Raw genomic sequence first — 59321 nt, 5'->3', positions numbered from 1 at the left:
TCAACAAAGTAAATAACTGCTGCTAGGCTTTTCTATTAGAAAGCCCACCAAACCCTGCATAACAATTATGGAAGCATCCTTTATTAAATGTTTATTTGTAAAATAAAGATGTTATACTGGGCATGGAAAAAATATATAAACGATTAGTTTATGTAATTGTAAACGTTAAAAAAAAAGTTTCCCTTTAATAATTAAGCCTGTAAGTTTATTTCAGGATTATATTTTCAGGATTCATAAAAAGAGTATTGTCACACACACACATCAAAAGTATTGGGACACCTCCCTTTACAAGCACATTAACTTTAATGGCATCCCAGTCTTAGTCCGTAGGGTTCAATATTGAGTTGGCCAACCCTTTGCAGCTATAACAGCTTCAACTCTTCTGGTAAGACTGTCCACAAGGTTTAGGAGTGTGTCTATGGGAATGTTTGACCATTCTTCCAGAAACACATTTGTGAGGTCAGGCACTGATGTTGGACAAGAAGGGCTGTCTCGCAGTCTCCACTCTAATTCATCCCAAAGGTGTTGTATCAGGTTGAGGTCAGGACTCTGCAGGTCAGTCAAGTTCCTCCACCCCAAACTCGCTCATCCATGTCTTTATGGACCTTGCTTCCCATAGACACACTCCTAAACCTTATGGACAGCCTTCCCAGAAGAGTTAAAGCTGTTATAGCTGCAAAGGGTGGGCCAACTCAATATTGAACCCTACGGACTTAGACTGGGATGCCATTAAAGTTCATGTGCCTGTAAAGGCAGGTGACCCAATACTTTTGACAATATAGTGAGAGAGATATATATATATATTTTTTTCACTTTACATTGTTGCCCAAAACATACCTTCCACATTTACTGCAGACAATTCAGTTAGAAGCCAGTATGTTTTTGAGTTGTGAAGCATATCAGAGCACCTGCAGGAACCCCTTACAATTGTGAGAACATACAAACTGAAAACAGGTGGAGTCCATGTGGGAATTGAATCCAAGGTCCCATTGCTGCAAGGCCACAGTACTAACCACTAAGCTTTTTTCACAGGAAAACATTTGATCTATTAAAAAAAAGGTCTGTGCAATAGGTTTTAACAACTCTGATGAAAAATAAAATATTACTTTTCAGTTACAATAAATATATAAATACAAAGTGTTAAAATACATTGTTCGGTTCTCTGTCTGTGGTTTCTTATTAAAAAAATACAGTACCTGAAGATTTTTCAAAGCCAGGGATGTGTAAATGAATGCTGTAAATGTTCTCCAATGCATGCCTGGATTTTCAGTGTCTAGGAGTTGACCACTGGCAACACAACCAACCCATGCATGGTTATAAAAAAAAAAAAAAAAGAAGACTATTACGATTAAAGCAGGCCATAGATGATGCAATTTTCTTTCCTGCAACCACGGGTTGCAGGAAAGAAAATTGCTAGATTCCATTTGCAACACAGTGTTGATGGGGGAATCCCTCCTGCGGAGCTATTGTGTTCTCCTGGCGGGGGGGACTTCCCTGCCAGGAGAACACACAGTGATTATTGCCAGCGGCTATAGCCCCATGACAATAATCCCATAAAAAAAAAAAAAAAAAAAAAAAACAACAACACAACAGGCTGGTTGTACCCAAGTCGATCGAAGGATCAACTTGGGTAAAATCAGCCTGCCCTTAGATAGTTCCCCGCTGAGCTGGCCGAGATTCGAACCATCTATGGCCGGCTTACCTGATAATAGCCATATAGGTGAGATGATGGTGGGATGTGACTACCAAATGGACTGATACTCAAGTCTCTAGGCATTGTAACTACTACATCATGAAAGACTGGCAATGGTTGTTATCCTACATTTGTGCTCATTATAACTTTAGACCACATATGCCTTTGTCAAAACTGAAAAATCTGAAGCACACATTAGATGTATGAATGAGAGTATATCTGATAGAAGATAAATAGTAAAGAAAAAAAAAAACAAGACTTCTTGAGTCTATGTTAAATATAAGGAAAAATAAAAGTCCTTTGTAGACATAGTTTTAAAAATGAATCTCCAAGCAAACAGCTTACTACAGAATTCAAATACATATAGAATTTTTAGTTTTACCTGCCAGAGGATAGTTGCCATTTTACCATATCCACAGTACTTGTGATCCGGGCGGCGGGCACTAATGCCTAAGTCCGGTTTCGGACCTTCACTGCTGTTAAGCAGTACAGATTGGTAAAGGTCCCACCTTTGTTCATTGGACAAAGAAGGGGCAGCAGCACACTGGTGAACTTAATACTATTCTCACTTTGCTGCTTTACGGATAATCAATGTACTTAGAATAGCTGTATTTCAAAAAACGCATTTAAATGATTATCAATGCGATCATAACTGCATTAAAACAAGTTTTTTTTGTATCAGTCTGGAGTTCAGTCTACATATATTATGTATTGCACTATATCCTCATGCATAAAATTGCTATGTATTTCTATGTAGTTATATAACTTGTGTGGCAGCAATAAATATAAATATGCCTAAGTCTGGACCTGAATGATGGTTCGGAGTGGGGGGGTCATGCAGTATATTAAAGCCCAACTGAACTCCTAGTTTAAAACAGCTCAATAAATACCAAATGCATCAAAAGGAAAGTCTCACATTTGATTTCCTTAAAAAAAAACAATCACAGCCTGGGGGTAGAAAAGTTTGTCCCCTGCCAGCACCCGGAATTGAAATGGCGGATTTAAACTGAAAGTTTGGCTGGGCTTTGAATACTTCCACTGTGTTGCTTTGTTCTGCCAACTTGAAAGTCCTGGTCTGAGCAATGTTTCTCTAAAGCCTCGTACACATGGGCAGAATATTGGCTATGTGCACAGGCCCTTGTTTGACAAAAGCCGATCTCACGGACGGCTTCTATCGAACGAGCTTGCTGGAAAAGCAGCAGGCGATCGGCTCTGATCAGCCAGTGGCTATGAGCGCTGAACGGTGTGTTTTGACATGGGGGGGGGGCTCCTCAGTTGTTTTTTTTTCAAACTTACCGTGTGTACCAGGCTTAACACTCTCCACTGGGTCCAGGTCTCATAAAATGAAGTGGAGAAACTCCTGGCACATACCAAGATTAATATAGAGGCCACAGGTCCTAGAACTTGCTCAAACCTCAGCTGTCAAGCAGGAAGAAGTCAATATTTGAACAATTTGTTTAGGCAATGGTAAAAGCCTGATGCTGGGGTTTGAACCACCCACAAATCACTATAACTGCACCCCTTGCTATTGTTTATGATTGCTTGGTATGATCCAGTGTGATTTTATTAGGCTGACATTCCAGGTGTTTTTTGCTTTGTAGGATTACTACAGCATTCTAATAAAAAAATATTGTGAGGTATTTCAAAGATGCATTGTCATGCATTAGCAATACATGTGAAAAATGTTAAAAAGTCAATGCTATCGATTCTTGTAGAACTCTGATGGCAGAGAAGAAGTAGTTAATAAAACTCTGCAAACCAGTCCATTGACCCTTCAGAAGACATAAGGTTTGAACACTGGCATGAAAAGGTCAACTTTCCAATCCAAAAGAACTGAGGTTGAAAGTTGACATAACTGCATAGTTTAGGATTGATCATGAAGATGGTGCCTAGGATATGAGACTCATAGTAACTATTCTAAGCTAAAGGTGTTCTTGTGAGCTTTTTTTTAATTTTTAATACTTGTTCAAGAGAGCCTGGAGGTACTGTGCAACCACATCAGCAGATTCCCAAGGGACTACTTTAGCCTTAAAGGATCCTTTCTGCTTCTCTTCCATTTTGCGTATCAACTTGTGCATGGGATAACTCTTTCGAGGGAATGTGACGTCTGTGGATGTGAATATGACAGATGGGCAGAAATCGTTGGCTCCATCTCCAACATACAACAGGCTTTCAAACTTGATTCCTTCTTGAGCCCTTTCAGCAAGGTATTCAGTCAAGATCTTCCTCTTGCACATGTTTGCTGGACACTTGGGGCAAGTATGGGTGTGATACGGACCTAGAGTCAAGTATCCGTTCTTCTCCGGCGTAGTAGGGTTGCTAATGACCCTCCGAAAGAGAGAATGATAGCCATAGCCTTTCAGATTGCTCTCAATCCCAAACATGTTGGCATCTGAAACTAGGATAATCTCAAATCGATCTTGGTTCTTGGCCAGGAATCTGAAGAGGGTGGGCATTCCAGGAGAAAGAGGGATCTTCTCGTACACTGCTCTGAGGTCAGTCAACTTGACACCTTTATCTCCAAGATACTTAAACACTCTCTGCATATACTGGTTGTAAAAGCCTTCTTGGAAGGTCTCCCGTAACCAGTCAGGTAGCTCCTCTTCAGGTGCCACCTGAACCACTGAGTCATCACTGTTCTCATTGACAATGGTCTCATCAAAGTCGAAAACCAGGAGGTATTTAAGTCTAGATGCCATCTTGATGACCTACATGTCAAAGAATACAAAAGGTCAGTATTTGTTGCATGAGTAAAGGCATTTTAGCATAAGTCTGGCATTGTGAATTTGAACTTTGACACATTAAAAGAGACCATTTAGTTTTAGATGAATCATTCAGTTTAAGGCCTGCAACAGCATTCATTAATACTGTCCATTTTGCGTTTGTGTTATAGATATACTATATATATCATAAGTTCATCAACTTACCACTGCATAAATGGTCAATGATATACAGAGAGTGTAGCAGAGTACATAAGGTTAAGGTTAAGTTATAACGTAATTCAGAGTGCCTATGGAAACATGGGGGGGGGAGTTGTGCAGCAATGATTCAAGCCCCCTTTGGATCATCAGCAGCTGCCAGTGCCACAGACTAGCAGGCTTAGCTTGGCTATAAACATGGAAAAGGTAGGACAGTGGGACAAGCAGACACTGCCAGCAACGCTTGTCATATGGGGGAATAATGGCGATTCAGGCAGGTTTTCCAACCTGATCAAATGTTCCTCTCTGGAGTGCTCAGGCAATGATTTGACATGGGTCCCACAACACAAGATTATCACCTGATCTAGCCAAAGACTGCAACTGTCATCTCATATGAATGGATTCGCTTTTAGCACATCTATGTGATTGGGGGGGGGGTTCAGCACACACCTTTTTATAAAATGCCTTGCAGGTCGATGATCAGGCCTTCATAAATCTCACAACGCTATCTTCCCCAGTGTCCATTTAAAACTGAATCTGAAAGGGAATAGCTTAATGGCTCCATTTTACCTTTTGGCTAGCACTCATCTAATGCACACCATGGCTTCTTACGGTCTAACACCAGAAGCCACTCAAGATGTCTTTAGCCACCATCTGCAACTGTTCCTTATGAGCCACCAATGTATGGATAGCTGTCCTCAGCTTGTGGGGCCATGTGGGGGCCCTGCTTGTGCCACACGTTGCCACAGCTCCTGGACAAGATGCCCTTAGGGGAGCCTCCAGCTCTCAAGGTTGCACCTCCACATGGCGGTTGTGAGTACTTTTTAGAATAAAATACATTGCTGCTCCTGAAGAGTGGATATAAATACTCCACAAAACACATAGAGCCTTAGTATATGCAATGTTTAAACCGACTATGTATTTTATTTTTATTCGTATGGATATCTGTATGGTTATCAGTAATTTCAAGCAAACTTGAAAGCCTCTACACACTGTCATGGAATTCATGTTCCTATATGTATATAGATGAATTTTACTGTTTTATTATGTATTTTGCTGTATGAATTTTCAATATGATTTACATTACATATACTGTTTTTTGCCCCCCTACTGGTGAATGCATGTTTCATTCAAAGTCCCACCCTGTTCTCCTTTTTTCTATAATTGCATCCCAGTCTTAGTCAGTAGGGTTCAATATTGAGTTGGCCCACCCTTTGCAGCTATAACAGCTTCATATCTTCAGCAGTCTCTGTTCTAATACATCCCAAAGATGTTTTATCAGGTTGAGGTCAGGACTCTGTACAGGCCAGTCAAGTTCCTCCACCCCAAACTCGCTCATTCATGTCTTTTGTGCACTGGTCCAAATCATTTTGTGAAGGGGGATTATGGTGTGGGGTTGTTTTTTAGGGGTTGGGCTTGACCCCTTAGTTCCAGTGAAGGGAACTCTTAAGGCATCAGCATACCAAGACATTTTGGACAATTTCATGCTCCCAACTTTGTAAGAACAGTTTGGGAATGGCCCCTTTCTGTTTAAACATGACTGCGCAACAGTGCACAAAGCAAGGTCCATAAAGACATGAATGAGCGAGTTTGGGGTGGAGGAACTTGACTGGTCTGCACAGAGTCCTAACCTCAACCCCTTTGGGATAAATTAGAGCAGAGGTCCAACATCAGTGCCTGACCTCACAAATGCGTTTCTGGAAGAATGGTCAAACATTCCCATAAACACGCTCCTAAACCTTGTGGACAGCCTTCCCAGAAGAGTTGAAGCTTTTTTTTTTTCTTAATCTTGACTTGGTTTGCAAGCATTGTCTCGCAAGACGAGCAGGATTCAAGCCTCTGAGGTGTGCAGTACTTCATGTGGCCAGAGGTGCGGGGGCACCGGTGATGCTCGGAGACACTCAGAGATGCTGCGTTCCCAAGTGTCACCGAGTGTCTCCGGCACCCCCCCCACCTCTGGCCACATGCGGTACTGCATACACTAGCAGTGACACTGGAAGGAATTATCTGAGTTTCCGTTGATTCCTATGGGGAAACTTGCTTTGATATACGAGTGCTTTGAATTACAAGCATTCTTCTGGAACAGATTATGCTTGTAATCCAAGGTACTACTTTATAGCTTATTCCTTGCTCTCCCAGAAGCTGGTGCTCTTCTCTCACTCAAGGGTTGTAGACGGGCCCTTGCCAGCTTCACGTACGGTGCAGGACTGCTGGCCATGAAGACATGTGCATGAAGACATTGGAGTGCCTGCAATCGACAGAGCAATGAAGATTTTTGGCTTTGGGGGGCCAGTTGTGCAGCTTGGAGAAAGTCCCCAAAACCCCAAAACTAGTGGGTTCTGAGAGGAGTTTTTCAGCTGTAAAAATGCTCTAACGTCAAAAAACACTGGAAAAAAGCCGATAAATGTTCAAAAACGGCTCACCAGCGTTTGACATTTTTGATCCACTGGTAAAAAAAAAAAAAAAAGGCTAACGCAGAAAAACGCTAAAAACACTATTGCAAAACCGTTGAAAAACTCACTGCAAAGCTACTGCCGTTTTTAAAACGTTATTATAATGTCCAGTGTGCATGAGGCCTAATTATTATGAGGATTGCATAACTATATCTAATACAAATCAACATTCCAAGAAATTATAGAACAGATTTGACCATACATTGTACCCAGACTCAGAGCAGCATTAGAAACCAAATTGTATGTTTATAGAAGGCAATCGGGGAAAAAAACTTTGGAAAATGGTTGAAAACAAAGCGGCCTTTTCATGATATATGATTCAATATACCAAAAATCTTTTAGGCAATTTCAACCACCAACTTTCAATCACAAAAAGATGAAATCTCTGAACTTTTGTGATGGTTTCATAATGTTGATATAAACCATTGGTGATTGTTTGCAAAAATTATTTTGGCGTGTTTCCAGTTAAAAGCTGTAAAAAGTGGCTGAACTTGTCTGAAAATATCCATTTGTATGGCCAGCAATACAGCTACAGAGAAACCATAGATCTTCACAGCTGGACATCTACTTGAAGGCCAGGTTCTTCAGCAGCCATATACACTTTTGTCAGCCTAAAACTGTATGTTTGTATGAAAATTCACTAGCTATGATTACATGGCTGTTTCCTGCAGCAGGATGTCTCTTCATAGGAGCAATGACTGTGTAATGCTTAGGCAACGCCAGTTTTCTGCAAGTCATGCTACAGCTGTCCTAGCACTGTTCGGCAGGCTTATCCAGCAGTCCTGTACAGTACTCGGCACACTTTTCTCTCACCAATGACCCTTATTTCCACTTTGAGGCACTCAAATTTTGGGACTTTAAATGAGGCACATATGTGGTGTGCCTCCTTCCTAGTACATGTAGATAACGAAGGAAAAATGGGACTTTAAATGAGGTTGTTGACATTGTGGAGGTGAAATGAAAAAAGTACAAATTTATTAATCATAGATGATTAATAAATTTGTACTTTTTTCAATTCACCTCCACAATGTCAACAACCTCATTTAAAGTCCCATTTTTCCTTCGTTATCTACATTCATTTATAGCCCGAACCCACAATTAAAAGGATCAGCCCACCCAAAACTCATGCACTATATTGTCAAAAGTATTGGTATGTCTGCCTTTACAATATTGGCACGATTGCCTTCGCACGCACAGGAACTTTAATGGCATCCCAATCTTAGTCCGCTGGGTTCAATATTGAGTTGGCCCAGGCTTTGCAGCTATAACAGCTTCAACTCTTCTGGGAAGGCTGTCCACAAGGTTTAGGAGTGTGTCTATGGGAATGTTTGACCATTCTTCCAGAAGCGCATTTGTGAGGTCAGGAACTGGCTCACAGTCTCCGCTCTAATTCATCCCAAAGGTGTTCTATTGAGTTAAGGGCATGATTCTGTGCAGGCCAGTCAAGTTCCTCCACCCCAAACTCGCTCATCAATGTCTTTATGGAACTTGCTTTGTGCACTGGTCTAAATTATTTGGTGGGGGGGTGATTATGGTGTAGGGTTGTTTTTCAAGGGTTAGGCCCCTTAGTTCCAGTGAAGGGAAATCTTAATGCGTCAGCATACCAAGACATTTTGGACAATTTCATGCTCCCAACTTTTTGGGTACAGTTTGGGGATGGCCCCTTCCTGTTCCAACATGACTGCGCACCAGTGCACAAAGCAAGGTCCATAGAGACATGGATGAGCGAGTTTGGGGTGGAGGAACTTGACTGGCCTGCACAGAGCCCTGGCCTAAACCCGATAGAACACCTTTGAGATGAATTAGAGTAGAGACTGCGAGTCTGTCCAAATCAGCGCCTGACCTCACAAAATGCGCTCATGGAAGAATGGTCAAACAATCCCATAGACACCCTCCTAAAGCTTGTAGACAGCCTTCTGAGAAGAGTTGAAGCTGTTATAGCTACAAAGGGTGGGCCAACTCAATATTAAACCCTACGGACTAAGACTAGGATGCCATTAAAGTTCATGTGCGTGTCCCAATACTTTTGACAATATAGTGTATTTCTGTTTTTGGTGGATGCTAGAGAATAAAAGTTGACCATAGACAATTCGAAGCATGCATGGGCAGGCTGAATGCACCCAAGTTGATCGATTTATCAACTTGGATCCAACCAGACGCTGGATTTTTCATGAGATTATTGCTAATGACTGTTATAGCCACTGGCAATAATCACTGTGTGCTCCTAACAGGGGCAGCTTCCCCCTCTCCCCCGCCGAGAGAACACAATGGCTCCGCAGGAGGGATTCCCCCATCAACACAGTCAGTGTTGCAGGAAAGGAAATTGCTCTATCTATAGCCAGCTTTAAAAGTAACAGTTTCTTATCTCCCTAGGGGACTCTATTGGTAAGGTACTTTGGAGAATGTAACAGGAGTATTTGGAACATGCAAATCTCCCAGATGTCCAGAGTCGGGAATTACAGCAGAGAGCTCTCACTGTTGGAGCATCCAAGATGTATAAGAAACCAGGGACTGATTTAGCCTTCCAGGCTCCACCTATGGGTCAATATCACTTTTTAGTGATATTTTATTAATCATTGTATATAAATGATTATTTACCTGATTTTTGTGCAAAAATAACGTTTAGCTGGCATTCAGGCCTACTGCAGCCCCAAAAGCATGCACAAACTTTTAATAACACATTATCAATATGACTCAGTGGGGTTGATTTACTAAAGGCAAAAAGACTGTGCACTTTGGAAAGTGCAGTTGCACAAGGCAAGAGCAGTTGCTCCAGAGTTTAGTAAATGAGCAGAAGCTCTGCTGACTTTCATCAACCAATCATGTGCAAGCAAAAATGCTGTTTTTTTTAATTTTCCTTGCATGTGATTGGCTATTCTTTGCAAAGTGAAGCTTTACCTCATTTACTAAGCTCTGGAGCAACTGCACTTGCAGAGTGCAATTGCACTTTCCAAGGTGCACAGTCTATTGGCCTTTAGTAAATCAACCCCAGTGGCATAGTGCTTTTCAATACTAGGGTCCCTGGTTTGAAATCCTCTGGTGTCTGTCCAAACTGACCCTAGTATGTGTATGCATGTGAGATAGGGACCTTAGATTGTAAGCTCCTTGGGGGCAGGGACTGTTGTGAATGTAAAGTATGTAAAGCGCTGTTTAAATTGTTGGTGCTTTAAAAATACTTGTAATAAATGAATGCTGTGACCACAGCTAGCCATGCAACAATGGACCCTCTCAAATCTCCACATGCTGCGCATTGCAAATCTACTCACCTGCTGAAAAATAATCCTTAAAGAGGAACTTCAGTCCTCTTTAGGTTTGGCACCACCAACTTTTTTTTTTCTGGTGCTTGCGAAGATGTGCCAAAGACCAGGGAGAAGAATGTTCCTTACACTGGTGGTCTTTGGGCAGAATGCCCCCTATATTGATAGTTATTGGAAAGAATGCTCCTTACATTGTTGGTCAATGGAAAGAATGCTCCTTACATTGGCGGTCAATGGAAAGAATGCTCCTTACATTGGCAGTCAATGGAAAGAATGCTCCTTACATTGGCGGTCAATGGAAAGAATGCTCCTTACATTGGCGGTCAATGGATAGAATGCTTGTAATATTGGTGTTCAGTGGGAAGAATGCCCCTTACTTTAATGGTCAATGGAAAGAATGTTTCTTACATTGGTGGTTAGTGGGGAGAATATACCTTACATTGGTGGTTAGTGGGGAGAATGTCCCTTACATTGGTGGTCAGTGGGAAGAATTCTCCTTGTATTGGTGGTCAGTGGGAAGAATGCTCCTTACATTGGCGGTCAATGGAAAGAATGCTCCTTACATTGGTGGTCAATGGATAGAATGTCCCTTACATTGGTGGTCAATGGATAGAATGCCCCTTACATTGGTGGTCACTGGGAAGAATGCCCCTTACATTGGTGGTCAATGGATAGAATGCCCCTTACATTGGTGGTCAATGGGAAGAATGCTTGTAATATTGGTGTTCAGTGGGAGGAATGCCCTTTACTTTAATGGTCAATGGGAAGAATGTTCCTTACATTGGTGGTCAGTGGGGAGAATATTCCTTACATTGGTGGTTAGTGGGAAAAATGCTCCTTATATTGGTGGTCATTGGGAAGGTGTTTCTTTACATTTATGTCAAGCGGGAAGAAAGCTATAGTACAGCTTTTACGAATGGAGAAGGGGCAGAAAGGGTGGACACATTCAGCACTCTTGATGAATGCTCGTCATGGGTCCCTCATTTCAATTATTCCATTGCAGCACCAGAAGATCATAGCTGTGGGGTTATGAGAGGGGGGGAGAGGACTTTGGTTTTTAACAATGACAGCCGGCATCAGCACGGGGACAGTTCAGAATAAAAGTACTGTCCCTTGCGCAAATTTAAAAAAGAAAGTTACCTAAAATTAGGCTTTTGTTTTACATATAATCAGCACACAAACTAAATGAACAGAAAGCAAACAATAAATTCAAACTGCCAATGATGTTTTATGCTACCCTCCAACAGCTGCCCTCTACAGATATGCCTGTATAGTAAACTGAGCTCTGGTCCTAGAGACTGGAAATTGAAGCAGGACATTCAAAAATGTGTATATAGATCCTGCCATGGCAGATCATTCTTTGCTGTAGGACTGTCCTTCAAATCCAGCATCAGGTGACCTTAGGACTGAGCTTAACCACACTGATATCACTTCACAATTAATAATTAATGTCAGACAGTATCAAATAGCTAAATAGAAAATTCAAGCACACTTTTCTGCTGTTCTACTGTGTTAAACCAGCCTTTCTCAGCCTTTTCATCCCCTTAGGAAACCCTATCATTTGTTTAGGTTATCAGGGAACCTCTGCTAAAATCGATTATACCTACAGCTCATGGTGTGATCAATAAGTTGAAGAAAGTTTTAAATAAAATAAGCAATATGGTGTGCATAGCGTATTTCCCAGGTGGATCATTTTGTTACAAACCTTCTGCAAAACTAATTTCAATAATATTCTTGAAATACCGGTAAATAATAACTGCAGAAAAAAAAGGGGGAGATAGTAAAAATTGTGGTGTATTTTAACATTAATGGTCATTGTAGAAGTGACCCCTTACATTGTTGCTTAATTGAAAATTGCCCCCTTGCATTGTTGGTCAGTGTAGGTGGGAAATCAATCCTACATTGCTTACTGTTCAAGAAACCCCTAGCAACCTCAAGATGAACCCTGGTTGTTTCAAATAATTGTGCTAAAGTGTATTTGTCATTGAAAAAGTATGGGGCTACCAGTGGTGATCTCTTGTTAAAAATGCTAGTCACTTGGCCCCAATATGCCTGGCTCACTGGCCATGAAAGAAGAAAAAATTCAGAACTCCTGATCAGTATACTTAGTAACTGGGGAAGTATCGAAGCCAGGGCATCAACCAAAAAAACAGACACTTGGCATTTTCAGAAAGAGAGATTAACTTTGGCAATATATGAGCATCACTCCTGACAGAGTTCCTAGAAAAAGATCAGTGTACTCCAAAGTGCTTGTCTGGACAGTTTGTTTTGATTGAATGCCCCCGTGTCTAATTATCTAACGGCTTGGGTCTCCTAGGAGTTACAATAGGCCTGAGCTTCCAAGATCAAGCTAAGAATTTTGTCAAGGAGATCTAGTTCCTGGGTTCCCAAAGAGATTACAGAAAGCACAAGCCATAGCTAAAATACCTGTTCTAGGTGGGCTATTCCTTTACAGAGACTATAGAGGGTCATATAGTACATTTTGCACTAGCATTTTTGAAACATTAGCTGTGACATTGCACGTATATCTCTCTTGACAGGTTTCCTAGTCTTTCAGTTATGGTTTGTTTTCCGTAATCTCTCTTGGAAACCAGGAACCAGATCTCCTTGATAAATATGATTATCTGGGTGGACAGTTTCAGATTTTAGTGTATGCCCCTGGGTCTAATTATCCAAAGGCTTGTGTCTCCGAGGAGCTCCAATAGTGACATCTCTACATCTGAGCTTCCGAGAATGAACTGGGAACGTCATCAAGGAAATCTGGTTCCTGTTTTCCCAGAGAGATTACAGAAAACACAAGCCAGAACTAAAATACCTGTCCTGAGTGGACTAATCCTTTAAACAATGATTTGTCTACCCCAAAATGATTATCTGGGTGGACAGTTTTGGTTTTTAATGTATGCCCCTGGGTCTAATTATCCAAAGGCTTGTGTCTCCGAGACGCTCCAACAGTGATATCTCTATACCTGAGCTTCCGAGAACAAACTGGGAACATCATCAAGGAAATCTGGTTCCCGTTTTCCCAGAGAGATTACAGAAAACACAAGCCATAGCTAAAACACCTGTCCTGCGTGGACTAATCCTTGAGGCCTCATGCACACTGCACATTAAAATAACGTTATAAAAACACCAGTAGCTTTGCAGTGAGTTTTTCAACGTTTTTGCAATAGCGTTTATTAGCGTTTTTTTTTTCAATGGACCAAAAACGCCAAGAAAACGCTGGTGAGGTGTGTTTTTGAGCATTTATCTGCGTTTTTTTGAGGTTAGAAAGTTTTTACAGCTGAAAACAGCTGAAAAACTCCTCTCAGAACCCACTAGTTTTGTCCCCAGCCAAAAACTGCCGATAACAGCCTATGTCTGCATGGACACATAGGATAACATGATGGGGAGTTTATTGACTGTAGAAAAAAACGTCAAGCCAAAAACAGCTGCTGTACAAACTTCCAAAAACGTCCAGTGTGCATGAGGCCTTAAACAAAGATCTGTCTACCCCAAGGTGATCAGAGTAAACAGTATTGTGTTTGAGTGCATTCAGCTAAGTCTAATTATTTAATGGCATGCATCTCTTAAGCGCTTTGTTAGGAATCTCTACACCGGAGCTCGAAGACTGAGCTGGGAACTTCATCAAAGAGATATGGTTTTTTGGTTCTCAAAGAGATTTCCGAAAACCATAGCTAAAGCTGGCTGTACACTAGCAAAACTTAATTTGAAGTGATACTTTTAGAAATATTTGTTCGATTTTCTAATTAAATTGACATTTATTTTTTTACCACAGAGATGAGAAAATTCAAAGGAGTGGGGATGGGATATTTTTCTCAAAGGAATTTTTAACAGCGTTTGTGTTTTTTGTTCGAAACGACATTTGTCCAGTTACTGATTGTACAAAGAATTTTCTTACAAATTCTCATACGAACATTTGTCTAAAAATCTACTAGTGTATAGCCAGCTTAAAAAAACTTCTTCTGGGAAGACTAATTCTTTAATAAACGATTAGTCTACTCCAGGGTGGAGTACCATATACTGCATTTTGCACTAGCATTTACAGAAAAAGATTGGCTGTGGCAATGTAGGTATACTTCTTCTGACAGATATCCTAGGAAGGATCAATATATCCCAAGGTTATTATCAGGTTGACAGTTTCATTTTTGATTGTAAGCCCCTAAGTCTAATGAATGATGTCTCCTATGAGCTCCAATGGTGACATCTCTACCCCAGAGCTCCCTAGACCGAGCTGGGGACCTCAAGGAGATCTGGATCCTGGATTCCCAAAGAGATTACAAAAAACCCAAGCCATAACTAGAAGACTTATTCTGGGTGGACTTATTTTAGGACCTCCAATGGTGACATCTCTACACCTGAGATTCCAAGAGCAAGCTGGGGACTTTGTCAAAGAGATCTGGTTCCTTGGCTCCCGATGAAATTACAGAAAACCCAAGCCATGACTAAAAGACCTGTTCTGGGTGGACTAACTTTAGGAGCTCCAATGGTGACATCTCTACACAACTACATCTACACAGGACTAAAAGACCTGTCCTGGGTAGACTAATCATAACTGCTCCAATGGTGATATCTCTACAACAGAGCTTCCAAGACCAAGCTGGGCACTTCGTCATGGAGATCCGATTCCTGGATTCCCATAGAGGTTACAGAAAACCCAAGCCATAACTAAAAGATCTGTCCTTGGTGGACTAATCTTAGGGGCTCCAATGGTAACATCTCTACATCAGAGCTTACAAGAGCAAGCTGGGGACTTTGTCAAACAGATCTGGTTCCTGGAAAACATTACAGAAAACCCAAGCCATGACTAAAAAGGCCTGTTCTGGGTGGACTAAATGTAGGTGCTCCAATGTAGACATCTCTACACCAGAGCTTTCAAGGACAGGCTGGGGACTTCAGGAACCCAGGAATTGGATCTCCTTGATGAAGTGATTACAGAAAACCAAGCCATGACTAAAAGACCTGTTCTGCATGGACTAATCTTAGGAGCTCCAATGGTGACATCTCTACACAACTACATCTACACAGGACCAAAAAGATCTGTCCTGGGTGGACAAATCTTAGGAGCTCCAATGGTGACATCTCTACACAACTACATCTACACAGGACCAAAAAGATCTGTCCTGGGTGGACAAATCTTAGGAGCTCCAATGGTGACATCTCTACACAACTACATCTACACAGGACTAAAAAGATCTGTCCTGGGTGGACAAATCTTAGGAGCTCCAATGGTCACATCTCTATACCAGCGCTTCAAAGTCTAAGCTGGGGACTTTAATAGAGATTTGGTTCCTGGGTTCCCAGATAGATGAAACAAAAGGCATCGCTAAAAGACCTGATATAGGTGGACTAATCCTTTAAGCAGAGACCATGGAGCACCATATCCTCAAAACACGGTGCATGAGCCCTTTGAGAAAAGACCAAGCAGCCCTTTACAACCAAGTAGTCTAAATTGGAATATACTTTGTTACATTTTAAGATGCTGTTCTGCAATGATATGGATGTCAAGAGGACCCAGAGAACATTGATCATCTGTGATCAGAAATTCAACATGCATTACAAAAAAGGGATTTTACCATACAAGCCATCAGTTGTAGAAGGACATTGATGAGCCTATCTCTGAAGATGAGGGACATTCCCAAGGACAGCATATATCTCCTGAGACTATCTATGTAAACCATTACACCCTTGTTGCTGGCAGCCTACTGTCATTCAGCAATGGCCCCTCTATACCCCTCTGATGCAGCAAGCCTGGCACCAATAACCTTGCCATTCATACACTTTAATGGTGACACCCCTTGAAGCATCACAATGGAGGTGTATGGCCACAGAACAGATCAGGGTCCCTATTATATGACTCCCATGCATAGTATTCTCCGTCCCTACACTGGCTGCTCTCACTCCTTGCTTTGCCCTCTAGCAAGTTAACCCCCTCGTTTCCCCTAGTGGTATCTCCCCCTGCCATTGCTACCAGTGAAGGTCAGGATAGACCAAACCAAATACAGGGGTGCTGGAGGGGATCAGTTAGAGCCATCTTACGTTGGGTTCTTGAGGGCTCCGATCTTCTGCCGGCTCAGCTGATGTCCGTTCAGTACCTTGTTACCTTCTCCGGTATCTTATATCCAGAGGAGACGGGAACCGGCTGCATCACGTCACAGCCCCAACAGCCAATACCGGCTCAGATCGGTGATCAGAGGACGCCGCAACGGGGAGGGGCGGCCAACAGCCCATGGCAGCTAAACAACGCCCACTTCCATTCACAAGCTGCCAGGTGGGCGGGAGAGGAGGCTGCGGATGAACGCCCACCTGCGATAACCACGCCCCAGTGGCTTAAATAACAAGCTCGCCTTATCGCCAGCTTTGTGTTATGTGATAAGACGTTGTGTGTGATGAGTGTGAGCGGGGCCCCGGGGGGCCACACAGGCGAGTGGAGCCTGCAGATCAGTAACAATCACCATCGCTTAACACTAGACAATGGTGGAACATTACGTATTAGATCAGGAATAAAGTGCTCTGTTAAGATCCTATTTATTGCTAAAACTTTGTTTTGGATACTGTAGAAAAAGAATAAAAACTTTTTGAATAACGCTGTTTTTTGCTGTGTCCCCTTAGGGAGCTTCTCCTTCAGTTCCTTTGCTGCTTTTTTTGCTATTTGCCCTACAGAGATAACCCTTCACTTCCTGCCCTGGTCCTGGATTTTGTTTTTTGCTGTCTCCCCTTAAAACATTTTTCTTCATTTCCTGTCCTGGATTTTTTTTTTCTTTTGCAGTTTCCCTTTAGAGATTTCCCTTCACTTCCTGTCCTGGATTTTTTATTCTATGTTTATTTTTTTTGCTGTGTTCCCTTGGGGAGATTTTCCTTAACTTCCGGTCCTGAATACTCCTTAGGGGGATTTCCCTTCATTTCCTGTCCTGGATTTTTTTTTGCTGTTTCCCCATAGGGAGATTTTCCTTCACTTCCTGAATATTTTTTCTGTATCCTCATAGAGAGATTTCCCTTCACTTCCTGCCCTTGATTTTTTTTTCCCGTGTCCCCCTGCAGATCACTTTTTTTAGATGGAGCCTAAGCAACCACTGTCACGTGACCCTTTAGCCCCATGGCTCGCAGTGGGGATTGGGGGGGGGTCTGTACTAGGGGGTACTAGGGGGTGGGAGGGAGATCTATACTACGTAGATTTGGGGATTGATTGCCACCATAGATTAGTTACCCCCATTACAGTGTCACCATAGATCAGTTGCGCCATCACAATGTCCCCATAGATTAATTCCCCATCACAGTGCCACCATGGATCAGTTGCCCCATCACAGTGTCCCCATAGATTATTTGCCTCACCACAGTGTCCCCATAGATCAGTTGCCCCATCACAGTGTCCCCATAGATTATTTGCCTCACCACAGTGTCCCCATAGATCAGTTGCCCCATCATAGTGTCCGGATAGATTATTTGCCCTCATCACAGTGTCCCCATAGATTAGTTGCCTCATCACAGTGCCACCATAGATGAATTGCCCCATCAGAATGGCCCCGTAGATAAGTTGCCCCATCTCACTACCCTCATAGATCAGTTGCCCCCATCACAGTGTCCCCATAGATCAGTTGCCTCAGCAGAATGGCCCCATAGATTAGTGTCCCCATAGATTAGTTGCCCTTATTACAATGTCCCCATAGATTAGTTGCCCCATCACAGTATCCCAATAGATCAGTTGCCGCATTACAGTGTCCCCATAGATGAGTTGCCCCGGCAGAATGGCCCCATAGATTAGTTGCCCCATCACAGTGCTCAGTGTACCTGTAGGAGAAGTCCGTGTGGCCTGGGAGGAGAAATGTGCTGCAGGACATGCAGCACACATGAAACGTAGTTGGTTGCTAGGGATGCCAGAATCCCTAGCAACCAATGGCTGCTGCTCACTGACACAGGACTTGTGAAGTGAAGGCTCTATGAACCTATGGGCCTGTATGAGAGGTGGAGCCAGGGACAATATGTGGGAGGAGACTCATCTAGTCTAGTATGAAGGAAGATAGGAGGATTCAGGCTGAGGAGTGGGTGGAGCAGAATAGTTAGGGGAAGGGCAGAGGAGTATGGTGTACTGCCTCTACTGTAGTGTTGTGGGGGAGGTGTTAGGAAAGAGAGACTGTAGCTGTCACCAGTGTCCCACCCCCCAACATAGTGCCCGAGTCATGTGACCCTTCTCCCCGCCTTATCCTGGCCCTGCTTTCAGTAGTATGGGGACACACTGTGTAAACCCCCCCCATGAACTATAGTGATAATCAAACACAAGTAAGACTGCGTTCATATCTGAGCGACACAAGAACCCCTTTTACGTATCTGAATCCTGTTATTCCAGTGCCGGGAACTAGCACACCAGCTCTCGCCGTTGTGTTTCGGGTCCTAATTGGACAGATTGATAGCAGCGCAGCCATTGGCTCCCACTGCTGACATTTAAATCCAATGACACAGGAGCCGTGTCCTGCTGTCTGTGTCAATGGATGCAGCAGCCGGACTCAGGAGCACGCCCGCATGGGTGTCCCAGGGAAACACTTTCCGGGGGGGGGGGCTTTGGGGGTACTCGATGCAGGGACGAGCCGGGAGCGCGGCTGAGGGACCCCAGAAGAGGAGGATTGGGGCCACTTTGTGCAAAACCCCTGCACAGAGGAGGTAAGAATGACATGTTTGTGATAAAAAAAAAAAAAAGAACCTTTAGTGTCCCTTTAAGTCCCGCATACCAGCTGAAAGTTAAAATAGAACTAAAGGCAAAGATTTGTATTTCATTTAGAATATAAATAATAAAATAAAAAGGGAGGGTTATAACTCCTGGCAGTTTTTTTCTGCCATCTGTGTCCCCACTGAGGAGATTTCCCTTCACTTCCTGTCCCATAGCCTAAACAGGAAGTGAGAGAAATCCCCCAAAGTAATGGAATCCCTGGTTGTCACCAGAACTTGTGTCTCCATTGGAAGATTTCCCCTCTATTCCTGTTCTGGGGGCATTGGGATTTTCTTTCACTTATGGTAAACATGAAAAATAGAGGGGATGAATCTCCCTACTGGGGGCACAGACAGCAATAAAAACCTGACACGTGTCCCTCTCCAACCTATTAAAAAAAAAAAAAAAAGTTTTCATTTAGTTATACTTGAACATGTGTGTGAGAAATGGGTGAAAAAATGGTTTGGTGGTGAAAGCGTTAAAAGATTAAAGCAAAAAATGGTATGGTAGTGAGAGAGTTAAAAACAATGAAAGAGGAAGAAAACAAAACATTATTTTGACAGTGAAAGGGTTAAAAAAAGAGGGGGTGGCAGTTGAAGGGTTAAAAATGAAAGAAAAATAATTGATTTGGCAGTGAAAGGGTTAAAAGAAGGGGGGTTGGCAGTGAAAGGGTTACATGGCCATTAAATAAACAAATAAAACATACTGGAGCGCACACCACCTTTCTGAGTTCAGAAAATATAAATACATGAACTGATTTTGGGTAATAATGATGAAATTAAAGATAAGCGGGAAAGAAATGAAAATATTTCATCTGCAGGAAGGCTTTATATGATGTGATAAGGATCCATTCACAGCATAGGCGTGCGCACAGGGTGTGCCAGGTGTGCCTGGGCACACCCTAATGCCCAGGCACATCCAACACACCCCAGGGCTTTTTTGCTGCTAAAATGTGTATGTGTGAGAATTTTTTTTTTCTAAATGACACTGCTGCGAGTTAGACTATTTGTAATGGATGTGTACAACTCCTGTGGGAACTGCAGCCACTGGCTGCGGAGTAATCAGTCAGTCAGCCGCATTTTCCGATGCTGACTCTGTAGTTCCGGCTACAGCATCCCTGTCAGCTGAATATCACTCCGCCGCCAGCTGTCAGAGATAAAGCCTGTAAACTCCAGAGAGCATCGGATAATTCCTGACTGCTTACTTTACAGCTGTGGCTGCAGTCCTTACAGGAGTCACCCACCATCCTATGCCCATCCTATGCCCTGTGTGCCAGAAGACAGCTTGATAATCTCCTCTCTGATACAGCATTTGGATGAAAACTGTCTCTCTCCTCTTTGGGTTCCTATCTGGCTGAGTCGGAGCTTTCACAGCTCCAGTACAGGTGGGAGGAGCAGGAAGTGATCTCACAGTGCACCCTCGATCTCTTTCCTCCTGTCCAGGACACAGCACAGCTCTCCCTGGGGTTGATGGAAGAGCTCAGAGGACACATAGCAGCCTTTTACCTGTGAGACCTGTGAGTACTGACCTTCTCTGCCTTCCACTATACAATTCTATGCACTTTGCAGAACAGGTTTACAGAAAGAGAAAGTAACATTCTTGAACAGGTTAGGAATTCCTGGGACTTCTGAGGTGTTACATAAATGTATTCCACATACACATTATATCCTGTTAAAATGATTTTTTTTAATAACATATAATATGTGTGTGTGTATGGAATACATCTATGTAGCACCTCTGAAGTCCCAGGAATTCCTAACCTATCAAAAACTCTTATCATAATAATACAGCCCAACTCCAGGACAGTAAAAAAGTCTATCCTTGCAGTGTGTTGGGGGAGGGGAGGGGGGTAACCTCTTTCACTTACCTGACTCTAATGTCTCTTCCTTCACCCCAAAGCCATGACATTATCACATACCATACAGGGACATTAACCCTGTATGGTATGATAGGGAGGCTGGAGTGTGACCACAGCCAGTAACTTAAAGCGGAGCTCCACCTTAAAAAAAAAATATTAAAAGCCAGCAGCTACAAATACTGCAGCTGCTGACTTTTAATAAATGGACACTTGCCTGTCCAGGGCGCCCGCAATGTCGGCAGCAGATGACGAGCAATTGCTCGGTTTTCAGCTGCCCCCACCGCCATCCTCGGTCAGGGAATCAGGAAGTGAAGCGTTGCGGCTTTACTGTCGCCCTGCGCGTCTTCACTGGTCCCCATTGTGTTGTGGGAACTGTGTGTTTCCCAGACCACAACGGGTGGGGGGGGGGGGGGGGGTCAGGCATCTGCAGCTAGCTATTCCCGAAAGTGGGTGCAGATACCTGTATTATACAGGTATCTGCACCCCCCTCCACCCTGAAAGGTGCCAATTGTGGCACTGGAGGGGGGAGGAATCAGATGAGTGGAAGTTCCACTTGTTTGTGAGCTTTGTGAATTCAGCCTGGAGGCTCAGTATAGAGATCTAATAGGGACATGGAACTCCGCTTTAAGACCCCTTTCACACTAGGGTATTTTTCAGGCGTTTTAGTGCTAAAAATAGCGCCTGTAAAGTGCCTGAAAACTGCCTCCTCAGTGTGAAAGCCTGAGTGCTTTCACACAGGGGCAGTGTGCTTGCAGGACGTTAGGAAAGGTCCCGCAAGCAGCATCTTTGGGGTGGTGTGGTAGCGCTGTATACACTGCTTCTAAACCGCCCAATGCCCATTGGAATGAATTGGCAGCGCTGGCACAGCGCCTGCAAAGAGCTTTGGCAGCACCGCAACATGGCCGGTTTTAACCCTTCAGCCGCTAGCAGGAGTTATACCTCTATGCATTTATTATTTTTTAATAAAAAGTTGAACAAAGGCACTTAGTTAGGCAGGCACATAAATAGGTGGTTTTATGTACATATATGTGAGTATTTGTGTGTGTATATACAGTATATGTGTGTGTGTGTGTGTGTGTGTGTGTGTGTGTGTATATATATATATATATATATATATATATATATATATATATATAGTATACATACGCATGTGTGTTTGAGTTTTGGGGTGCACACCCTAATGCAATAGGCTGCGCACGCCTATGATTCACAGTGTTAGGCTAGGAATACAGATCTTTATTTCAGCCATGGGACTGGAAGGGTTAAATCTCAATCAAAATAACCGTCACATTAACAAAAACATGTGGAGCCATGTCCCTATTAGATCTCTATACTGAGCCTCCAGGCTGAATTCACAAAGCTCACAAACAAGGACGTGGCTCCTTTACACCAAAGGGAAACCAACCAAAGGTAGATCACCTATGGAACCCAAAAAGCCCACCAAAACGAGGAGGGCTCATACTTTTGTATGCGGCTGTGTCAAAGCCGTTTATGGATGTTTTGGCATTGACTGTAAAGTCAATGGACCATGCCAGGAGACAGAAGACTGCAGAGGTAAGTGCCGGTTCACATAGGGGCGAAGCGACCTAGTCGCCTGACAAGTCGCCTCCCGTTCTGTGCTACGGAACCGTTCTAATAGGAGCGACGCAAGTCGCTCCGACTTAGAAAAAGGTTCCTGTACTACTTTGGGGGCGACTTGGGGCGACTTGCATAGACTTCTATACAGAAGTCGTTTTGCAAGTCGCCTCAGAAGTCGTTTGCAGGTCGCCTCGCTGAGGCGACCTGCAAGTCGTGCCGCCCCTGTGTGAACCGGCACTAAGTGTTGTAGATGTTAATAGCTACAAGATAACTGAATGCTTTCATTGGAATAGTCTCTTCGTTGATGGCGGGTCACGTCCCCATATGTACACATGTATAGGGATCCCCATATATATCGATCTCCATATATACACATGTATAGGGATCCCTATATATACACAGATATAGGGATCTCCATATATACACATGTATAGGGATCCCCATATATAAACATGTATAGGGATCCCCATATATATCGATCTCCATATATACACATGTATAGGGATCCCTATATATACACAGATATACTGATCTCCATAAATACACATGTATAGGGATCCCCATATATAAACATGTATAGGGATCCCCATATATACACATGTATAGGGATCCCCATATATACACATGTATAGGGATCCCAATATGCACACTGATATAGGGATCCCCATATATAAACATGTATAGGGATCCCCATATGTACACATTTATAGGGATCCCCATATATACACATGTATAGGGATCCCCCATATGTCTCAAGACCTCCTCCTCTCAAACTCTCTCGTCTCCTCCTACCATGCTCGTCTCCAGAATTTCTCAAGAGCCTCTCCCATCCTCTGGAACTCGCTACCTCCACCTGTCCGGCTATCCCCTACTCTTGCTACCTTCAGGCGATCTCTGAAAACTCATCTCTTCAGGAAAGCCTATCACGTCTTCAACTAATCTCCTACCACTTCCATCAGCTCAATCCCCACAGTTACAACCTTTTGTACCATCTGCCCCTGCCTATTAGATTGTAAGTTCTTCTGAGCAGGGCCCTCTTAATCCTCTTGTATTTTATTGTATTGTAATTGTATTGTCTCCTTTTATATTGTAAAGCACTGCGTAAACTGTTGGCGCTATATAAATCCTGTATAATAATAATATATACACATGTATAGGGATCTCCATATATACACATGTATAGTGACAGCCAAGGACATTGCTGGCTTTTGTCCTGTAAACAGCAATCTGCAGATTTTTAAATCAAGTCAAGAAAACAGTTGGCGCTGTATACAGGGAGCCTAGTCCCCCATCCCCCCCCCCCCCTCTTAGCCTGCCAACTGACTTTTTTTTTTTAAACATTTTTGCATTTCCCTTATTACAGGCTGGGCTGATGACCTCCGTACCAACCAGGCTTTATTTTTCTCAGTAAATAGGTGCAGGTACCCCCCCCACCTTTTCAAGTCACACCTAGTCTCCACCCTCTCCCCACCTCCAATCACCATACCTCAGTTCCGCCCCTTACCCATCTCCCAGTACCGCCCCTTTAGAGAATACACAACCAAATATTTTTTGGAGCTAAGTAGTTTGTATGCCATTTGCAAATGAAAGGCAGTAAAATAGGTCACCTGCCTTTCATTTTCCCCCCAGGAAAAATAGATATCCCTAGAAAAAATAGTTGACTCCCAGCAACTATAGCTCCCCCACAGTGCCGGGACAAGGTCATCCAGTGCCCAGGGCAAAGATGCCAAACTTCGCCCCCTCTTCCTTAGGGTTAGGGTCAGGGTGCCCCCCACCCCTGCAATATACCATTGCGCCAGGGGCAGCTGCCCCTCCTGCCCACCCCTTGTCCCGGCCCTGCTCCCCCAGGAACAATAGACCCCGCATCAACAATACCCCCCCAGCTACAATAGATCTACCCTAGCAACAATAGACCCCTCCCCTCAACAGTAGATCTCTCCCATCAACAAATGACCCCCAGCAGCAATAGATCCCCAAGCAGCCAGCATCAATAGAACCTCCAGCACACCCAGCACTCCTTGTCATTATATACACTATAAAACCAAAAGTATTGGGACGCCTGCCTTTACACGCACACGAAGTTTAACAGCATCCCAGTCTCAGTCCATAGGGTTGAATATTGAGTTGGCCAAACCTTTGCAGCTATTACAGCTTCAACTCTTCTTAGAAGGCTGTCCACAAGGTATAGGAGTGTGTCTATGGGAATGTTTGATCATTCTTCCAGAAGAGCATTTGTGAGGTCAGACACTGATGTGGATGAGAAGGCCTGGCTTGCAGTCTCCGCTCTAATTCATCCCAAAGGTGATCTATCGGGTTGAGATCAGGACTCTGTGCAGGACAGTCAAGTTCCTCCACCTCAAACTCGCTCATCCATGTCTTTATGTACCTTGCTTTGTGCACTGGTGCGCAGTCATGTTGGAACAGGAAGGCAGGGGCATACCTAGAGCATTTGGCACCTGGGGCTAATCCTATATCTGGCACCCCTCCAACTTTAAAATGTAAAACACCACACTGTGCCCCCTGCATACCTCTGCACCCCCCAATATATCTTTGTCACTACTGTGTATCCTCTCTCCACAACTGCACCTCTGGACCCCTTTACATTACACAGACCCCTGCAGCTCTGGACTTCTTTACACTACACAGCGTCCCCCAACACTATCTCTGGACCCCTGCACATTACACAGCTCCCCCACCCCAGCTCGGGATCCAGCTTGGGACCACAGTACATTACACACAGCCCCCCAACTCAGGACCCCTGTATATTACACACAGCCACCCCCAGCTCCTGACCCCTGTACATTACACACAGCCCCCCAGCTCGGGACCCCTATACATTACACACAGCCCCCCCAGCTCGGGACCCCTGTACATTACACACAGCCCCTCTCCCTAGCTCAGGACCCTTGTACATTACACACAACCCCCCCCGCTCAGGACCCCTGTACATTACACACAGCCCCCCAGCTCCGGAGCCCTGTACATCACACAGCCCCCTCCCCAGCTCAGGACCCCTGTACATTACACACAGCCCCCCTCAGCTTGGGACCCCTGTACATTACACACAGCCCTCCCAGTTTAGAACTCCTGTACATTACACACAGCCCCCCCCGCTCAGGACCCCTGTACATCACACATAGCCCCCCAGCTCAGGACCCCTGTACATTACACATAGCCCCCCCAGCTCAGGACCCCTGTACATTAAACACAGCCCCCCAGCTCAGGACCCCTGTACATTACACACAGCCACCCCCAGCTCAGGACCACTGTACATTACACACAGCCCCCCTAGCTCGGGACCCCTGTACATTACACACAGCCCCTCTCCCCAGCTCAGGACCCTTGTACATTACACACAACCCCCCCCAGCTCAGGACCACTGTACATCACACAGCCCCCCTCCCCAGCTCAGGACCCCTGTACATTACACATAGCCCCCCAGATCAGGACCCCTGTACATTACACATAGCCCCCCAGCTCAGGACCCCTGCATATTACACATTGCCCCTTCCTAACTTACTGGGGCATGCATGCAGAGCTGGAGACACAGCAGCACAGAAAAGAGGGCAAGAACTGCTGGAGTTAAATTTCCATATTAACAAGCTAATGATTGGTTGCTAGGACTACCTAGCAACCAATTACCTGCTGGTTAACTTGAAAAGTCCAGCAGTTGCTGCCCGTCCTCTATTCAGAGCTGCTCACTGTCTCTCTCCCCTGGCTGCGAGCGGCAGAGTGAATCTAGTGGCCGGCCCTGGGTGTCAGTCACCCGGGTAAGGATGACTCCAGTGGCACCCTGTCACAACTCACCTCTCCCCGCCCTGACTGTCACGGTGCTGCTGCCGCTGCTGCCGCTGCTGCCGCTGCTGCCTGTGCCTGGCACCCCACTATCACTGCTTCACTCGCAGAGGGCAGGGGGGGCCGGGCTGCCCCCCGTTGGTATGCCACTGCAGGAAGGGGCCATTCCCAAACTGAAATTGTCCAAAATGTCTTAGTATGTTGACACCTTAAGAGTTCCCTTCACTGGAACTAAGGGGCCAAGCCCAATCCCTGAAAAACAACCCCGCACCATAATTCCCCTCCACCAAATGATTTGGACCAGTGCACAAAGTAAGGTCCATGAAGACATAGATGAGCGAATTTGGGGTGGAGGAACTTGATTGGCCCGCACAGAGTCCTGACCTCAACCTGATAGAACACCTTTGGGATGAATTTGTGCAGAGATTGTGAGCCAGGCCTTCTCGTCCAACATCATTGCCTGACCTCACAAATGCGCTTCTGGAGGAATAGTCAAACATTCCCACAGACACACTCCACACCTTGTAGACAGCCTTCCCAGAAGATTTGAAGCTGTTATAGCTGCAAAGGGTGTGCCAATTCAATATTGAACCCTACGGACTAAGATGCCATTAAAGTTCATGTGCGTGTAAAGGCAGGGGTCCCAATACTTTTGGTAAAATAGTTTACATTCAGTGCTCGAGGTGCGTTCCCACTGAAAAACAGCCCTGGTGCCTATCAACAAGATGGCGGCACCAACTAGCTGCCAGAAATGTCCAACGCTGCGCTCCCCGTCGCTGCCCACATAGCACATATGCATAGATGCCAAAATGTGAAGAACATTTCCAGGGACACCATTTTATTGCTGCGCATCTAGCAAGCCATTGTAGGTGGAGAATGTATTTTAATTAGGGGCGGGACACTCATTTAAAATGGGAGTGGTTCTACAACAGGCGTATCATTAAACCGATGCCATACTTTAATTGAACTGATATAAGGGAGCTGTAATTTTTATGGCTACAAACAACCAAACACATTGGTCGGAAACATGGACACTGATTCCAAGGTTCTGAACAATCTAAACCATTCATAGGCATGTGCAGGAGGTGTGCCAGGTGTGCCAGGGCACACCCTAATCACTCTTTGTGGTGCCAATTTCCCCATACTGCCTGGGCTTCTCTCCTTGTTGCCCCCCTCAGTGCTGCTGGCTTCCCTCCCCCTTTCAGGATGGAAAGTGGGGGGGGGGGTGAGGGCTAGTCAATATGTCCTTTACCAGCCCCTTCCTTTTTTAAATGAACACAGTGAACACACACACTCAATATGTTCATTCATATATGAAGCATAATAATCTGTGCTTACTATGCTTCAGTTTGTGAATGAACAGGAAGCTGCTCAGCTCAGAAGACTTCCAGTTCATTAGCTGTCCAGTGCAGCTGAGGCTGCAGAGAAAGGCATGTGTATTTGAGCTTTACTAATATATAGCATTTAAAATAACAGTATGAATCTGTCGGTGCTAAATAAATCCTGTATAGTAAAAAAATAATAATATCTATAAAACAATGATAACAAATATAGGAAATCCATACATAAATATTCCTACTACATTACTCACTGCCAGCTAACAATGCCTTTGCTTAGCTGGTCTGATGATTCACAAACTCCTGCCACAATGCACAGCCAGGCAGGTGACACCACTACTTCCTGTCACGACTTCCTTTGTGACCCACCCACTCATTTAACTATTAAAGTGCATCATCACATTGCTGAAAATACTTGTTGCCGGCTTCCTGAGTCACTGATTTTTAGTGGGTTGGCATAACTGCCAGGAAACCAGCATTTTTATGCAAAGCCCTACAATAGTCGTCCCTGTCATGTCAGGTTTTTTTTTTATTGTATCTGGTACTGGAGTTTTGAACTTTTCTCTCTATAATTGGATGTTTTATATAAAAAAAAAATTGAAATGTATGCGAAGATGCTAAATCTGATTCCTCTTTTTTATTGCAGATGAAGACAAAGACAAAGCTCACAGGGCAGGCCTGCCCCAGTGAGCGGGACCAAATGTGAAATCCACATTGAGACGCCACCAGAGTGTGATGTTCACATTGAGACACCACCAGAATGTGATGTTCACATTGAGACTCCATCAGAGTGTGACATTCACATGGAGACTCCACCACAGTGTGACTCCATCCGAACATGACATTCACATTGAGACTTCACCAGAGTTTGAAGTTCACATGGAGACTCCAACCAAAAGTTACGGTCACATTGAAACTTTACCAGAAAGTGACATTCACATTGAGACTCCACCCAAAAATGCTGTTCATGATGAGACTCTACCAGAATGTGAAGTCAGCATTGAGATTCCCTCCCCTAAGACTCTGGAGATCATCCCAATGGCATTGGAAGACTTCACATTCCATCAGTTTCTTGGAACAGGGAATTTTGCGAAGGTAAGTGACCGGATCTTTTTTGATTTAAAATATCCAACCAAAAATGTATTTTATGTTCAGGATAGAGTGGGAAAGGATTAGAACCTCTGTTGAGCCATATCGCTGTCCAGGACTCTGTTGGATTTCCCCTCACCTCCTGTCCTGCTGACGATGGTTTAAGAAAACAGAAAGTGAGAGAAAATCTGTGACAAGGAAAAAATCCCTTCCCCCTACTTTACTACCTGCCTGTGTTGCTGTTCACAGAGCTGGACATACACTTTAAAGCCCATTTAAATTAGATAAATACATTCCATGTGCATCAAAACAAAAGGTGTTTAAAAATATTTTTTTCTCTATAGCAGCTAATGCCAAAGTAGTAAAGCCTGTTCCCTGCCAGCATGCTGCAGAGTGGGGCCCTTGCTCTTTGTTGTCATCTCCCCACAGAAGTTCAACATGCCCCCTTTGATTCAGAAAATAGGGGCATGTCAAACCTCTGTAGAGAGTCCACTGCTTCCCCACAGAGAGCTGGCAAGGGACAAGCTTTTCTATTCAGGCTGTGGCTGGTTTTTAAAAAACAAACTATAAGACTTATATTGCACATATTTTAATTTGATGAGTTTGCATCAATTGACCTTCTAACTCTATAAAAGAGAGAAGGAATCAGGGCAGTGAAACGTAGTTGTAAGGACAATGGCTTCTTCATGAAGGAAGGGGTTGTAGTGAACTGTGAGGGTCTCCCCTGTCTTGGTGGATATTTTAGTGCAACAGGATGAGTGAGACTCTAGAGAGGTGTGAGAGAAGGTCCCAGAATTTCAGCAGAGCAGTTTCACCAATGTAGGCCATGTGATGAATAAAATGCAATTTTGCTAATTGTAGCTATTATTGTGCGCCCATAAATGAGGCGCTAAATGTGAATGAAGTTACCTAATTTCCTAATCCCTTCTCTCCCCTCCAGGTGGTTTTGGCATCACAACCTCCACTGACAGGCTGCTTGCTGTCAAAATTCAGGTGAAGACCAATGATGAGGATGAAGCAGGAAATGTCCTCCAGGAGAGCCGAATTCTGCAGATGGTTTATAACAGCCTATTCTGCACATGTGCGTTTGGAACCTTCCAGACAACAGTAAGTGACTCTTCTTCTTCTTCTACTTATTACACTTCTGTGGTGGGTGGGACTAAAACCTTCCAAAAGAAGCAAAGCCGAAACCAACCCTCCCCCACCTCAGTCTATCCCGACTGCATTCCCTACATGGGCCTTTAAAGGGCAAGTCACCCCACAATCTGTATATCAGTATGTTTGGCATCATGACTCACTGTACAAAGTTTTCTAAAGAAAATCTTTTTTTGGGAATCTGTTGCAAAGTTTCTTACCTGGAGATCCCGCCAAAAATAGTTACAGGCTGACAATGCTATACTATTGCCTTGCCGTTAGCACCTGTGTTGTCAGCCTGCCGTTTGCCCCCTTTCAGGTCTATCAGATAGACAAACCAACAGCCAAATAAAGGAGCTCACACAGCCGGCTGATGAGGGTTCTGCTAATTGTGAGGCAGCGGCTTAGTGTTTTCAGCCTGCAATAGGAAGTTCTGTTACTGGTAGGATCTCCAGGTGATAAAATGACAGACTCACATAAAATTACCGGCTTATGAAAATGGTATAAGGTGAGCCATAAAGGCAGTATGCAGAACATGCTGGCAAATGGATTTTGAGCTCACACACACTTTAAGAAGGCTCTTCCACATCCCAACCGGTCCAGAAATGTGCTTAGAAGACTCTCCTGTTCTCTTGAATGCGGAATTTCTTAGTTGCCCACTTTGCATGTGCAGAGATGGCAGGGAGCACTGCACTTGGGACCAGCTTATAAGCCAACAGATTTGCCTCTTGCCAATTCTAAGGAATAGCAGAACTGGCTGTGCAGTATTTTACATTCTCTTCACCTCACAGCCATCCACACGTGTCCTGGGAGGGGATGAGTGTGACGGGCTGCATAGGGACTTGCTGAACAAATCATATTTATAACCTTTATCTTTCTTTCCTCTGCAGGATAATTTATTCTTCGTCATGGAATACTTGAGAGGTGGAGACCTGATGTCATTCATATCAGCAAGGGCACCAGTAGATATTGGGACCGCAAGGTAAGACAATAAAGCACCATGATAATAGGGATGGAGTAAAACATAGTGCTATAGATAGATCACATCAAAGTGTAGTATTGTCTTAGATATGAGATAGGTAAGACAATGGGGTACCATGATAAAAAGGATGGGGTAGAACATAGTACTATAGATAGATCCTATCAAAGCCCACATTTTGCCTGGTTCTGAGCTGATTCATGATGCGGTTCATCGTCTTATGCTGTATGGTGGTATAACTCTTCTAGGAACCTTGTGTTCGGTGCACATTAGTACTCCTAAAGTTCAATTTAAATAACACTTTCACAGCTTGGATTGGACATGTTAACACACTATAGATTTATTAGTGTGCTGCAGGGCCATTCATTTTCATCGGCACCCAACACACTAAAAGAAAGCACACACATTGCAAGACATGATAACACACTACTGTGCACTGCGTCACTAAAAATGATGCATGTCAGATATTTTGTGTGTTCTGATGTATTGGCAGCCCATTTCAATAAATGAGCAGCTACCTTAACAAAATGCACTGCAGCAGAACACGAAGCTGTGAGAAGCCCTTAGGGTCCTGGCTGGTAGGCTGTCTCAGACGCTGGCTTATGATATCAGTCAAAGGCTCCATCATTAGAATCTCTACCCCTGAGTTCTCAGCTCCTCCCACAGTCATTATTTTGGATGTCAGTCTTCCAGTTGGATTTCTACCTTTGATAACATTAGGGAGAATTTAGAGGAAGTGCTGAGAGAGAGAAAGAGAGCCTGTCAACAGGGCAGAAGTCTTTGTAAATGTAATGTAAATGCCCAGAAACCAGAGAGAAGCACAGTGAAAATCTGACAAGTCACCCATTTTTCACGGAGGTAGACTGGGTTGAACTTGAGCCTGGGAAAGTGAGCCCACCATTTACTGTGGAGATGGTAAGTATATGAACCAGACATGAGTTCTGCAGATTTTATTCTCCCAGCACCTGAGTGTGCATAATCATTTCGAATAGAAAGGCCATCATTGTACATATTCTTTATTATTAATGCTTCCTCTCTTTGCAGTGCCCACGATAAACCTGGAAACACGGATGTTGATCGAAGAAATCGATGAATTGCAGGAGACCGAATTAACAGAAGAGGACCAGGAGCTTTGCTGCGGATTCTCTTTTACCTGCAGCAAATGAGGAGAAATACAAAGACCACAGGTGCCAGCTCCTGCAATAAAACCCTAGTCATCCCAGGCAAAATAAAATTAAAAAGAAACGGAAACTAAAACAAAAAACAGACAAAGTGGATTTCCAGTTAAAAATCTGGCTCTGCTATTGGAGGATACTGATCAGCACCTGTGTCCAAGAAAGCAATACCACCAGCTCTTTTTTAACAGGATTGCCACAGTTTCTTTCCTGTAGGTGTGCGTAGAACCGGCTATGAGGGGAGGTTGGAGGCCAGTAGTCCTTTTCTTCCACAGGAGTGCGTCGGACCGGCGTTGAACCAGCCATGAGGGGAGGTTTGTGGTCGGTACTTTATTTTTTGACAGGCGTGTGTTGGACCAGCTATGAGGGGAGGTTGGAGGCCAGTACATTTTTTTGCATGCATGTGTTGGACCGACTGAGAGGGGAGGTTTGAGGTTGGTTCCTTTTTTTTGACAGGCGTGTGTTGGACTGGCTATGAGGGGAGGTTGGAGGCCAGAAAAATTTTTTTTGCATGCATGTGTTGGACCAACTATGAGGGGAGGTTGAGGCTGGAAGTATTTTCTGCAGGCATGCGTTGAACCGGCTATGAGGAAAGGTTGGAGGCCGATAGCATTTTTTTTTTTTTTGCAGGTGTGTGTTAAACTGGCTATGAGGGGAGGTTGAGGCTGTTACTTTTTTTTTTTTAAAGGCTTATGTTGGACCAGCTATGAGGGGAGATTGGAGGTCGGCACATTTTTTTTTCCATGCGTGTGTTGGACCGGGTATGAGGGGAGTTGAGGCCGAAAGTCTTTTCTGCAAGAGTGCGTTGGACCGGCTATGAGGGGAGGTTTGTGGGCGGTACTTTTTTTTGACAGGCGTGTGTTGGATCGGCTATGAAAGGAGGGTGGAGGCCAGTAGTCTTTTCTGCAGGCATGCATTGGACCGGCTGTGAAGGGAGGTTGGAGGCCAGTACTTTCTTTTGGCAGGCGTGTTTGGCTGGCTATAAGGGACTTACTATGATTGCAAATACATGCAACCAAAACCTCTGTTTTTGAATAGTTTTTTTTCTTAACTAATATAGACTCTGAATGTGTTTCTTACTCTGTATGTCTCCATTTGGAGACAATGTTAGAGTAGAATTAGGGACCGCACTGTACAGAGGGGCCTTGACGTGGCAGTGCAGCTTCACAAATATTTGCAAATATAGCCAATGTAAATAAAACACAAAAGGGTACTTTCACTCAGGCATTCCACGTCTGTTTTTCATCCATTCATTGATGCAATGCACTCCTATGGGCAAACGGATGTAAACGGGTGATCAATCTGTTTACAGCCTGGTATGAACTGGAGGGGGGGGGGGCAGCTGGCAGATGTAAACCTTTTATATTATTGCACTGATACATGTCTGTGAGACTATTTGTGGCACAACAGTTAAAGCAATATGTCATGGGTACAAGGAAGTTCAGATTTTATTTACCAAGCCTCTCCCTCTATTAACGTAGTTTGGCCACACCCTCCAGCTACATGCGCCAAATTATCACTATTCTTGGAGCGCCCAAAGGTGCCTCAGGTCTTTACTCTCTTGTCTAGTATATTTGACACAAAGAAAATAAACACAGATGATGAAAACCTGTAGTGTCCCTTTTTTATTAATAGTCAAACAAACTCGGATGTTGGCAGGTGTAAAAAAAATGCACACCTGTTTACATTCATTTGCCCATAGAGATACATTGCATTCCATCTAGAACTGTATAAAAAATAGACAGGCACTCGTCTGAAAGGGGGCTTATGGTGGCCATACATGGTGCATCAACATGCATGATCGATATGAAGATTCAATGAAACAATAAAATCACACATTGATCAGATGGGACAAAAACAGCATAGGGGAGCAATAAGCGACAGATAGTGATAGTTTCAATAGACACAAGTCATGCAGAGTTGATCAATGGTGTTCTTTTTTTCTAGCCCTATGGGATATGTTTATAAATATGTAAATCGATCATAAGTGATTCACAAGGGTGTAAAAAAACAAAAAGCAACATTAATTAACACTGTATAATCGTTTTTTTCTATCAAAACTAATCGAGTTGGGTTGATAGAAACTGTCACTATCTGTCATTCATTATTCGGCCATGCCACTTTTGTCTTTCTCAACTGATGTTCGATTCAATTGTTTTGTTGAACCAGACATCGATCTTCAGTTTAATTGCACCGTGTTTGACCACCGTTAGATGCAACCTATAAAACTTGCCATTATGTGAGCTTATTAGCACCTACACAGCAGGCTCTGGCAGCCAAAGAGGGGAGTGGACAAGTGAGTGGAAGGTAAGTTCAGCAGCGGAGGGTGTCAGCTATCCAGCACCCTTTATGGGAAAAGTAAAGGTTTTCTTGAGGTCATGAACATACACAAATGTTCAAGGACTCAGATCTGATGATTGTAGTAAATGGCAGGTATTTGATCTCTTCTTACAAATAGAGCTCCGGAGCAAACCTTTAACCTCGAGGCCTTCAGAAGTATAATAAAAGCAGACCCTATTTTTAAATATATTTGCACAATATTTAACCTTTTATCCTTTTTTCTAAGCCTATTGGAGTCTGAAACAGCAGATAAGAGGACCAAACTTTGGCTGTTTGGGAGTTCGGACGAATGTCTGAACTATTGCCCGTTTGGCAGGAGCCAATCATTATACAGTACCTTGAATAAGTGTTCATACCCCTTGAAATTTTTTACATTTTGTCATGCTACATGAATAAAAAGTAAATGTATTTTATTGGGATTTTATTTTATAAACCAACACAAAGTGGCTCATAATTGTAAAGTGGAAGGAAAATGATAAATGGTTTTCAACATTTTTTACAAATAAATATCTGAAAAGTGTGGTGTGCATTTGTATTCAGCCCACTTTACTCCGATACCCCTAACTAAAATCTAGTGAAACCAATTGCCTTCAGAAGTCACCTAATTAGTAAATAGAGTCCACCTGTGTATAATTTAATCTCAGTATAAATACAGCTATTCTGTGAAGCCATCAGAGGTTTGTTAGAGAACCTTAGTGAACAAACAGCATCATTAAGGCCAAGGAACACATCAGACAGGTCAGGGACAAAGTTGTGGATAAGTTTAAAGCAGGGTTAGGTTATAAAAAAAATCCCAAGCTTTGAACATCTCACTGAGCACTGTTCAATCCATCATCCGAAAACAGAAAGAGTATGACAGAACTGCAAACCTACCAAGACATGGCCGTTCACCTAAACTGACAGGCTGGGCAAGGAGAGCATTAATCAGAGAAGGAGCCAAGAGGTCCATGGTAACTCTGGAGGAGCTGCAGAGATCCACAGCTCAGGTGGGAGAATCTGTCCACAGGACAACTATTAGTCCTGCACTGCACAAATCTGGCCCTTATGGAAGAGTGGCAAGAAGAAAGCCATTGTTGAAAGAAAGCCATAAGTCAAAGCCAAAGTCCTGCTTGCAGTTTGTGAGAAGCCATGTGGGGGCCACAGCAAACATGCGAAAGTAGGTGCTCTGGTCAGATGAGACCACAATTGACCTTTTTGGCCTAAAAGCAAAACGCTATGTGTGGCAGAAAACAAACACTGCACATCACCCTGAACACACTATCTCCTCCGTGAAACATGGTGGTGGCAGCATCATGTTGTAGGGATGCTTTTCTTCAGCAGGGACAGGTAAGCTGGTCAGAGTTGATGTGAAGATGGATAGAGCCAAATACAGGGCAATCTTAGAGGAAAACCTGTTAGAGTCTGTAAGAGACTTGAGACTGGGGCAGAGGTTCACCTTCCAGCAGGACAACGACACTAAACATACAGCCAAAGCTACAATGGAATGGTTTGGATCAAAGCATATTCGTGTTAAAATGGCTGACTCTAAATAGGCCTTAAAGAGAAGGGTTTTCAGGGATTGTCTAAAGATGGATAGATTAGGGGACAGTCAGACAGATTGGGGTAGGGAGTTCCAAAGAATGGGAGAAGCTCTGGAGAAATCCTGGAGGTGAGCATGGGAGGAGGTGACAAGGGAGCTAGAGAGCAGGAGGTCTTGGGAGGACAGAAGAGAGCGGCTTGGTTGGTATTTTGAGAGTAGGTTAGTGATGTAGCTGGGGGCACAGAATGTCTGACCACTCCTCCAGAAGTGTATTTGTGAGGTCAGGCACTGATGTGGACGAAAAGGCCTGGCTCACAGTCTCCGCTCTAATTCATCCCAAAGGTGTTCTATCGGATTGAGTTCCTCCACCCCAAACTCGCTCATCCCTGTCTTTATGTACCTTGCTTTGTGCACTGGTGCACAGCAGTCATGTTGGAACAGTAAAGGGTCATCCCCAAACTGTTCCCACAAAGTAGGGAGCATGAAATTGTCCAAAATGTCTTGGTATGCTGATATCTGAAGAGTTCCCTTCATTGAAACCAAGAAGCCAGGCCAAACCCCCACATCGTAACCCCCCCCCCCCCCCCCCACTGCACAAAGCAAGGTCCATAAAGACATGGATGAGCGAGTTTGGGGTAGAGGAACTCGACTGGCCTGCATAGAGTCCTGACCACAACCTGATAGAACACCTTTGGAATGAATTAGAGACTGTGAGCCAGGCCTATCGTCCAACATCAGTGCCTGACCTCACAAATGCACTTCTGAAAGAATGGTCAGAAATTCCCATAGACACACTCTAAACCTTGTGGACAGCCTTCCCAGAAGAGTTTAAGCTGTTATAGCTGCAAAGGGTGGGCCAACTCAATATTAAACCCTACGGACTAAGACTGGGATGCCATTAAAGTTATATTTCATGTAAAGGCAGGCGTTCCAATACTTTTGGCAATATAGTGTATACAGTTCACACCAGGGGGAGGAGGCACTACAAGAGAAGATGCAGTACAAAGGTCTAATGTGCGGTCAAGCTAACCAGAAAAAAAGGCTATATTGCAATTGCTAGGGACTACAGTGCTAGTGTCACTGTGCACTTAGCTGCCAGCCAGGAAGTAGAGATGACTTGGCATAGGTGACAGAAGGCCCCGGTAGTAAAGGAGCTTGTGTGCTTAGACTCCTTCGCTAGTTTTTGGAACCCCAGTCTCTGGTCCAATTTATGGTACAGGGTATCCTAGGGACCCAGCCTGTATGTAACAGAAAATGAAGCGAGGCCTTAGGGAAGAATAAGCCACGATTATATACAGAGCTGAGCTTCCTGGGATTCAAGTTTAACCACATGTGTTAAATGTATGGATCAGTGTCACTGGAATGAATTGACAGATAACTGGGCTAGTGGAGTCCAGTGGCCGTCATGCAACATTGACTCGAGAAATGCTGCACTGAAGGACAGAAGTGTATTGAGGAACTGCTATCTATAGTATACAGAGTCCAAGAGTTATAGCAAATTGTCACAGAAGTCAAAGAGTTATACTGATGTCTGTCCAGAGAAGTGCCACTTATTTGTGGAAAGCCTCTAGAGGGATGAGTGTACACTCCTCTCTGTCCCCGCCTGGACACCACCCACAAGGATGTAGTCCGAGAGGTAGTGTGGTTGAATTACTAAAATTGACAAATGCAAAATCCAGTGCCGCTATGTATAGAAACCAATTAGCTTCCAGCTTTTTCTTGTCAAAGTCTAATTGAACAAGCTGAGGTTAGAAGCTAACTGGTTACCATGCACAGCTGCACCAGATTTTACACTCTCCAGTTTTAGTAAATCAACCCCTCTGTCTCTTCAAGCTTCCTATTAGTGAAGCAGATGAGGACAGGTGCAGGACTCCTGGGACTGCTCACATCCGCTTTGTATGGGGTGCAGGGCTCTGGAACCCCCCCCCCCTTCCGAAAAGCACTAGCTTCTCAACTTTACTCTTTGCTCACTATGGTTCTCTCCATTCACCATTGGGATGACTGAAGTATGTAAATATTCTGGTTTGGTAAACAGTTAAAAGGCTCTCTTTGTTTGGACCCTTTCTTCTCCTAGCCTCAGGATGAGGACGTCCTCTGGAAATGGACAGTGTTGGGTGAGCATGCTATTGGGATTCATGTCCATTGCCATATGGCCTGAAGTAGACATAGGATGGACTCCTTGGAAGGTTCTTGTGAAGCCAAAAGGGGAGCTTCTCAGGGTATTTTCAGCTTCCGAAGGGTACCCTAGGGAAGGATCCCATGTCCATAGTACCCTGGCAGGTCTAGGGGACCATTGTCTGTCCAGGCAGGAATGGTTTAAAGAATAACTTCACCTTTGCAAAAAAATAAAAATAAAGAACATCTTTTTGCAGGTGCGAAAAAATGTGTATTTATTACTTTCTTTATTAGGAAGCCTGTAAAGCATTGCACCTCGAATCATCAGATCATGGGTACAATCTCAGGCTCCTGCGGACTGTCAGTGTAGCTGTCTGCCCATACATCATATGGGCAGGCAGTTACTGAATAACAGGAAGCATCAATGAACTACCTAGAGCGCTCATCAGCACCCTAGTAGTTCATTAAGAACTACAAGCTGTCAACTGCAACGGGTGACGGTAGTTGTAGTTCTCTCATGCCAAGAACTCTGAACAAATGACGCGGGTATGGGGAGAAGATCCCAGCCCATTATCACAACAGGGGATCGGGGAGTGCAGAGGCTGCTGCATCAGTAACATGTTACACCCTGAACACAGGAAAGTTAGGAAACGTGAACTCATCCTTTAGGCTCAGTTCACACTGCAGAGATGTGGGAACCCTGCAAATCCAGTACAGGTTCCCGCATCGCATACAACTTGCCCTATGCAAACTGCTGGGAGTGTCAATAGAAAGTTAATGACACCCCCATTTCAGTTTGCAATTCGGACAGGGAGCAATCCGATTCTGGTGCGGACCAAAAAAAAGGGTCCTGTGCGAGTTTGATCCAAATGCAATGCAAATTCAGCCATACAAGCTGTATGGCTGAATTCGTATCGCACAGACATTGCATGTCATTTGCACAGCAGTGCGGTGCGAATCACATGTGATGTCTGACATCGCAGCAGTGGGAACCGGCCCTTAAAGAGTGCATGTGCTTCCCCAGCACTTGGAGGACATGCAGTCCAAATGGACATGGAACCAAATTCAACCTCTGACTCCCAGAACAAATGGGAACAAACCCAACCATATCAGGAGACTAAAGTGGACCTTTCAGTTATTTTGAAGAAATAAAGCTAAGTGGATGATCTGTACTTAACAATCTGGACTATAAGGTCCCATCAGTTTGAACAGACTGAAAGGATGTGAATCATCCAGTCCAGCAGGTCTTGCAGCACCTCGATCAGAGACAGGACACAGCTATACATGGAACAAGAATATAACACAGGGCGCACAGACTGAATGCAGGAATCATAGAAACATTTTAATATAATAAAAGCATATTATGCACTCACAAGTGGCAGCAATGATAGCACATATACAGCCTTGGAGTAAAAATCTTATACGCAGCCCTGCATGGCCAGCAGCAAAGCTGTGTGCCTCCAGATGGTACAGCACAGCCTTCAATGTAACACAGAGGGCCGCCTGGGGCTGGTATGAAAAATGTATCTACATTTATTGCGCTAGGTGCATGCATCCCATCTTTTGTTCTTGTCTTATTTACAGTTGTTTTGCAAGTCTGCATTAATACATTTCTGATGTATTTACACCATAGAACAGAATATACTGTGTGTGTATGTGTGTGTATATATATTTTTGAAAATATTTTGTAAATATTTAATTTTATCTTTTCATGTGACAACACTGAAGAAATTACACTTTTCTACAATGTAAAGTAGTGAGTGTACAGCCATTAATGTCTAAACCGCTGGCAACAAAAGTGAGTACACCTCTAAGTGAAAATGTCCAAATTGGGCCCAAAGTGTCAATATTTTGTGCGGCCACCATTATTTTCCAGCACTGCCTTAACCCTCTTGGGCATGGAGTTCACTAGAGCTTCACAGGTTGCCACTGGAGTCCTCTTCCACTCCTCCAAAACATCACGGAGCTGGTGGATGTTAGAGAGTTTGCACTCCTCCACCTTCCATTTGAGGATGCCCCACAGATGCTCAATAGGGTTTAGTTCTGGAGACATGCTTGGTCAGTCCATTTCCTTTACCCTCAGCTTCTTAGCAAGGCAGTGGTCATCTTGGAGGTGTGTTTGGGGTCGTTATCATGTTGGAATACTGCCCTGCGGCCCAGTCTCCGAAGGGAGGGGATCATGCTCTGCTTCAGTATGTCACAGTACATGTTGGCATTCATGGTTCCCTCAATGAACTGTAGCCCCCTAGTGCCGGCAGCACTCATGCAGCCCCAGACCATGACACTCCCACCACCATGCATGACTGTAGGCAAGACACACTTGTATTTGTACTCCTCACCTGGTTGCCGCCATACACGCTTGACACCATCTGAACCAAATAAGTTTATCTTGCTCTCATCAGACCACAGGACATGGTTCCATTAATCCACATGCTTAGTCTGCTTGTCTTCAGCAAACTGTTTGCGGGCTTTCTTGTGCATCATCTTTAGAAGCGGATTGCTTCTGGGATGACAGCCCTGCAGACCAATTTGATTCACTTATACATCTATTTCCCAAAGACAACCTCTGTATATCACGCTGAGCACATGCACTCAATTCTTTGGTCGACCATGGCGAGACCTGTTCTGAGTAGAACCTGTCCTGTTAAACCGCTGTATGGTCTTGGCCACCTTGCTGTAGCTCAGTTTCTTGGCAGACTTCTTATAGCCTAGGGCGGCCATCCTTATGTAGAGCAACAATTCTTTTTTTCAGATCCTCAAGAGAGTTCTTTGCCATGCGGTGCCATGTTGAACTTCCAGTAACCAGTATTAGTGAGAGTGATAACACCAAATTTAACACACCCGCTCCCCATTCACACCTGAGACCTTGTAACACTAATGAGTCACATGACACTGGGGAAGGAAAATGGCTAATTGGGCCCAGTTTGGACATTTTCACTTAGGGGTGTACTCACTTTTGTTGCCAGCGGTTTAGACATTAATGGTTGTGTGTTGAGTTATTTTGAGGGGACAGCAAATTTACACTGTTATACAAGCTGTACACTCACTACTTTACATTGTAGTAAAGTGTCATTTCTTCAGTGTTGTCACATGAAAAGATATAATAAAATATTTACAAAAATGTGAGGGGGTGTACTCACTTTTGTGATATACTGTATATATATATATTATTATTTATATATATATATATATATATAGGCATAAAGGGTTTAATTACTTTTTTCCCCGATACCCATTATTTATTATAATTAGTAGTAGAGGCAGTGGTATTACTGGTTTTCTATATACAGCCTTGTTATCTCCCATGGCTCGGTACAATGTAATCTACAACATAATGTAATGTGCCGGAAATAATAGATCAGTAAGGACTTCATAGAGATGATGCGTGTCAGTAAAACAAACACATTTGTAGACAACAGAGATGCAAATAAGGTTTAGAAGGGAGATCAGGTTCGTACTGCTTTTAGCCGGTTCTATCTCCCCATCTCCTTTTCACTCCCTCCCTCTCTTCTCCTCCACACGTGGGTCTGACCATTGACAGACAACAATGCTCAATAGCAGTATACAGAGCCCTAATTGCCCGGCAGCCCTGACCCCAATTGTCCTGGTTTTATTCCACCAGTTATGAGTCGGTGAGAATCTAACAGCCAATTACAATGAGAGGTACATTCATGTCAAATGTAAAAATGTATAAATTCGCCCTTTTTTAACAAATGAAACCACCAAGCTCCTCATTCACTCCCTTGTTATCTCTCGCCTTGACTATTGCAATTCTCTTCTCATTGGCCTACCGCTCCATAGGCTATCCCCTCTTCAGTCTATCATGAATGCTGCTGCCAGACTTATCCACCTTACCAACCGCTCAGTGTCTGCCAACCCTCTACTTCAATCCCTACACTGGCTCCCAATCACCCAGCGAATTAAATTCAAAATTCTAACCACAACATACAAAGCCATTCACAACTCTACCCCAAGCTACATCACTAATCTTGTCTCCAAATATCACCCAAATCGACCTCTCCGCTCTTCTCAAGACCTCCTGCTTTCAAGCTCTCTCGTCTCCTCCTCCCATGCTCGTCTCCAGGATTTCTCCAGAGCCTCTCCCATCCTCTGGAACTCGCTACCTCCATCTTTCCGGCTATCCCCTACTCTTGCTACCTTCAGGCAATCCCTGAAAACTCATCTCTTCAGGAAAGCCTATCACGTCTCCAACTAATCTCCTACCACTTCCACCAGCTCATTCCCCACAGTTACAACCTTTTGTACCACCTGCCCCACCCTATTAGATTGTAAGCTCTTCTGAGCAGGGCCCTCTTAATCCTATTGTATTGTATTGTATTATAACTGTATTGTCTCCCTTTTATATTGTAAAGCGGTGCGTAAACTGTTGGCGCTATATAAATCCTGAATAATAATAATAATAATAATATATATATAATCGCTCAGGGCTTTTTATCATACGACTGTAAGGGTGTGACACTAATCAAAATTAAAAAAGACCAAATAAAAAAAAAAAAAAAAAAAAAATACGAAACCTTTTTTTATTTTGTTAATAAATTTTGCAAACAGGTAATTTTTCTCCTTCATTGATGTACGCTGATGAGGCTACACTGATGAGCACTGATAAGGCGGCACTAATAGGCAGCACTGGTGAGCACTGATAGGTGGCATTGGTGGGCACAGAGGTGGCACTGATGGGTGGCACTGATGGGTGGCACTGAAGGGCACTAATAGGTGGCTCTGATAGCTGGCACTGACGGGTGGCAGTGATGGGCACTGGTAGGTGACACTGATAGGCAGCGCTGCTAGGTGGCACTGATGAGGCACTTAATTGGTACCACTGGTGGGCACTGATAGGTAGCACTAATTGCTGGCACTTATGTACTGGTGGGCACTGATTTGTGGCACTGGCAGGCGGTACTGGTGGGCACATATGAGGCAGCTTCGCCTCTTCCTCTTTGGGACCGATGTCCCTCATACAGACCCCGGTGATTGGCTTTTTTTTCTCCTCACGCTTTCAGCGTGAGAAGAAAGGAAAAAACAATTACTGATCTTCTGTTTACATCACATGATCAGCTGTCATTGGCTGACAGCTGATCACGTGGTAAGGGGTCGGAATCGACCCCTTACTCCGATCTGTGATCACCCGAGTCTCATTGACTCGGGTGATCACAGCACGCGCCGCGCGCCCTTCAGGGGGGCGTGGTGAGCGTACAAAGGGGAGGACATCTATTCACGGCCTCCCGGCAAAGCAGATCCACGCTATAGCCGAATGATCTGAAGGGGTTAGTGGGGCTGCAAAGTGTCTTCAAAGCCTCCATAGACGTCTATGGCAAAGTTTGCTTGAAGCCCCACTGAAGCCTCATGGAAGCCCCACCAAAGGCTCATGGAAGCCCCACCGAAGCACCAAGCAAAAGCAAGGTGTAAACAGGACTGTAAGCTAACCATTTTATTTAGTGACAGAGGCTTTGACCGGCGTTCAGAGAGCTTTAACAAAGCGTGTCCGAAGCCTTTTTTTGAAGAAAGTATAAACTAGCCCTAAGGTACGGGAATGACCCGTCTGTCCTCCTGAAACCCGGAGACAGCACACCTCCAGTCCCATCAGGTATCTGTCCTGGGGGTGGGATGGACTGACGCCAGTGCGGGATCTCAGTGGGGGGTATCGTTAAATGCAGTAAAATTCCTTCTGGCCGCGGCTTCCTCCACTGTGCGCTCTCTCCCTCTGCCTTCTCCCCTGCGTGGTGCCTGCCATCCGCTCCGCCAGCCCCGTATCATAGCAACCAGTGACGCTTTTGCTGTGTGCACGCACAGTCGCACACATGTAATTTTATTAGAGCTGCTCTGCCTGCTAACTCCGGCCAGTTCCCACACACTTTTGCAGCGGCTCCAGTGACAGTCCTTCCTGCCGGTAATGTATACACAGCACAATATAAGGTATGGGTTACTATAAGGGGGGTCACTCGGTCCCTCTCTAGAGGAGGTCTTTATGGGAAAGGGGGGAAGGCACTGATATAAAGGGACTCTGAGCTGATGGGGGTGGATGCTAATATAAAGGAACTCTAATCTAATGGGGGTCTATAGGGGGGGGGTGCTGATATAAGCTGACTCTGATATAACGGTGACCTCTAATGGGGGATGCTGTCTACTGATATAATGCTGACCAACCATTAGCTCAGCAGTCAGCACCCCCCCATTAGAGACTCCCATTAGGTTAGGTCTGTTTATATTAGCATCCCCCCATTAGATCAGAGTCCCCTTATATCAGCAAACCCCCTTAGAGACAAACCTTTGGTCGCTGATAAAGGGGGACTCTGAAAAAAAAAAACTCACTGTTGGATTGCTGCTATTACTATTATCCCTTGTAATGGCCACAAAAAGTTAAAGTTACAGTGTTAAAATAAAAAAATACAAATTTAAAGTACCTCCATAGAAGTCTATGGCAAAGCTCGCTTGAAGCCCCACCGAAGCCTCATCAAAGACCCACCAAAGCCTCATCGAAGCCCCACCAAAGCCTCATCGAAGCCCCATTGAAGCTCCACCAAAGCCTCATCAAAGCCCCACCAAAGCCTCATCGAAGCCCCACCAAAGCCTCATCGAAGCCCCACCAAAGCCTCATCGAAGCCCCACCAAATCCTCATCGAAGCCCCATGGAAGCTCCACCAAAGCCTCATCGAAGCCTCATCAAAGCACCAAGCAAAAGCAAGGTGTAAACAGGACTGTAAGCTAACCATTTTATTTAGTGACAGGAGCTTTGACCAGCGTTCAGAGAGCTTTAACAAAGCCTGTCCGAAGCCATGTTTTGAAGCAAGTGTAAACTAGCCCTTAGGGTGCCATTAAAAATGGCGCCCAATGCATAATGAACAGCAAAGCATTCTCCGATTGGACGAGGTGGAGTTCATGACATCTCTGCCCTGCTTCTCCACAGCCGCCGGCACTTGGGCCACACAAGGGGACACCATCAGCTGTCCGAGGAGCTCCATGTTGACCAGTCCCACAAAGCCAGAGATGAGAGAGTCACAACCCTCCACTGCCCAGGTATCACCTCACTGGGGACATACACCATACACAACCTAGGGAGAGGGGTCCCTCCTTCTAATCCTCAGGTCCCCCCTTAACCCCTTCAGCTCCGGAAGGTTTACCCCCCTTCATGATCAGGCCATTTTTTGCAATACAGAACTGCGTTATTTTAACTGACAATTGCGCGGTTGTGTGGTGCTGTACCCAAATAAAATTGATGTCCTTTTTTCCCACAAATAGAGCATTCTTTTGGTGGTATTTGATCACCTCTGCGTTTTTTATTTTTTGCGCCATAAGCAGAAAAAGAGTGACAATTTTGAAAAAAAAAACAATATTTTTTACTTTTTGCTTTAAAACATTTCCAATAAAAAAATGTAAAAAAAATCAAATTTCTTCATCAATTTAGACCAATATGTATTCTGTTACATATTTTTGGTAAAAATAATCCCAATAAGCATATATTGATTTGTTTGCGCAAAAGCTATTGTCTACAAACTATGGAATATTTTTATTTATTTTTTACTAGTAATGGTGGCGACCAGCGATTTTTAGCAGGACTGCGACATTGTGGCAGACAAAATCGGACACCGCACTGACACTTTTTTGGGAACCAGTGACATTATTACAGCGATCAATGCTAAAAATATGCACTGTTACTGTACTAATGACACTGGCAATGGAGGGGTTAACACCACGGGCGATCAAAGGATTAAGTGTGTCCCTAGGAGGTGCTTGCTGTGTGGGGGTTGGGCTTACTGGGGGAACACAGAGATCCGTGTTCCTGCTTAGCAGAAGCACAAGATCACTGTGTTCTCCTCTGTCAGAACGGCGATCTGCCTTGTTTACATAGGCAGATCGCTGTTCTGCCTCTCTGGGGAACGATCGGCGCGTCCCCCGGACCCGCTGATTGGCTCCCCCTCTGGCCAATCAGCACGTGCCCGCACCCCCGCTGTTTATTGTGTTTATTTATTTTGTGCGTCGTTTTGCGCAATAGAGCTGCCTTGCTGCAGTATATCTGCCGTAGGAGGTCTTTAAGTGGTTAAACAGAGGAACCCCAGATGGACAAACCTATGTATCCCCATGTTCACTGCCCCTGTTACTGGGATACAAAGGCCTGGAGGCTCCTGACAGACAGAAAAAAAATAAAAAAACAAGTTTTGACTTCCTGTCTTGGCCGGAGGAAACACATATACTATACTGAGGGGCTGCCGGGTGTGGGAGCTTTTTTATTATGTGGATCATGTTTTTCCTGTGCTAGGTGGCAGGAGACTCTCTCTCTCTCTCTCTCTCTCTCTGTAAGCCACCCTGGACGATGACTTAGGAAAGTGTTCTGTGAATGGCGCCCGTGCTGAAGTGACCTCCTGTGTTGACAGTGCAGCAGGATCGTTTTATAGCAGTGATTTCGAGCTTTCACAGGGATCACCCAGGTATGGCACATACATACTTAAGTGGGGCGTTCATGTCAAACTAGGACTCTTCATTTTACAGATATAAAAAGGGATGCTACCATGGCGGTACTACACGCAGTAGTAAGTGGCAAGTATGTCCTTTTACTGGTAGGCGGTACACATGTCACTGGCCAGCCCAGAGACCATTTATCAAGATGGCAGACAAGAGTGTTAGTGCGTGCATGGAACAGCACGTGGTGATGACGTTTCTTGGAAATTAAGGCATAAAACCCTTGGATATCTACAGAAGACTTCAAGCACAGTACAATGATGAGACTCTCAGCTACAGTAAGACATTTGAAGGGTATAAATATTTCAAAGATGGCCATACGCCGTCAGTAACAATCCCGGCCCTGGTGGATCCTAGCCCACAGCAGTCATTCCTGTGATAATTCAGCACATGGAATGCCTGGGAAATCATTTCACTCCGGGATCAAAACAAGCAGCAAAGCAGTGGAAGCATGAGGATGAAACACCACCAAATAAAAATTAGAATCTCGTCTGCAGGTACAGTGATGACCAGTGGCGGCCACTCCATTAGGGGGTGCCGCCCCCCTAATCCATGTGCCCGGCCCCTAATCTCTATGCAGGGTGCCAAACGCATGGATTTCAATGTGTTTTTTTTTTTTTTAATGGAAGCACATGATTAGAGTCTGAGGCTCTAATTGGGTTCAAAAAGGGTGGGCTCGGGGCGCAGAGCACTACGCCCTGAGCCCACCCAATTGTGTGACAATAGTGAATTCACGTGGCTGTTCGGCAACTGGAAGTGATGTTTACATATCGCTCCATGTGGGCTGGCTTGTTGGTCGGGTAAGATACGGTGCCCATCCTTATGTCCGACGTGACTGGGATATGCTTGGCGTCTGTTCACCATACCAATGCGCTTTTTATTTTGCCTTGTAAGTGTAGGTATATTACCATTATGCTTCTGTGGTTTTAATAAATTATGTTTTTTTGACGTTATTGCATTATTTGGAGTTTTTTTTCCTTTATATATTATGGATTCCTATTGGGCTTTGGATGTTTGGATCGATTGATGGGATATCCACAACCCTGAGGGGTGCAATGCTCTTGTAGCACCCTCTACTTTAGGTAGGTGCTAGAAGTAGGATTTTTGTGAGTGCAGGTAAATTGAATCAGGCCTAGCGGTAAGCTAGCCTGTTTGTTTTGATCTGTGTGGGCTGGGAATGGCCTAGAGTAGCAGCAGGTGACTCACATGCAGCATCACTTCTTGGTTACCTCCCTCTGCCTTCTAGACAATTCTAGAAGAGAGGAGAGGAAGAGAGGTGGAGCTGCCTGGGGTGTTCTAAGGAGCCCTGACCCATCCATGGATTGGCAGCGGGCAGGCCTCCTTAATCACTTCCCATCCTGCGTATTGTCATATGGCATCCGGAAGGTGGCTCGCTCATCCTGGGAGGAATATGACGTCCTTGGCTTTCCTGCCAGCATAGGGGGCACGATGGAGCCGATGCGCATGCCCAGCAGCCGCGATGTCCGCTGGGTACACGCGATCGCTCATGACAGAGCAGGAACATGGATCTGTGTGTGTAAACACACAGATCCACATCCTGTCAGGGGAGAGGAGACAGATTGTGTGTTCCTAGTGATCGGTCTCCTCCACTAGTCAGTCCCATCCCCCACCAGTTAGAACACACACTAGGGAACACAGTTAACCCCTTCCCTGACAGTGACATTTACACAGTAAATCAATGGCTATTTATACAGACATGCCAAGTCTCTCGCGAGGTGCGGGAGTCTCCCGCATTTAGGCTGCAGCTCCCAGGCACCCGGGAGTGCTGTGCGATATCCCAGCTGCAAGGCCGATGCGCCCTGTCACACTCTGCCAGGGGTGGTATATGGAGGAACCTATGTGTCCATTTCTCTCCCCCTCCTCTATCTCCTGCACACATCCAGCAGCGCAGGAAGAAATGGACACATCGGTTCCTCCATATGCCACCTCTCCTCCGGAGGACCTTCAGGGGTTGCAATTGCACCCCTCCAATGCTGCAAGGGATCTGTGCGGGTACCTGTATGACACCATGAAACCAGGGCTGCCTCTGCTTTGGAGCAGTGCATCCTTTTCCCCGATGTGTAGCCTCCTGTGGCTGGCAGACCCAATGGTCTCTCTCCCAGTCTGCAGTTTCTCCACGGCTTCCTGAGCTGGTGGGCAGGGGTGTGGTCATCTTCACATACATGCACAGGTAGTTGCATGGTAGAGGACTGGGAGGAGGAACATCCATGGTGACCCCAGAAGGCTTCATCTCCATCAATATGGTAAGTGACTCCTGCATCAATTCTCTCTACAATCTTTCAGCTCCCTAATGTGGTCCGTACACTTCATGCTGCTCACTGCTCCTCCCTTACTGTGCCCCCCTATACTGCCAGTGCTCACTGCTCCCCCCAAACCACCCCAATGTATACTGCCATCCCAATATACTGCTCACTACTCCCCCCCCCCCGCTGTATACTGCCATCCCCATATACTGCTCACTACTCCCCCCCCCCCGCTGTATACTGCCATCTCATATACTGCTCACTGCTCCCCCACTGTATACTGCCATCCCCATATACTGCTCACTGCTCCCCCCACTGTATACTGTCATCCCCCATATACTGCTCACTACTCCCCCCCCCCCGCTGTATACTGCTCTCCCTTGTATAACTGCTCACTGCTCTGCTCCCCGCTGCTCCGCCCCCCCCCCCCCCACTGTATACTGCTCACTGCTCTTTCCCCATATACTGCTCTTTCCCCATATACTGCTTATTCCCCCCCCACCGTATGCTGCTCACTGCTCTCCCCCGTATACTGCTCACTGCTCTCTCACCGTATATTGCTCACTGCTCTCCCCCCGTAAGGTTGGATAATAAGGCAAAAAATATATTTATTTTTTTCTTTTTCAATATAGTAAGTAGCTCAAGGACAGGCGTCAGGAGGGCAAGAAATTAGAATGGTTGGCACACACACATAAAATTGACTCTCACAGTGATACTGACAGCAGTGTGCAGCAGCACAGATGATGATGTGACCTCACTGACATGTCCTCCTCCTGGGTCACAGATAGTCTCTCTCCAAGCAAGTGGTCCCTCCAGTCTAAACAGCACTGACGGTCCCTGTCCCAGCCTGCCTTGCTCCATACCGCAGACCCGCACCCAAGGCTCTGGCCACTCTGCTTGGCTCCATTGCACTATGACATCACACGACATGCTCAGGCACCGCCTCCGCCAGAGCTGCCCAATCACACTGTAATAGGCACTCGGATGCTCTCAGCCGGCTCCGGACCAAGCCGAGCGTCACAGCCATATATTTTACTGGCAACCTTTTACTTTTACTGGCAGGAGAAAATTGCCTGTTTTTTACTGGCTGCCAGTAAAAATATTGATGGTGGCAACACTGATACTGCCACCCCCATATACTGCTCCCCCCCCCCTGTATACTGCCATCCCAAATACTAAACACTGCTCCCCCAACTGTATACTTGCCACCCCCATATACTGCTCCCCCCCACTGTATACTGCCATCCATATACTGCTCCCTCCCCCACTGTATACTGCCATCCCCATATACTGCTCCCCCCACTGTATACTGCCATCCCCATATACTGCTCACTGCTCCCCCCCCACTGTATACTGCCATCCCCATATACTGCTCACTGCTCTCCCCCCACTGTATACTGCCATGCCATATACTACTGCTCCCCCCCACTGTATACTGCCATCCCCATATACTGAACACTGCTCCCCCCCCCCCCACTGTATACTGCCATCCCCATATACTGCTCACTGCTCTCCCCCACTGTATACTGCCATGCCCATATACTGCTCCGCCCCCACTGTATACTGCCATCCCCATATACTGAACACTGCTCCCCCCCCCACTGTATACTGCCATCCCCATATACTGCTCACTGCTCCCCCCCACTGTATACTGCCATCCCATATATTGCTCACTACTCCCCCCCCCCGCTGTATACTGCCATCCCCATATACTGCTCCCCCCACTGTATACTGCCATCCCCATATACTGCTCAGTTGTTCACCCCCACTGTATACTGTCATCCCATATACTGCCCACTGCTCCCCCACTGTATGTATACTGCTCACTGTTCTCCCTTGTATACTGCTCCCCCTGTATACTGCTGGATGCTCTGCTCCGCCCCCCCACTGTATACTGCTCTCCCCCCATATACTGCTTTCCCCCCCCCCCAGTATACTGCTCACTGCTCTCCCCCCCCCCGTATATTACTCACTGCTCTCTCCCCGTATATTGCTCACTGCTCTCCCCCCGTATACTGCTCATTGCAGTATACTGCTCCGCCCCACTGTATACTGCTCTCCCCAGTGGGGGGGCACCCTCCCTGAAATTAGTTTGCCACCTCCCTGAAATGAGTCTTTGCAGGTTGAGATGTCTGATTTATAGCACCGATCGCTGTATAAATGTCAATGGTTTAAAAAAAAAGTGTCAAAAGTGTGCGATCTGTCCGCCACAATGTCGCAGTCACGATAAAAATCGCAGATCACCGCCATTACTAGTAAATTAGATAATAATAAAAATGCCATAAATCAATAACCTATTTTGTAGACACTATAACTTTTGAGCAAACCAATCAATATATGCTGATTGCGATTTTTTTTTACCAAAAATATGTAAAAGAATATATATCAGCCTAAACTGAGGACAAAAATTTTTTTTTTTTTTTTTTTAAATAAAAATGGGATATTTAGTATAGCAAAAAGTAAAAAATATTGTCTTTATTGTGTATATAAAATATTGTGTTTTTTTTTTCAAAACTGTCGCTCTTTGTTTATAGCGCAAAAAATAAAAACCGCAGAGGTGATCAAAAGAAAGCTCTATTTGTGTGGGAAAAAAAATGATCACATTTTTATTTGGGTACAGTGTTGCATGACCATGCAATTGTCATTCAAAATGTTACAGCGCTGAAAGCTGAAATTTGGCCTGGGCAGGAAGGGGGTGAAAGTGCCTGGTATTGAAGTGGTTAAATACCTAGAGTCAGCCCAGCTGGGGAGGAGTTGTCAGGTGGAGGAAGCTGGAGATGGGGCACTAGGTTGTCGGGGCCTTTCTGGGGGGGGGGGGGGGGTGAACTTGGCCTGTGGGGTTCAGGTGCAAGTCGGAGCCTATCTGAGAAACAAATAAGGATCTGAACAGGAAAAACAGAGAGGGGCCAAAAAGGACAACGGGAGCTAGTGTTGCTGGGCAAGCCTCCAGGATGGATCCACCGGAGTGCAGCCAGGAGGGGGGCTGGTGAGTGACAGGCACAGTTGGGAAAGCTGGGGAGGCATGCCGGAGTGGGCTGGGAGTGTGCAGGATGAGATGAATGTAGAGCTAGCAGGAGAGACTGATTCATGGGCAGTGGAGTCGGGCAGCTGCAGTCAGGAGGGCTGGCAGGGCCTGAAGAGGATTGACTGGGAGCAGTAGCCCATGTGCTGGCTGTGCCTGAAACCAAGTATTGTACAGGAAAGGGAGAAACAGTCTACAAATAAGCGTTGTGCTGGAGGAGGCTGGAGCTCTAGAAGAGTATATAGACTAGGTTCAAATGATCATCCAATTGATTCTATTATTGATTCTGGGCATCCCATAATTTCCCTTTCCCTATCCAAGTTCAAAATCCCTCAATAAAATACAAAACAAACATACGGACTCTGTTCATTGTCTCTAAGCTGAATGGGAAGTGAATGCCAGGCTGGGCAAAGGTGACAACTGGGACCACAATATCCAGCAGGCCCTACGGGGTACCACTACACTCTTTTTGCTGAACATGAGAGTGTGAAGCAAATAGCGTCGTTGAGTGTACATCCAATTGGGGAAGTGGAGACACGTTTTCTATCACGTGGTGTGGTGTCAAGTCAATCATCTGACCTTTATCACGGATTATTTATCCATTATTGGACATCATTTAATATGGATTATTTATATTTATGTTAATTTTTTATGCACTACTATTCACTGGGTGTGCAATACATATTTGTATTGTTCACATTATTGTGTGTTCAGCGCCACTATTTACCTTGAGGTTATGTTTGGTAGATTTTGTTTATTAGTAGTGAATTCATATTTGTTAATGTCTTCCTGCTTCTCCTCCCGGCCAATCAGGAAGCGGGTCCCAAGACCCGATTGGCTGGGAGGAGAAGCGACCGCCGGGACTCCGAAGGAGAGGGTGGGAAGGAGGAGGTCCGGCGAGGCATCCTCTCCACAACTCCCAGAGCTAGGATTCCTGCTATCCTCGGAGCCCACAGCCAGGGCTTCCACCTCCGCTTGTCCTTTCAGGGCGCTGCTCTGCGCCCCCTGGCACTCCGATCCTGCACCAACCCAGGAGGAAACCCGGGGTAGGAGGCGGCATGGCTTCTACCACCTGCACCAGGTTTAACGGCAAGTACCAGCTCTTCGAGGAGCTCGGCAAGTAAGACACATTCCTTCACTTCTCTATATGTCTGTCTGTCCACAGAGAGGAGATTGCGAACGTACACAGAATACATGAGGGCCATAATATACAATGTATAGAATACAAAACCTATAATATGCACTAATAATACAGATATAGTGTGCATTTACAGTGGGACAAAAAAGTATTTAGTCAGCCACCAATTGTGCAAGTTCTCCCACTTAAAAAGATGAGAGAGGCCTGTAATTGTCATCATAGGTATATCTCAACTATGAGAGACAAAATGTGGAAACAAATCCAGACAATCACATTGTCTGTCTGATTTTTGAAAGAATTTATTTGCAAATTATGGTGGAAAATAAGTATTTGGTCAATATCAAAAGTTCATCTCAATACTTTGTTATATATCCTTTGTTGGCAATGACAGAGGTGAAATGTTTTCTGTAAGTCTTCACAAGGTTGTCACACACTGTTGCTGGTATGTTGGCCCATTCCTCCATGCAGATCTCCTCTAGATCAGTGATGTTTTGGGGCTGTCGCTGGGCAACACGGACTTTCAACTCTTTCCAAAGGTTTTCTATGGGGTTGAGATCTGAAGACTGGCTAGGCCACTCCAGGACCTTGAAATGCTTCTTACGAAGCCACTTCTTCATTGCCCGGGCGGTGTGTTTGGGATCATTGTCATGCTGATAGACCCAGCCACGTTTCATCTTCAATACCCTTGCTGATGGGAGGAGGTTTGCACTCAAAATCTCACGATACATGGCCCCATTCATTCTTTCATGTACACGGATCAGTCGTCCTGTTCCCTTTGCAGAGAAACAGCCCCAAAGCATGATGTTGCCACCCCCATGCTTCACAGTAGGTATGGCGTTCTTTGGTTGCAACTCAGCATTTTCTCTCCTCCAATCACGACAAGTTGTGTTTCTACCAAACAGTTGTACTTTGGTTTCATCTGACCATATGACATTCTCCCAATCCTCTTGTGGATCATCCAAATGCTCTCTAGCAAACCTCAGACGTCTGGAACTGCAGGATCTGTGTCCCTAGCGGAGTAGTGTGTTACTGATGGTAGCCTTTGTTACGTTTGTCCCAGCTCTCTGCAGGTCATTGACTAGGTCCCCCCTAGTGGCTCTGGGATTTTTGCTCACCGTTCTTGTGATCATTCTGACCCCACGTGGTGAGATCTTGCGTGGAGCCCCGCAGGTCTACAATTTTGTTTCTGGTATCCTTCGACAGCTCTTTGGTCTTCACCATAGTGGAGTTTGGAGTTTGACTGTTTGAGGTTGGGGACAGGTGTCTTTTATACTGATAACAAGTTCAAACAGGTGCCATTAATACAGGTACTGAGTGGAGAACAGAGGAGCCTCTTAAAGAAGAAGATACAGGTCTGTGAGAGCCAGAAATCTTGCTTGTTTGTAGGTGACCAAATACTTATTTTCCACCATAATTTGCAAATAAATTCTTTCAAAATCAGACAATGTAATTGTCTGGATTTGTTTCCACATTTTGTCTCTCATAGTTGAGGTATACCTATGATGACAATTACAGGCCTCTCTCATCTTTTTAAGTGGGAGAACTTGCACAATTGGTGACTGACTAAATACTTTTTTGCCCCACTATAAATCACTGTGTCTAGCAGGCGACCTTCAAATGAAGCCATGAGGAGATGGGGAGGACATCTTTGAAAATGTTTCATACACCTGCCTGAAGAAGTCACCACCCCTGCATTGTAAATTGTATTGTTTTGGTATGTAATGCATTATGCATGAATGCTAAACGTCTACTTTTGTATAGTTATAGTCTCGAAGAACATCTTTCGCCAACAGATCTGTGCAGTAATCCAGTTTTTATGAACAAGTTGAACAAGCTGAGGATGGAAGCTGATTGAATGCCATTCATAGCTGCACCAGACTCTGGGTGCTCCAGTTTTAGTAAATCTTTCCCTTTGCCTCTGTGCAGGAGTTTTCCGGTACCTGCTAATAGTTGGTGAGTGAGGGCACATAAGGAGGGGAGCACAGCACTTTATGGTTTTTCATTGCACACGACTGGTACAAGAAAACAGAAGCATGGATTGCACTTTAAGGCTCGGTTCACATACGAGCTGTATGCGGCTCACAGCAGGGGTCGGTCCGGTGCATGCTGGTTCACCGTTTCAGGTCCAATTTCAGCTGAATTTGGACCTGAAACGGACCAAAAGATGCACAACGAACCAAAAGATGCAAAACTCACTGGACCCACTGTTGAGATATGTGAACCGGCTCCATAAAGAGCCGGTCAAAATCTCCTGCTATTTATTGCGAATTGGATGCGGGGATCCCGCATCCAACCGCATCCAATTTGCACAGGTGTGAACCCAGCCTAAAGGACTTATTTAATCGGTTGCACCAAATATATGCTGCACTATATGAACTCTATTTAACTTTTGATGTATTCACTTAATATTTTATTTTTGTAGATAATTGTAACATTTTGTATAAAGCGATATGTAGTTTTGCACAAGGTTTTTTAGACAGCACTGGGTTCACATACTTAAATTCTAAAGGACATTGCACCTTTTACCACAGCAGCAGTCTATATTTCTTTACACACCACATTGGTACACATACCACAGTGCGGGGACATTAACACTTAATAGCCAATATCTTTTTAGCTGTCTGTAAGGGTGACAGTCTGATCACCACTGTAAGGCTTGGTTCACATATATGCGAATCGGATGAGTTTTTAACCCCATCCGATTGGCATACCATGAACTGGACTGGCTTTTAATGGAGCCGGTTCACACATGTCCGAGGCGGCCGCGGTCTGTTTTAAAAAAGGGTCCTGTACGATTTTGGGTCCAGTTTAGGTGCGAATTCAAGTAGGTTCCTTTGTGGTGGAAACGTTGAGAAAGGATGCAGTAAAAATGTATATGATTAGCAGATGTGCTCACAGCCCATAAGGTTGAATGCTGTATACAAATTCTACGTTACTGATAAAAAAATAAAACTGACCTGCCCCATGGTTCTGAGGGTTACACTTGTAGAGCTACAATCGGTTGATGAACCTTCAGCACTCATCACTTCTGGGCTGTGTCGGGTGTGCAGTTCCCCTACTACACCCAGGGACATAGTAGTTACATAGCATCTGGCACAGGTATCAGACACACCTAGATGCATTAAAATGCTAAAGACTGTCTAGTTCTGCAAGTTATGAATGGGTGGAGGGACAGGTAAGTTATATAGTTACATAGTAGGTGAGGTCGAAAAAAGACACAAGTCCATCAAGTCCAACCTAAGTATTATCAATCTTCCTGTCTGATGGTGTTTGCCAACCTAGAAAATAATAGCCTTGACAGTTGTCACCACTTTGCGATTTCCCCTCTGATCCTGTTCTGTTGACAGCTATGAAATTTAAAATGATATCTCACCTTCTGTCCTCTATGGTCACTAGGTCAGACAGAGATGGTGAATCTATTTGGAGAAGCCGTATGCAGCAAAAAGAACCTGATAGGGGGTTCTAATCCTACCGCACTCAATCTAAAAATAGAAGAACAAAAATCTTTGGCTGAAGTTACATTTTAAGAAACTGTTACATATTTAAATCTACATGATACAACTAGATTTGTATTAAAATTGGCATACAAGATCAGCAATAAAATGCCTGATACTGCATGAGAAAAGCCAACTCATATCCTTCATAAGTGGTTACAAAACCCAGCCCTGGCCAGGTGTAGAACTACCGTACATTCAGCATGAACATAGCGGTCTGTATTTCAACTAACAGTATTAATCCTCAGAAGTCCTGGATGTGTTTTGCTATACTCAATTTACTTCTAAGGCTCTCATGAAGTGTTTTGTAATGCAGTGCTTACTCCCTATGAGTAAGCACTATATTGCAAAAAAGAAGATCTTGAGTGGTCTGCAGTCTCATGCTGGTGATTTAAAAAAAAGCTTTCAGATGTTGAATTTAGCTTGTAAAGACTGTTTTATTCATGCTGGATGTAAGATCTGGAATATATACTAACAGGGTCACTTTAACCACTTGCCCTCTGGAAGATTTACCCCCCCCCCTTCATGGCCAGGCTATTTATTGCGATAGGGTGCTGCATTTATTGGGATAGGGCACTTTAACTGACAACTGCGTGTCGTGTGACGCTGTATACAAATAAAATCTTTGTCCTTTTTTCCCCCCACAAATAGAGCTTTCTTTTGATGGTATTTGATCACCACAGCGGTTTTTATTTTTTGCGCTTAAAAAAAAAAAAATATATATTTTTTACTTTCTGCTACAAAACATACCTGATAAAAAAAATGTAAAAATAAAAATGTCTTCATAAATTTAGGCCAATGTGTATTCTGCTACTTATTTTTGGTAAGAAAAAAAATCCCAATAAGCGTATATTGATTACCCAATGAAAAGGTATAACTTCTACAAACTATTGGATATATACTGGAATTTTAATTTATTTATTTTTATACTGGTAATGGCAGAGATCAGCAACTTATAGCGGGACTGCGATATTGCGGCAAACATTCTGACACTGACACATTGTGGGAACCAGTGACACTAATACAGTGATCAGTGCTAAAAATATGCAATGTCACTGTACTAATGACACTGGCTGGGAAGGGGTTAAAAACAGCTAGGGTGATCAAAGTGTTAAATGTGTGCCTAGCCAGTGTTTGTGTGTACTGTGTGGTGTGCTTCTACTAAAGGTAAGTGATGGATTTTATTCTCTGCTTTGCAGGAACACAAAATCCATCCCTTCACCTCTGTCAGGACGGAGCTCTGCCTTGTTTACATAGGCAGAGCTCCATTCTGTGTATCTTCCTGACGACTGGCGGGTGCCGGCTGACATCCATTGGCCTGCACCTGCTGATCAGCTTCTGCTGTGACAAACCGCAGAAGCGTTGCACACACACGGAGCGTGTGTGTGCACACTGAAGTGCATAATCACGTATATATACACTTGATTCAGCACAGCGCTGTCGCTCTATAGCAGTAAATCTGCTGTAAGGCGCTCAGCTAAGCGGTTTAAGGGCAATAATCAAAGTGCAATAGCACTTCATCTTTTGTCGACATCACTACAAAAAAGTTAAAGCCCAACTCCAGCTTAGGCAAAAATCTGAATTATCAGCCTCCCGACAGTGGTTAAAAATATAATGGAGTGCCAGCATGTATATGCCTGTTCTTTGATGTAGTCTCTCAAACAGTCACTAATTCAGCAATATGGTGACATTCCTTCCCCAGGTTGAATGACACACTTACAGTGAACCCAGGGCGTCAAGGCTCAGCCCCCCCCCCCCCTGCCATGGACTCACACGTTACAGCACTTAGGATTCCTCCACCAGAAGAAGAGGGCAAAGAGGAGCTTGAGGCTGGGTTCACACTGCCGTACAGAGCGGCTCACAGCAGGGGTCCGGTGCGTCCCTGTTAACCTTTCATAAGTAATACTTCATATTCCCATCACACACGTTCCTGGTATAAGCTCTCAAGGTTTGGGTGCTGCAGCAACAACCAGCTGGATACTGGTTCAAGTCACAACGTAGATATTTGCCAGCACACCAAGAATCGGCACAAAGTGGCAACAAAACGGGTAGTTTATTGCATGATCACAACACAAGAAAGGAGCAACGTTTCGGATTCACGCAGGACCCCTTCGTCAGGCATGTGATGAGTCCCCCACTGAGCATGCCTGATGAAGGGGTCCTGCGTGAAATGTTGCACCTTTCTTGTGTTGTGATCATGCAATAAACTACCCGTTTGGACGCCACTTTGTGCCCATCCTTGGTGTGCTGGCAAATATCTACGTTGTTAACTGTTTCAGGTACGATTTTGGTCCTAATTCTTGGCTGAATTCGTACCTGAAACGGACTAGAAGACGCACGAGACTTCTGTACAATTCGCTCCGGAGCCGCTCCGGAGATGCGTGAACTGGCTCCATTGAGAGCCGGTCACAATCTCCTGACATGCGATTTGGATGTGGGGGAAACCTGCATCTAATTCGTAATAGTGTGAACCCAGCCTTAAAGTCAACAGACCAAATGAGAAAATGAAAAAAAAAAAAAAAAAAAACAAAAAAAAAAAACGGAAAAAAGTCTTTTTTGTTAATATACTGTAGAGTGCATGGGTGCTCCAAAGAAAGTGGGAAGGCCAGAAGCTGGGGTGGCAAGGGGTCCCTGAGCCCAGATGTGGCTTTTAACTCTGTTTGGTTTCTAATAGAATACTGCTCTTTGGCTTTCTCTCCTTTTATACTCACGTAGATTTAAAAAAAAAAATCTGCAGGTAAATTATAGGCAAAGATTTATTCTGCTGAACCACAAAGAAATACTAGGCCTCAAAGATCAAACAGCATGTAGTAAAAACATATTTGGCATTCTCAAACCCACACAGCTAACAGAGGGCTCTGATGACATGATTACAGGGTGTTCTCAGCCACGCCGAGCCATTCACAACCCACCACCTTCAAATCAACATGCGTTATTTTAGCTGCAGCTCTACTCTTAACAGAGCTTCTACTTATTATCTCCTCTTTAAT

At 44.6% G+C, this 59321-nt stretch overlaps 1 protein-coding gene across 1 annotated transcript; it reads right to left on the bottom strand.

The window, feature by feature from the left end:
- Positions 1-364: 364 nt before the first annotated feature.
- PHOSPHO1 (phosphoethanolamine/phosphocholine phosphatase 1) lies at positions 365-16508 on the bottom strand. Its single transcript, XM_073607815.1, has 2 exons — positions 16358-16508; positions 365-4401 (listed from the first exon to the last, which is right to left on the bottom strand). The coding sequence occupies exon 2, from the start codon at positions 4390-4392 to the stop codon at positions 3649-3651; it is 744 nt and encodes a 247-aa protein (XP_073463916.1). The 5' UTR covers positions 4393-4401; positions 16358-16508; the 3' UTR covers positions 365-3648.
- Positions 16509-59321: the final 42813 nt, after the last annotated feature.

Source organism: Aquarana catesbeiana, linkage group LG12 (assembly GCF_042186555.1).
Source record: "Aquarana catesbeiana isolate 2022-GZ linkage group LG12, ASM4218655v1, whole genome shotgun sequence".
NCBI lineage: Eukaryota > Metazoa > Chordata > Amphibia > Anura > Ranidae > Aquarana > Aquarana catesbeiana.
Note: the sequence above shows the minus strand (reverse complement) of the source record. Positions and strands in the feature narration are given on the sequence as shown.

What these genes read in the sequence shown, in the direction of transcription:
- PHOSPHO1 (XM_073607815.1), bottom strand. Translation starts at nt 4,392, where the DNA reads ATGGCATCTAGACTTAAATACCTCCTGGTTTTCGACTTTGATGAGACC.